The 68,718-nt window shown below is 36.8% G+C and overlaps 1 protein-coding gene across 1 annotated transcript; it reads left to right on the plus strand.

The window, feature by feature from the left end:
- The first annotated feature begins 15,921 nt into the window (after window positions 1-15,921).
- Window positions 15,922-42,691, plus strand: LOC105359071 (uncharacterized). Its single transcript, XM_011495546.1, has 4 exons — window positions 15,922-16,101; window positions 28,508-28,669; window positions 38,742-39,020; window positions 42,675-42,691. Exons 1-4 carry the CDS (start codon window positions 15,945-15,947, stop codon window positions 42,689-42,691), a joined length of 615 nt encoding a protein of 204 aa, XP_011493848.1. The 5' UTR covers window positions 15,922-15,944.
- The last annotated feature ends 26,027 nt before the right edge of the window (window positions 42,692-68,718 follow it).

The raw sequence follows: 68,718 nt of genomic DNA on the forward strand, positions 1-68,718 counted from the left end.
ATCCAAGATGCACGCGGGTGTCTCAGCGGAATTTCGCCTTCAGGTGAAGTATTCTTTATCAACTCCCGCCGCTCCTCATGCCCGCCGCCACCACCGCCACCACCGCTACCACCGCCACCACCACCACCATCACCACCACCAACGCCATCACCACTCGACTCAATATTTCTCGTCCGTTCGCCTTGAAATCGGCCCACGCGTTCCCGAGGACCTCAGGGCTCGGAGACAGCGAGAGGTGCGCCGCCGAGGCTGCGAGTGTCCTGTCACTACCGCTGCCTCCACTCCTTTCCTTAATGACTTAACGGCGGATATCGAGGTGCAATGCCGAGACCCCGGATGCATGGATCGCGCGAATTCTCGAGTTCGTTCGCCTCGGTTTGTCAACTTGAAGGTTAAGGTCGGAACTGATGACGCCGATGAGTTCATCCTATCCCTTTCTTTCTCGACAGGTTGCGCAGTGCGAGCGAGGGCTTACACTTCACATTGCATTGGCGAAACGTCGAATTACCTTGGGAGCGTCGCATTTTCGTGTTGCATTACAATCGGACATACGCAACGTCGCGATATTTCCTCGTCCGGGCTGCAATCCTTGTTAAGTTAATGGGAAACGTCGGCCGTGCGAACGAGCTGCTTTATCACGATTCGCCCACGATAATGGGATTTTATCGTCCCCTCGTGAAAAATAGCATGACCATGGCTTTGTAATCCTTTGTCATTAGCTTTGGACGTCTGTACGAGTGAAAAATTGACTCGAGCATTAGAGGAGTTAGGAGGCGATGGTATTTGGCATTGACACAATCACGGCGATCGTCCATTGCCATTCCATTAAATTCGTCTTCGTAAAAATTCTTCCTGCTCCTTACGAAGAAAGCATATTTGCCGGAATAGAGGAGCGAGCGATTACTATTGGCTCGTGATAACAGCGCGGATTCCTATTAATCGGGCCACGCGATGAAATCGGTTGGATAGTAATGCTTTTTACGGCACACAATCGGTAGATGTAATGTTAAAGGTAAGACGATCATAAATGCCGATCATAATGTGTAAAAGTAGCAGGGATTTCTTTCTTTACACGTGAGACGAGGCGCGGCGCAACATTGGTCGAACGGGGCTTAAGCACGAGCGCATCTATCTTCAGAAAACTAATTTCAATTCAACAGGTGTCTGGCGGCAGCACTCTACTCCGCTCCACTCCACTCCGCTCTCACTCGCTCTCTCTCTCTCTCTCTCTCTCTCTCTCTCTCTCTCTCTCTATCTATCTATCTATCTATCTATCTATCTATCTATCTATCTCTATCTCTCTATCTTAAAGTCTCGTGCGCAAACTCAAGCTGCACCATGCTTATGCATGTGAACATGGCTTATTTATCGTAAAATGAAGCGTCGGCTCGTGGCTGTACGATCGATAGTCCATTTATAAACGGGAGACGCACTCGCAAAAATCGTCGCCGTTCCGTTTCTTAATGGGCGGTCAAACGACGTTTTGCGCGTAATCGCAGCGAGTCCGGGGCTCCTCCGATCGCCGATTAGTCGCTATTTCTCAGCCCGGGCCAATATTAATCGGCGCCAGACGGAATTAAGCGATGCATTCCGGGACGCCGATTAGCCGGGGCTTATCGTCATCGTCTCGCTGGACTCGCGTCCCCTCCCGTCCCCGAATTATACCCCCGGTTCGCATCGAGGTCGGGTTGCACAGTCGGCCGCTCCGTTCGTAAAAAATTCCCCACGCAGCAAAATAATAGCGGAGGCCCTGATGATGCCGTGGACGTCGAGGAGGCGACCGGATGCGAGCGTTCGCGCTCGGAGCGAATATTGCCGGTAAGCCAAGTAGTCGGGCCCGCTTTTGCTGCTCCTGTTGAGGATGGCTTTTTGCCCTTCTGGGCTGCGGTCCTGCAACGTCTCGGCGAAGCGACGAGTCGAATGGACAAAATTGTATCTCGACTCTTTGCCTTCGTAGGACGAGCGCGTTAACAGCATAAATGCCCTCTCCGACAGCAAATGCCCCATCGTTTTAATATTGAGAAAACAATGCGGGAAGTAGGATTTTATGTAATAGGCGTTGCGGGAATTATTAGCCAAAGCCGGTATTTCCGCGAAAATAATCGCGCGAACGCCTCGCTTCTCCTCCGGCATTTCTCTAATTACCCAATAATACAAGATATTGCGAGTACCATTGACGTCCTAGATGCAATTCAAGGCCTTTCAGGGCATTTAATAATGTATTATTATCGTTTATCGATAAAAAAAAAAAAAAAAAAAAAAAAAAAAAAAAAAACAATAGATATAATGCGCATTACGCGTCATCGCCAATTACAATATAAAAATGTTGACATTGTAAACATAGTAAGATTGTGTGGATTGACGTGCATTTCACAGGGCAACTTTGCAAACGCAATGGATTTAAGGATACTATTTGCAAAAGCAATATTGTCGAATTGCGTGGAGGTGGCTGTGAGCCATGGGAACCCTAAAAATTCAAGGCCCAAAGAATTTCGTTGTTCATTCATAGGCGTACGTATGCGACTGGCCCAGGACTCTCAACACACCAAAAGACACACAACGCGGCTAAAGCAAATAAAGGAAGAAAGTCGACGAGGCCTTTCATCCTCTTCTCTTTACGCTCTACTCGCTCTACTCAGTCGACTCTTCCTTCCGTCTTTCATGCTGCTCCCTCAATGCCTCGCCTTGTGCCCTCGCTCCACCTCCTCCTCCTCCTCGCCGGCCTCCTACGCCATTCTCCTACCCGCGTACGCACACAAAGCTCGTAAAACGAAAAAACGCACGCCTGTATTTACGAGTGCGCGCGCTCTTCTGTCTTCCTTACTCTCGCTCCCAAATCCTCGCTCACTATTGCCGCGACCTCCACGGCAATCGCTTATTAGCCCGAATCCCCATGTCTCGGCTCGCTAATATAATCATCAATGTAATACAGCTGTGACTTCTTTTAGCCAGCGCCTTCGACGTCATGCATCCTTGCATCGTGGACGCATCCATCACCGGCCAAATAAATACACGATCGCCCCGGGGAAGTCGAGCGGGATGGGATTATTTGTACACTTATTAAAGTGCGTTCTTTGATCGTCGCGCGGCAGACAGTCGATCGTATCGCAGAAAATTGAGCGCGCGAGTTTTATTTATTTATTTATAAGTATTGTTGAAAGCTACACCGTCTCCGTTACCGTTTAAATTAATAGAAGACAATCGCCTTATTTATTATCCCTGATATTTTCGAATATATAATGCGTCAAAAGGGAGAAAAAGTGGATGGATTGGATGGGCGGGCTTGGTTAGGGGCAGGGGGATAGGGGGGACTTTAAAAATAATCTCTTGTGAAATCATTTTTCATGCGGTTGGGTATTATTCGAAAACAAAGTAATAAAATGATTTTCCTTCTTTTATTCTTCTTTTTTCTTTTTGCTTTTAGCTCTTGGCTTTTTTCCATTCACAAATATATTCATTGTATACTATAATTAATAAGACATTCGGCGTTTATATAACCGGCGTAATTTCTCTTAAAAAATTACCTGTTAATCCTTAGTATAAGCAAGATAGCACGATATTCCGTTGTTGTTGTTGTTGTTGTTTTTTGTTTTTGCACCGATTCCATAATGTTCGTACACGTGCTTTTTCGGACGTTTGCGGTTGTGGCCGTAGGAGTCGTTTAACTTTTATCTTACAAAATATAACCGCACGTATAAAGTTGCCGATACAAAGCCAAGTCCTTAACAATCTTAATTGTAACAACAATTAAAATCAAGTAAAACGAAATCCTGCCCATAATCAGGGCAATTACACTTAAACTTAATTGAACGCAATTGTAATAAAATTCTTTATTGTAAATCATTCGTCAAGAAGAAGAAAAAGTATATTGCCAAATTTATTGCGTACACGTGTGTTATGAATATTTCAAATGTGTTACATACAACTGTCAATTTTTTGTTAGAATGTAAACTTATTAATTCGGTAATAAGTTTAATACAACATTCAATGAGAAAATAGAGAAAGTTAAAGAATTCCTTTGTGTTGTATTTGAATTTGAAAATTATGTTATTTGCTCGTGCCAATAATTGCAATTGATTGAATCATTTTTGTTATTATTGATCATTCATTATACGAAGGAAAACACCAATACTAACAACATGCATAAATGGACTGTATGTCCGAAAGCATATTTTTCCATTATCTATGCTTTCCAATTTCTTTAATAAATTGCCTATTTCTATTTTCAAAAACTGAATACATCAAATTGCGCAATACTTTTCAGTTTCAGAACGAGCATATCTTTAATATTCTGCTATACACAGTGAACAAAAAAGTATTCGAATAAGCGATAATGTTTGCTTTTTCAAACAATGTAAATAATAACAGCTCCATTTATAAAATACGAGGATAACTATTTAAGAAAAGTAGTTTACGAACGGCCAATTGTTTGACAAAATAGATAACACGTATTGTGTAATTTCACGCGTTTGCCTAGACAAAGCTCGAGACTATTTCAAAAATTGTTGGTATAATTTTTCGAAAGCTTGATAATTATTGAGTCGCGAGATAATAGAATAACAAGGATTATTGACAATTATATTTATTTGATTAGCGATTGGATTGAAATGCCATTTAAAAATCCTCTAGATCTATGCGTCATCGCGAGTTTCTTCAATTTGAATACATTTTTGGCAATACGAATTGGCAAAAAATGCATTCGAAGAAACGTTCGCGATCATCCCACCAATCATCATAAACTACGTCATTTCAACTTTTTGCCTTAAAATTCAATAGTCCTCTGTCTTATCTGAACACCAACGTCTTAATTTCTAACGAATGTTTTAAATAGCCAAAATGCGCCTAACGGCACACGCAAACTCCAAATCATTCCCTTCACTTGTTCTCTGTCTTTTTAATTGCTCATTGATCGCTCGATTCGACAGATTTTATAGCTTCCCTAATGCCGATGCTTTAACAAAATCATTTTTTTAGTATTCGCTCAGGCGAGCTTACAAACGTAAAGGAATGCGAATAAGAAGGATGTCACATCGGCGATTATTTAATATATTATAAGGCAGCGCGATCCTTCCGCTGATTCAACGCCAATAAAATTTACATGCCTCTGGCCGTAAAAGGACATCGCTGGTGCCCGGCAGGCAAAGCACAAACTTCTCCACCGATATTTCTACGACTTACTCTAACCTCCGCGGCGAGATTTTCACGGTCAATGTATTCGCCATGCGGTACGCGTATCTCCCCTCCCTCCCCTCCCTACATCCCGCCCTCAACCCGTCTCATCCCATCCCCCCGTCTCTTCCCCCGTTCAACCTTTCGGGTTCGCTGAACGATAGAGATCGCCTTTTTCGGGACGAGTCATAAGGGACATATTACATTCGCATGCGTGAGCGCGTGGTATTGGCCGTGCTCGTGTGAGGCCCCGTTAGGTTCGGTTTTTTGGCGCGGGCACAACTCGTCGCAAACGAGTTCCTCGGCTCGTTTCACCTTGCGCCGAAGGAACGAACGAAAGGGGGCCGTAAGTGGCGTAAGCGACGGCGGCAAATCGAAGCCCATCTAACGGTGAACACGAGGACAATGCGCTCGTCTATCCTATTTTTAAAACATCGTTCTCTCTCTCTCTCTCTCTCTCTCTCTCTCTCTCTCTCTCTCTGTATCTATCTCTCTCGTGCACCTTAATTATTCTACTCCTCATTTTCTTCTCATGACGACGAGTAGCGCTGATCCTTTATTCTTACGACAAAGTTCGTGTGTACGTGTGTGAGAAAGTCGACAGTGTATTTGACGAATTTTTCTGAATCCATTGTTTTTCTGCCTCTGGTAGCGTTCTTTTCATGCGCATCTACGAACGACTAGTCATTGCGGAACGAAGACGGTAAACGATAGGCCGTTAAATTTAAATATCCGAATTCACACGACATTTGACCTACGCGTAGACGTTTATAAATTAATCGTCATTAGTCAAATTTAACATATAATATTTTATTGTGTGCTATAGTGAGATAACAAATTTTGCACTTAATATTTCATAAATTTAAATCTCAGCTCTAGCTGAAATTCAATATTTACATTTGGCTATTAAATTTTTATGAACTTTACGGGCATAATAAAATGTTTGATCATTATTATAATTTTGGTACTTGTATCGCTTGTATCTCAATTATATATTCATTAATCTATAATGCGTGTCGAAATAATTATGTAAGAGTAAAAGTTGATGTTCATTGTTATTGGTTATTGTGGCTTAATGCCAAACAAAGGCAAGAGAAACACGTAAAAGTAATTATATTATATGCAATTTATTAACTTTAGAGTAATGAGATAAACGCCGATTTAACGAAATTTAAGCAAATAAGAGGTCAATTTTTGTTTTTTTTTCGTAAGTAGATGTAGCGAACGCAACAAGTATTCAACCTTAATGAAAGCTGAAGTTAAGCGAGCATCGCTAATCAATATTTGCATTCAGTTTCAGAATAATTTAACGATTACAAACACGCGAAAGCTTTCTTAATATCTCAATTTCAATCTTAATCTTATGAAAATTTACTTCCCAATATCGCTCTGGCAAGTAATTATCAACATTTGCATAAATATAACAATCTTAATCCACGCATTGCAACATCCATTTCGAAAACTTTATAACACCCTTGCATCTGTGCTCTTTTAACCTCGGCCTCTCCCAAAATGACGATCCCCTCGATCAATCGAAGACCAATCGAAGACCAATCGAAGAATTTCTTCCCGTGCGTACATTTAGCAAGCAAGATCAATCAAACTATCCTGACAGCACGCGTAAGGCTCAGGCTAAAGAAAGCATTAGTGCCACGAGTCAAATTGATAAACTGGCTGGCCCGAGTAAGACGATCGATTATCAGTAAACGGCACCGCACGGCTGCCCCATGCCCCATTGGATTCCGCGTAAGGCGCACGTGACGTCGACGACAGCGGACCCGGGGATTATCGCACGGCGGGCCGCGGAGGGTAAGGGAACGCGAGTCGAAAAAGGACGAGCGACGGTTTATTACGTAATGTGAGCGAGCGAGGGTAGGGATAGAGCGACATACCGCTGGATTGTGAGTGGCCGTCGACCTTTTTACCTTAAAGCCGTCCGCAGACTGCGTGTCGTCCTTCCGTTCACTTTTTTCTCCCGTTGGCGTCGAGGAGGCGAAGCGTAAATCAACGGAGAACGAGCGAAGGCATTTAAACCTCATTCAATGGGCGATTGTCGAATGTCGAAGAAAGATGAATTTCGAATAAATATTTCACGGCCCGTTCTCTCGTAAAAATTGCTATTTTTCCGTTTGGATGCGCGAGCGAGGGATAGGAAAGTCGTTTTGCCACGTAGATTTTCTTTTTCTTTTCAACCTTTAGTTGACCGCCGACTCATCGCCATTCGAAGAGAATACTCATTTAATGGAGAAATCTGTAGTAACGTCGAGCATTTGCATTTGCATTTGTCTTTGGGTTCCCATTCATAATGAGGATCATAAGCGAAAATTGGTATCCTTCGATGACATTTATAAAGACGAAAGTTCGTTTATACAAGTAGGTTTACATTTTTTTTTATTAATGGCAATGTAGCCATCGCCGTTGATAATCCCTCATACCTCGAACAATTGAAACGTAAACGTGTATTACCTGTATGTAAAACCAGTAATATTAAAAGTAATATTCAAAATGGAAAAATTAGTGACATTGTATTTGTTGCACGACAACGTTTTATGCTAGAAATTATGAAATTATTGCTCATTGGTGATTAATACATAAAGTCGTAGTATAGATTTTATATCATTTATTGCGTCGACTTTATTTATATTGACTTTTTATTATACATTTGGAGAAAATTTAATAGACAATGGAAAAGGTTATGTTTTTTTTTTTTACGTTAAATATTAAAATCTTTATTCTTGAGAAGATATTAATTTTCTAAAATAAATATAGAAGACTATTTAATTTACTTATGATTTGCCCGATATGTTGAATCTATACACCGTTCCTTTATATTCCAAGTTTTATATCGATGTATTTTAGTTAGCTTTTAACGACAGTTTTTGCTTATAGAAATCTTTTTAATTTCTCTTGGTAAAAATGGTGTAAAGAGAAAGTACAATTCATTGTAATGAAACATAGTTTGGAGCTCGTATCACTTGGAAATACGAGAAGATATACAATTAACAATTAGTTTCGTTCAAATGGTAGATTTCAATATCTCTATGAAGTCATACGTAAATAAATTGTTACTGATTCATTTGCAACAAATTGTGCAATACCGAATTCATAAAACTAGTGATTTGTTTTGTTCTGTCAGTAAGAGTCATAAACTAATTACGACACTCCACTTTAATAATTACGATGAAATTAGTCACGACGAAATATATTCTTTAAGTTATATAAGTTCCGTTAAAATAACGTTAGCCTATTTATCGAATAACGAGCTTCACAAAAAAAAAGAAAAAATATATAAAAAAAAATCGTTACAGTATTTAAAATTACTACGTGTCCACACACACACACACACACACACACACACACACACACACACACACACACACACACATATATATATATATATATATATTATTGGCTTTAATGATCGTATAAACAGTTGCGCAAAAAAAAAAATTCGACATACAAGCGATTCGTTTAAACTAAATTTTACTTTTTATAAATGACAACGACAACGACAACGACAACGACAACGACAATGATAATTTATTCTTAACTAATAAGAACATTTTACGTTTGAAGTAAGGCTACACGATACGCAATACCACTCATCGCGCACTCTTGAATATTTAGACACTCAATTTAATTAACGATCTTTTTAGTTTACTGAAGCAAATGTGGTGTTAAATGACAGTGTGCGTTTTAAAATTCATCATCCAAACTACGCTCATCGCAATTTTTCACTTAATCCGCTACGTATGAAAATAATCTAGCAGCGCTCATCAAAGTGACGACGCCCTTCGTATAAAAGTCATTTCTTAGTAAATCTAACAAATTTGATGTTTAATCGGATTTCGCAGTAGCTGATGGGATTTATATGCCAGATAAAGTCATGAAAGTAGCCCAGAGTTTGGTGCTCTCCAACTTGAACCAACGCTCGCTTATATATGATATCGCTGTTGCACTCTGCGGGCCTTGGAGTCGATAGATGGCTAAAGAGCGCAAAGGAAGGAAGGAAGTAAGGATGGAAGGAGGGAGGGTGGGAGGAAGGGAGGATACCAGCACGCGAAAAAAGGTCTTCTCTATATATAGTACCTCGCCCCATCGCTTATGCATTTCTCGTCGGAGGCAGAGCGTCGCGACTAAAAAAGAATCCTGCTTACTGCGGGGATTCCACACGTAAATCCGAGCACTCGCATCCGGGCAATATTTTTGAGCCACGAGTGCGAGTGTGCTCTCGACTTCCCCGACTACCCGCCCCCGCGTTCCCCCTAGGAGTGCAGCAAATTGTCACGGCGCAACTCGTTCGAGGCTCCTTTTGGCTTGGACAATATACTATCCGTGCGAGAGTACATAGGCTCTAATGGAATCGCATGCGCTTCAGTACTGAGTTCGCTCGATCGTTTGATGATTTCCTCTTCGTTTCGCTTGTATTAACGGAGGGAAGAGGTATTTTTTTCCCACTGCTTTTTCCGGATTTTCGCATTATGTATTACTTGAACGGAAACACTGGATGCTCGTTCCACGGTAGTTATTAAAAACAGAGACGATCCAGTGAATCATTCTTCTGAATTATCTTGTAAATTGGTCCTCAACATCATCTTTCTCTTATACGCGACAATTAAGCTCGAAATTTAAAATAGAAAATAAGAAATTTCATACCCTACAGCTTGTGCTGTAGCAAAACGAATGGAAACTTTATCATAAACAATAAACATTCTATTGGCGTTATAATTTCTTATTTACGTTAATTAAGCGGATAGCTTAATGCAAAGTTTTAACGCATTATCATTATTATTACTATTATTGTTATTGATATTACTATTATTGTTATTGATATTATTATTATTATTATTATTATTATTATTATTGTTATTGATATTACTATTATTGTTATTGATATTACTATTATTGTTATTGATATTACTATTATTGTTATTGATATTACTATTATTGTTATTGATATTACTATTATTGTTATTGATATTACTATTATTGTTATTGATATTACTATTATTGTTATTGATATTACTATTATTGTTATTGATATTACTATTATTGTTATTGATATTACTATTATTGTTATTGATATTACTATTATTGTTATTGATATTACTATTATTGTTATTGATATTACTATTATTGTTATTGATATTACTATTATTGTTATTGATATTACTATTATTGTTATTGATATTACTATTATTGTTATTGATATTACTATTATTGTTATTGATATTACTATTATTGTTATTGATATTACTATTATTGTTATTGATATTATTATTATTATTATTATTATTATTATTATTATTATTATTATTATTATTATTATTGTTGATATCGTTGTTATTATTATTGGTACGTATGATTTGTAAATTTTAATTGTACAATTGCTTTTGTTACATAATGTTCGAGATATTTTTAAATTGATTAGTATTAATAAACTATATTTTATTAATTAATTGGTGGTGTGTCGTTATGAATTTCTTCATGCATGGACGAAAGAATGATTTCATCACTGGCATCACTTGATTATTCAAGTCATGTTTAATAAAGTAATATAATCAGAGAAGATTTGACTCCTTTCAATGCATTTAGATTGACTTAGTCAAAATATTTGGTAATCCCGAAGTGATGCAAATTTTTTCATCAACCGCACTATGTCACATTGTTAAATATAATATAAATAATATTACAATATACTTAATGAATAATAGGTGATGTGCGTGTGATATTTGTATACAGCATTTAGAAGTTTATCTATAACTTTAGTGTGCTATGTAATATTATATGCTTATGCGTAGTGAAAATGATAAATAAACAAGATAAAATGACGGTGGCAATATCAGATTTAGCCACTGACGATAATTGCAGATAATTAGTTTGATTAACGTTCCAAAAAATTTTTTTTTTTTTTTTTTTTTTTTCATCATCAAATATTATGGCGCCATCCCCTCGAACAAAAAAATAAGGATTAATTTGACGCATTATTATTGTAAAATTTTTAAATATTATATTATCGAAAGCCAGAATTAAGCCTTTAATAAAAGTTATATTACTTCATTGAACAATATTTCATTTATTTATATGTACGTTAAATCTAATATTGATAATCATGTGCAATTTTTAAAAGGCTACCAGATAGACAGTGACTATATCCTATGAAATAGAAATAGTATTCTCGATTATAATCTATATATAAACTGGGAACAACTATTTTTAGTTCTACTTTTCAAAATGGTTTAGTAATTCGTGACATTAATATTTTTACGATTTTTATATAGAATTTGACGTTTAATTATAAGTGGCTAAAATTGAGCAATAAAATTTCTACTATAAATAAATAAATATAAATATTGAAAATTTCGAAGTTTTTCTTTTAATTCCGTCAGGGTAGTTTAAAAATATATTGACGAAAATAACAGTAAGATATTTAAGAATAATTAATTTTCATTTATTATAATTTATCAGATCGATGAGTTTGAAATTAATTTTGAAAAACATCAGAATTATTTTATATTCTCATTCGCTTATAATATTATGCCAAATGATAATCAATTCTATTACAATAAACATCGCTATTACATAACTTCCTTACTATTGTCGTGCGATGCATCAGATGAAAGTGAAAATGCGTTTCAAACTTAGTCGGACACTTGATGCACTGGACAGACACAATGATACAGTGTTCACGATAGCAAATAAATATTACAAATAATGAAGTATTTAAATAAATAAGACAAATATATTCAATTTCTCAATAATAGATATTATCAATTCATTTTGTAGACATAGATTAACATACAAGTTTCGTAGTAAACTTCGCATTACTGTTTTATAATACTCTACGTTTATTATTCACAAGCTTAGACAATTTTAACTATATTCTGCTGTTAAAAAAAAAAAAAATAGAAAGAAAAAGAAAAAGAAGAAAAAAAGTATTTGTAATACGAAAAAAATTCATGTATTATCTTTATATAATGTTTGTGTTTTAACTCTTCGCTAATGTTATCATCGACAAAATAAATAATGATCTGATTCATGAAAGTTGCTTTAGTGTCACAAAATTCACCTGCTCACATTTCAAATGAATATTTTTCTTCTCCCTACTGAAAAACCTTAATAATTTATAAATCACTTTCTCTTATTAAACTACAAAGTTCCATAAATTTAATAATTTTTATCCACACATACTTTAGACATTTACATAATTTCTTGACAAAAGTAATGTTCTTAAGCAATTAATAAAATGAATAAGATACAAAGATTAAATTATAATTATTTTAATATTTGTAAATTGTCAAGTATATTCTTATATAGAATTATGGCTTAGTTTTCAAATTTAAACATTTGTACTTTCGATTTAACATATATAATATGTACATTGGAAAAGAAATTATTATTGCCGTCCATTTATAATTCTTATAACTCTTTCGACAGAATTATATTTATATGTATTTTCATAACATTACTTCTTCTTACTTCATATATAGTGAAATAAAGCACTTAATAAATATAATAATGTTAATGACAGGATTAATATCGCGTGTTAAACAAATTTAAAACATTTAAAAGACCAATGAAAATTAAATTAACCATTATTGAATTAAACATTATTTAGATTGCTAGCATAAAAATATTTTTTTATTTACAATGTTATTATCTCTATTCTTCAAAAACATAAAATATATTTTACTATTTATAATCGATGGTATTTGGGGGGGGGGATAAATAATGAAATAAATAATGCATTTATTTTGAAGTGCTATATTGATTAAAGAAAACACAGAAGACTTTATTCTTCTCTTATTCTTGATTTTTGAATATTTTTGTATCTTGTCGTATACTAGTGAAGATCACATATGCAAATATGTGATTAGAAAGCATTAATGATTTATTAAACTTACTAGTCATAATAACAAAATTCCATTGAATAAATTGATTATTTATTCTTCGAAGTAGAATGTATCCTGAGTTTTAAATTACAATATTACTTATAGAAAATTATTAAGTGAAATTATTAATTCACATTATATTTATTATTTTTATTCGGAAATTTTGAGTGGGCGTAGTTTTTTTATTGAATAATTTTTAACTTTTACGAAGACTAACGGTAATACTTTTCATATAATTTGCACAGATTGTTATCAATCAATCTCCCCGCATAATGAAACGACAATGTAAAATATTCCCGCACATTGTCGTGAATGCGAACTTTATATATCATTTGACTTACTATATAATATATATTGGTAATTTAACGAGTAAAAGTCCATTAATCACGTTGCTATAAAAAATGTAGGTAATTGAGTAATGTAGTTTAAACAGTTTAAAAGAGCTAATATTAGCCGTTGAAACGCTATAAAACAAAGAAGATATTATTTTTGCAATCTTACCGCTTTTGTTTGATATCATTTTTAATCGACGATATTAAATATTACTTACATTTTACGAATTACAAGGCTAGTACATCGAGTAGTATATTAATTATATACCAATATCAAAAAAAAAATCTTGGAATTTGATAGATCTTTTCAAGCGTTAAAAGACATTTAGTAAATTTACAATTTACCTTCTTTATCATTGCACATATACATTATACATTGCGTAAATGCGTCAATTTGGTGATGTTCAAAAGTAAATGTATGTTATATGTTCTTTAATGTCACACTTGGTAAATGCGTGCAACAACGATAGTAAGATCATCGCAATAACTAATTATCAAAAATAGGATGTTGTAGGAAATACATGCAATAATCGGCGTCATAGCTCGTTTATCATATTCAATACGATTTCACGCGCATTATGCATACGGCGAGCAAAAGGCTTTTGATCATGAAATGCGTCTATTTGAGAATGTAGATAAAAATAAAAATAGAGTATACATCGCCATTTCTCAACCGTAAAGAAATATTCATTTGCCTGTATTCAAATTCGTGTGAATTAACAGTTAGTACACGTCACTTAACTTAGAGCAGACTTTCGCTTCTCAGTGTAAATACACCGAAATATGCTCGGTTCGCTGCTTATGAGTAACAGTTCCATATGGTTTTTACATTTATCCTGTAAAATAAGTCATTATCTAAAAATAATTGAAAGTTCCAATTTTACATAACGTTGCAATAGTTTCACTGAAAGTAAATATCTCCTTTTATGAAATAACCACTTATGGTAATGAAAATTTATTTATATAGTGAATAATTCATGGTTCACTTTAGCGGTTACCGAACTTGAACATTTACCTTTGTCTAACGAAATGTAAGAGTTCAATAATAACTAATGTATAGATTATTGTTATAATTCCTACAACTTATCTTTTTTTTTTTTTTAATTTTTTTTTTTTTTTTTTTTTTTATATAATTCCATTATAAATAATTTGTTTAACCAAGGATTGCATCGGAATAAAATTTGTAAACAAATAACAATATTTAAAATAAAGTTTATAATAAAGTTGGATTAGAAACGTTTTCTTTTTTTCTATTTTCAATCCAATGTATCTTCCTTTCAGCATATTATATTATGAAAATAAGGCAAGATGTTCCCTAGTGTAGTTTTCACGAAACCTTATATTGTGCATTACTGTGAGAACGGTGAAAGTTTTCCTTAAAATGACACACTCGGCAGTACCTCCTAATCCTCATCGACCCCCACATAAAATCATATAGTCTGCGAAACTCGGCTCGTTCATTTCGAGCAAGAATCGTAGATTTTAAAAGCAGAAGATAATTTGTTGAATTCACAGAGTCATTTATAAACATCAATTGATAAGATATTCGCGATTTGTGCACTGCTTTAATTTAAATATCAAACACGAGCTGAGACTTACCCACGATCTTATAACAACGCAAAGAGAACATGAAAGGGATTGGGCGGAGGAGGGGGAGGAGGTGTGTATGTGTGTGTGTGTGTGTGTGGGGGGGGGGTAAATAATAAGGTGCTCCCCCCGAGAAAACAGACGTGGCAGGAACAGGAAAAGGGGTTTTACACTTCGACGGCACTCCTAACAATTAGAAAACAAAAAACCTTGTGCGTATTTTATGTTAGGTCGAACAAAATAAACGATAGAACGGGCATTAAAACTCTACAATATTGAAATTATTTTTATTGAGTATTTAAGTTAATACTATTATTAATTATTATTTATGATGAAAAGCTTACAATACTTAATGACGTATAAATATGCGCAATAGACATTACTAAAGCAGAAATTACGATTATTGAAAATGTTAAAAATTTGAAACTCGATCGATTATTCGTTATTATTATTTACTTATGCTAAACCATTTACTGTTTTAGCGAACGCCTAATGTTTTAAATATTTTCTTGGATTTTTAATTATATTGCTTTTCTTAAGGCAGGTAAAATCATCTGACTGATTAAAATTGTATTAAAATTTCAGATACACATTTGCAAAAAGTCTACTTTTATTTAAATTATAATGCAATAATCGTGTATTTTTAATATTATCTTATATTTTACTTTTGACATGTTAATCAATTAGTAGTGTGTCAATTTTTTTCTTCAGTTTACACATAAACATTAACATATTTTGTTTAAAACCTTTTGTTTAAGCACTCAAGTAAGAGTGAATAATTTAAATAAATGATTTACAATATTGCATATAAGGAATATAACAATGGAAAATTAAATAATACATTGAAATTGCTCGCGAAAGTAAATAAATTTCACGAAACAAGCGATTAATGTTTTAACAACTCTAGTTTCAATGGATTTATTAAATTTTTTCTTAGGGATAAAGCGTATATGGCTAAAAGGAGATGAGCGACGCGAAGGATCGAGGCACGACTTTGGATAGAAATATGGGACCGGAGATGGATTTGGTGAACAGACCAAATCCTTGGCTTCCGGCCTATGGCTTTCAGATTCAGCATCATGCCAACTTTCAACCCACGCACGACGATCTACGCGCTAATGGTTCGTTAACTTTGTCAATCCGCCTTTCTCTTACCCTCCCATTTTCGCTCTGTCTGTTTCTCTTTGTCTCTCCTTCCTTTCCAAAATATTTCTACTCTCCCATATTTTCCCACTGCCCTTTTCACTTTCTCGCTTCTTCTTTTTTTTTTTTTTTAGCAACCGTCATCACGTGTGCCTATTATTCTTCTCTCTGCTTTCTCCTAAGTTTGGGCGTATGTTCACAATTTTATCATTAAAACTTTGTCGTTGTACGTAATATACCGAATTTACTGTTTCTCATTAAATTTTAGTTTTGCAATTTTTTTTTTTATTAGAGAGCAATGAAAGATGTACAAGTTCTTTAAATGTTATGGTTGTATTTGTTATACGATCTTGTATTATAAATTTATATATTCTGCAATTTTCAGAATTTATTATTATTTTCAATAGTAATAGATATACCTCATTAGACATAATTAATAATATTATTGCTTTCAATGTCAATTCTTTATCTCTTATTTGGATATGTGAAAATAGTATTTTAATGAATCTGGGCTATTATTATTTAATACTAATCTGAATTGTAAATAGAAAATACATTAATATTATTTATTTATATGTATGTACCTTTGTGTTGTCTTATCAATTGACTAAAATGTGTTCAAACTCAAATTTTCGATTTTCAAACAAACGCATTAATTTAAAAAAAATCACCGCCATTGTTTTATGTTAATGCATGGTCGCAATGCTTGGTTGGGAAACTTAATTAAAGCTCTCTTTCGCTTGCTTAATGTTAAATGTTAAAATATTTATTCAATTCAAGTAACTTGAATTATAATATGAAACTTAAACACATCAATAATATATATGTATATATTTTATGCAATAACCACTACCAGGTGCATTCAAGAATAAAAATACAAGAAATTCAACTTACAATAATAGTTAGGAAATCGATTATAGACTTGTAATTTTTCCATATTGCTTCTTTTAATATCAATATATATATATATATCAGATTATAGAATATTTGTTACGAATCATGATTATATCGAATAGAAGTTTTTACATGAATATAGGTGAATATAATTAGTCAGAACAAACATTAATGGATTGCCTAATGGGCAACGACCACTGTCATTGTTAAATCAAAGTGCACAAACTGTTATTGGATTTTTCATTCACGTTTTTAAAGTATAACTAAAAAAAGTATATTATGGGTAAAATAAAACAGAAAAGTTCGTTAAAAATATTATTTTGTATACAAAGATTTGTTATTTTAATTCAAAGTTTTTATTACGTTGTGGTAAATTTCATTAATTTTCTTTCAGCTCATGTGCATTTGGATCGGTAACAAAGTAAAAATATATATAGTTAGCTGAACATAAACACACACGCACACACGCACACAGAAAATACAATGTATTGGTTTGATGGTCAAAATGAATAAAAATGAGATAATTTCATATTTTGCGATATACTGATACAGCGAGTATAAATAACATAAATATAGAATAAGGAATCAATTTAACCAATTGTTAATATATCGCGTTGACGATTAGAAGAGTTTAGAAAATAAAGTAACAAACAATTTTTTCGTTCATTCGCGGAATGCGCAATGTGTATGCGTTGTTATTTCCTAAATGCTTCGATGGCAAACGCATAAACTTTCTAATTACTTTTGCGCTACAGCCCTAAAAGCAATTCCCACCGCAATCTGATGGAGGTTGGCGATGCGAAAGTCAGATAGCAACATCGGTTCTTCCCTCTCTTTCTCTCTTGCCCACTATAAAGACCGGATGAGCTCTTGGGCCTTTAAATCTGCAGGATCTACAATTGCATATACTATCTTCCCTTCCTGCCCTCTTACGTCGGCCCATACAAAACAGCCTGGATTCGCCTGAAATACTTTGCATTGTAACAAGTGACTTTCCCGCTCGTATTGAGAAATACGCCAGGAATAGTTCAAAGTTTTATTTAACGATGCACGCAAAATAAGTAATTAAACGCAAGTTAAATGTACTGTTGACACACATCGCACAAGCCTCGGCGCGATTTTCTAGAAAAAAAAAAAATAATAACGGACGATAAGATGTATCGAAGGCTTATCTATGAGCCGATGTTACGAGTCGTTTAAATTAAAGAAAAATATTCGATACGATTCTTCGCTGTCGGATGTATAACGCCACTAAAGAACTCATTCACAAATTGCCGAATGGTTTATAAATATGTTCTTATAAAGTACCTTTGCTCGGTTGTGTATGTACATGCACGAGGGCGCGCGCGCGCATTATCACGCGCGTACGTTTGTACTGTTAATTTGATCGATGGACTCGTGCGTAAATCACATCTACATCGTCTTTTATACGCGAAACAATAATGAATTTTAATGTATTCGTAATTCATTTACTTATCGCGCAAATGATAATCAATACTTCAACGGATGCTGCGTGAAAATATAATTTAATGAATCGTGATCACGATTTTGCCGATTTATCATAATGGTTTGTAGTCTTCTAACGAAAATACTGCAAATAATACTGTGTTACGCGACTCGTCCGTGCGCGTAAATGAAGATAAAATAATATATGATATGTTTGAAGAAGAAAATACTTGGATTTATGTTAGTTGTAATTTTCAAAGTTCAGTAGTATATTATCATTGGCAATCGTAACGATTCCATTACGTCGAATAATCATTGAAGCGGTCATGAAAATAAAATCCAATACAAATTTAGTTCCAAAAATCACAAGCTTTCGCATTCAAATATTATCGCATAACCCATCGTCGCGATTACTAAAATACTTTCAAAAACTAATAATTACTTTTCCGACCATGAAAAACAATTTCACTCATCTCGCAACTCTCGCACTCTTAATCGAGCAAAGAATGTCGCATTATAATGTCGATGTAGGGGAAAGGCACACGGAATCTCAGCCCGTTCGCGTGACGTCCAACAGGATAATAATAACAACAACAACAACAACAACAACAATAATAATAATAATAATAATAATAATAATAATGACAATAATAATGACAATAACTCCTGGAATCCTCGAGCCTGGATCGTTCAGGCTGTTATACCGGGAAATGGGGCGGCACTCGGGCGGCTCTCTTATGGGAAATGGAAAGCATGGAGATGCGCGGGTCCCCGAGCGTTGGTTTGATGCTGTAATTCGTTGTGAATCGTTTAACTCCACGAACGAATATTTTGATAGCTCGGCGCTACTTTCCTACGCGTTTACCTTAATGTGATACTCGGCAATTGCTAAAGTGCGACCCATTTCACCGACGATTTTAGTTACGCGCGTCTGCGCCGTTCTCTGCACGATACACACGTTAACGCCTTTTCCGTAAAGGATGCATTCCGACACACACGTGTGCTCAACGATTCAAATTTCTAACCAAAGGAAACACTAACTTGGCAATTTTCGTAATTTTGATGTTAATTGTGAATAATTTGATGCTTTTGCAATATATGCTCATGCACATTGGTGTGCACTGTGCGTTCAAATTGAGATTGACTTTATCAATGTGATAAGGAGATTGGAAAACCATAATTCAAGTTTGGTAAATGAAGTAAAACTACAATTGCCACTTTTTTCAATAAATGTTATAATAAAATTTTTGACGAATAATATAAAGAATATAAATGGATGAAGAATTGGCGCTTGAACAATTGTGTTGACTAACATTTTTACTTATGAATATTTTTCCTTTATTTTGTCCGACATTTTTATTAATTAATATGCAGAATATCTCAACAATTCAAGCGCTCTAATTAAGGGGGGAAGTTGATGATAAATGAATTATCTTGCATCAAGGTTTTCCTTCCTTTTTCTTTTTTTCTTCTTCTTTTTTTATGTAAATGCGAGGATTTCACGCGAAGATAAGGTTATTAAATACGAGTCATAAATGACAAGAAGATGAAGAAAAATTATCTTTGTAAATATTCCGTCTAACGAAGATAATTTAATTTGCAGCAACAGCTAGCAATCATTATTTTTTTTTTATCCCCGTTCATGCGCAACCTGAAATTGTTAAACAGTGTACGTGAGATATATGCACATCCGTATCGTACTTGTTAAGCTATTACGCTCTCGTTAGGAATTTCAAGGTCAGTTTTAGTTATCGACGTCTACATCGACTTTTTAAGCCCAATCACCTATAATGATTATCTTTGTTAGTTTTCTGATATTTTAATTATTCGTAGATAGAAATGGGAATGGAAAAACTTCGAAATTCTTCCGCATATAATGTAAGGATTGTAATAGTGGGTAACGTATCGTCTTAAATAGGAATTATTTTCTCTCGAACTATCGAACGTTTATAACGATTTACAAATTAGCTAATTAGTTAAAGTTAATTCAAATTACAAAGTGCAAAAATTTCAAACTTCCTCAAATTCAAATTTCTTACAATTTCAGTATTAATAATACGTAAGGGCGCTGAAAATTTACCTTTGATACCTGAAAAATACCTTTGTTTGCATACCAGCAGAAATGTATTCTATGATTCTTGATAATCTTCCATATACATTTCTAAGTGAATAAAATTTACTATTAATCGAATTAATCGAAGCATTTTATAAACAACTTTTTATAAAGTTTATATAATTTTATAAATAATTATTCGTATTACGAATAACGATTTTAAGAATAAACGCTCCTCCGATCGTTCTCCCTATGGCCAAAATGCGGTGCACGAACTCTGTAACCTTAAGCATACGTTCCTTTTTCAAATTTAACAAATTTAACATTACGATATCATACTATTATGGATATTTCATGCAATTTTATTTAACAATCATCTGCATGATTAATATCTGAAATATAATAAATGCTGCATTAGAATAGATAGTTTTATAATTTCAAGTGCTGCCAGCCACGAGTTCATGAGTAATATTTATAATTTTCAAAAATTTAACAATATGAATATAATAGGTGTAAACTATGAGCTGCGAGTCTCGAGAGTAGATAAAATATGTTAAAATCCCATAGAAAATTTTACGTTAAACCTGGCAATCCTTAAATCTCACGCGAGAATAATGAAATCGAAGCCTCGACGACGCTTCGTGACTTCCGGCTGCACGCTTTTGAAAAGTACGGGATCGCCGGGCTTCCTCTATATTATTCCCCCTTAGTCTCTGTATATATCTCTCTCTCTCTCTCTCTCTCTCTCTCTTTCTATCTCTCTCTCTCTCTCTCTCTCCCATCTCTCGTGGCCGTCAGACATCCGCTGGAACATTCGTCGTGATACGAGCTGTCGTGTTTCATGTGAGAGCGAGGTCGTCGCGGCCATCGCCGACGAGGGAGATACTAGAGAACGGAGGAAACCACCTGTAGCACCTTTCGCCCGACCCGTTTTCCTGCCGATGAGCATCACGCGCATGCGCCTCCACGTTCCCGTGAATATCTCCCCTCCCCCTTCCTTCCTTCCTTCCCCGATCGGTCGCCACCAACCAATATGCTGCTCTGCTTTCCATCTTGCCTCGTGCTCATTACAAGGACTATTTTGGAATCCCGGCGCCACGTCGAACTCGGAATCCCAATTGTTTTTTCCGTCTGTCCCAGAGGCCAGCCCAAGATGTCGGTAATTCGCCTCGCTCACCGTTTATCGCGCAGCTTCGTCATGCATGATCGACGCGGCCAAGTGTAAAGTTGCGCGATGCGTCGGCAGACGGCTCTTTGCTCTTCCCTTTGAGGATTTAAAAATAACCGAATCAAAGGCTACATCGAGTATCGTAATAATTCATTTCGCCGGCTGCTGTAATAGTAACGCACGTGAGAGAGAGAGAGAGAGAGAGAGAGAGAGAGAGAGAGAGCACGATTTTGCAGCCGTTAACGGATTATATGAACGAGCGCTTTGTGTCTCTCGTTTGGCTCGCGCAGCCTTAAATTGATTTGTCGATATTTATATCGCATTCCAATCAGTATCGACCGACCTCACGAGCACGATAACATTCTTTCATTCACGATACTTATGGGCACAATCTTGAAACTATTCTCGAGGAGCTATTTGCGAGCGATAAGTACGGTGATTATATTTATAACGGTGAAACGGTAAAATTATGAAAAGTCACATTCTTTATAAACACCTGCCTTCCTCGACTTAATTGAGCGTTTGACGAAAGCTCTAATCACTTGTACGCTCTAATCAAACCTTTCGCGCTTTTATTATTGAAGAAAAGTAGAGACAAGGCTGAATGTTATAAAGATTTTATAATTAGCGAGATGTAGCTGTAGCTTACAGTGGCTTTAGCGCTCGGCATAATTAATTGCTTAAATCCAACGAAAGTTATCCACAATCCATTAGTAATTATTAATTGGCCAACAAACTTTATGACTCATGCATAGCTATTGATTTATTAATTATAATTTCCTTTTTTTTTTTGGACAACGTTTTGCTTGCAGTTTTGTTATTCTTGTTCATTTGATTGATTTGTCCACATCTTCAAAATTATGATTATTCCTACAATTCCAAGATACATAAGTATAATATAATAAACATTGTTAATTATCAACAAGAAATATCCCTCTCGAATAAAAAAAAACATCTGTCGGTATGTTATTCCTCAGAATATTAAAAAAAAAATAAAAGAAAAATAAGATTCAAATTACATATATTTTTTTGTTCCTTTGATATATTTATTGGATATATATATATAAAGTCTTATTTGCAAAAAATGACTAATTCATGCAATTTTCTAATATTTCGACCTAATGGGAGTGAACAAATGACTAATGTCGGTTTTTTTATTTTTTCAAAAAAAAAAAAACATTATAATACGTATAATTTTAATTCACCATTAATAATACTTTTAATATATACGCTTTGGGCTTATAATAATAATGATGAAACTATTTATATTTAGCCGTTTTTTTTCTTCTATTTTACTGTGCCCAAGCTATTTATTGTTATAATTATAAAATTTGTGAAAACTTGAATATTTAGAAAGTTTAATGGCAGCACTCGTCTCACCGATCTACATATTCTTGCGAAATGTCGCAAATTATAGTTGTCTTCATCTCAATACGTTTATGAGTCGTATTAAATCATAAAATAGTTTGTTCGAAAGTCTTGTACAAATACAAAACAAGTAGGGATAACGCGTTGATTCGAGTGAAAGTGAAGCACAACTCATTGGCAAATTATAGTAAAATTATCTTGGTATTTCATCTTGCCGTTATTGCCAATCTTTATTTCTGCTTTAATTGGCGATCCGTATCTCTCAAATATTTTAATTCTGCTTGAAGTTAATAATCTCATTCGTTTGGAATCAAAGCTTTTAATTCGCTCTTTTAATTATCATTGTTCATCAATATATGTTTTATTTATTATATGGTAATCGATATTTAAATATACTATTAGTAAAGTGTTGGGATATATTTATTTAATTCGTTTACTTAATCAAGTCTATTCAAATTCAATTCAATAGCCATAACTTTTCCTGTATCGTGACGATAAAGTACTTATTAATATTAATTTATATAATACAACAAATACCAATTACACATGTATTCAATTATGCAAAATTATGCAAAAATGATAAAATTCCTTTTACCTCAAGTGTGCATTCAAAAAATCTTTTCCTTCTACAGTAAGAAAAAGCATTAATTATAAAGTTAGCATTTTTTAACTGTGATGGGAATTTACATTAATTTAACCACTACTGTTGCAGTGCACACTTACATGATTGTGCAGAATTTATGCACGCAAACAGCACAAAAATTGAAATTACCTTCCGAGACTGTAAGCTATACAGATAGTTTTTGTGATTAATACCTTCAACTCAAGTGGAACGTTAAATAGTGAGAGCAAACAATGTCGTGCTCAGTACACATGACGATATACGCGAATGATATAAAATTGAGTGATTTATTATTATTTTGTAGTAGATTAATGATAAATAAACCTAACGATGTTTAAATATTAATAATTTCATTCGAGCCTAGTAAGATATATATATATGTATTTTATTCGTTCTCGAAGAAAAGTATCAACATATATATAAATACAAAAAAATTAATATTAAAAAGTATAATAGTGATTATTTATAAATTTTATAACACAGTATTATTGGCAAAAAAAAAAAAAAAAAGAGACAAAATAGTGACTATATATATTCTGTTTATATTTGGAACTTCGGCATGAGATTTATAAATAGTCATTAAAAATAAAGCTTAAAGTATTGTATTCGAATATATATATATATATATATATATATATGTGTGTGTGTGTGTGTGTGTGTAATAATCAACTTATGAATAATTTCCATAAAAATTACTCTAAAAGCAATTAAATTTATAAGATTTTGCGATTAATTCTATAAGATTGTCCAAAAAATTTCATGAATATTTTGTCTTACAACTCTTAAAGTCTTAACACTTGAAAATATTTATCAACGGTTAAGATTTAATTTAATGATAACATTGAAACATCAACGTTAATAGTTTCATAAAATTTTATATGATACCTCTATCGGTCATAATTTATTTCAAAATTCTCTGATCATCGAGTAACAGCATTGCTCTCGTATTATATTTTTTATACAATATATCTAGATTACAAAGAAAATTGAAATTCTAAATATCACGTTACATCTACCTCCTGTTTTATATAATACATTTATAGAATAATAGCTTCTATTATCCGCATTATTAATCTGCAACGAAAGTAAATCCGATGTTATATGTCAAAGCATTGCATGCTATTGGAAATTAACGTTATTAATCATAATCGCGGAGGCTGCACCCACCTAAATGATGGGATATGACGTAAGCTTAACCCTCATGAGCTTTATTGTGTACTCGAGGCAATACAAGCTTCTTCTAATATTTACGCCAATGCATTATTCATAGATTTTGAATGAAATTTCAACCTACTTTTACTCACATATTTAGCAATTCGAGCATCGTTCGTATTAACTTTCGTTGTTTCAATTTCGATTAACACTATCCATATAGGATTCAATTGAGTTTTCACATAACTATTTACGCATTAAACGTATGAAATGTGCATTTGAAATGAAAAAGAAAAAGAAAAAGAAATTATGCTATTTTGAAAAGTACATGGTAATTAAAAATAGCCATTTGATTTGTATAATTGAATGGCGATTTGTGAATTATTAAGGATAGAAGTACTTTAAACTGAAGTCAATCGATCTGTTTTTGATAAGGAAACTTTAATTTATGCAATCCATATGACTCACCAATTATTAAGGGAAACGCCTAATTTTATCGAAGCCTTAAAAAACATATGTTTAATTCTCTGGAATATCAGCATATTTACATTATTTAGTATTCTTTTAACAATACAAGGTAATCTGAAAATTTTCAGCAACAACATATGCAAATGTTCAAAGAGTCCTTAATAGGTGCTTTTATAGTTTCTAGTCTAGTTTTAATTTTCATACAATTCCATCATAAATAGCTGCTGCTTATAAACGGAGTAATTTATCTCGTACCAGTATTTATCCGTATATGCAGCAAAATCACGTAATTATTAAAAAACATTAGAACCAGGTAGACGAGTTTATTTTCATCTAACCAACAATAAATTTCAGCGATAAAACAGGATGCCGGATATTTTACATTTTTACATCCTTAACGCGGGGCCTTTGACGAAATAACGTGAAATTAAATAGCAAGAAGCTTGATGAAACTATCGTGAAACATCTCTTGCATCTCTTGCATCTCTTGCATCTGCTTGAGTTAAATGAAGAGCGACGGGGAGAATAAAGTACAAATGAGAATCGCGAAAGTGTGCGCGCACCGCGAGCTTGTTTTTAGAATGCGACAAGAAAAAAACGAGAGCAGGTTTCCTTGGCGCCAGATTTACTAGGCAAAGGATCTTATTTATGGAAACAAACGCGACTCCTCTTCAGCACTGCACATAGTGGTTAATTTCTTGTTTGAAAAAATACAACTGGCGTATGTCGGTCTTTCTTCAATGACTCGTTTATGTTTCGAGGAAGAAAAGGGTTCAACAAACTGTATTATATACGTTTGTTGTTAGTTTAATTCATCGGCATAAATTTTTATAGAAAATTCAGCTTCGTTTTAGTAAGGATAATAATTGTTGATTAACAGTTAAAGTAATTGGATTGGGCAATGAGTAAATTCCAATAGCACATATCAAGCAAATCTTATTGTTTATTCGGGCAGCTATTCAAGTTACAAGCATTAAATTGCATTAAATTAATTTTCATTTTCACTTTTAAACTTTAGTTTTTAGAACAATAGATTTTTTGATGGTTCGATACTTTCTTACAATATATTCGTTATTTGTATGTTACTTGCTTAGAATTTGTTATGCAATGTTTCTTTTTTTTTTTTTAAATTTTTGTTTTTGTTTTTGTTTATTTATAATAGCAAATAATAAATATTACGTAAGTGATTGTAATATTTTTTGAAACGTTGAATCGAAATATTTAATATAAAAATAATGTGTGCAACAAATGTGACAAAATTTTGAAAGATCAGAATGCCAATAATATTATATTTAACCATTAGCCTCGTAATTATTTGAAATCAAGTCTCTAATTAAGCTCAATTAAAATTATTAATAAACGTAAAAATATTTTGAAAATCTTTAGGAAAATAATATTATGTTTGTTTTCTTACGTGACTAATATTAACATTAATATACTAAAAAATTTAATTCTGAATATATATATATATATATATATATATATTGTACAAACTATAATTTGAAGATTTTATGTACCAGTCCAAACATCTTCAAAAATGTTTGTGTTTCATTTTGTTTGATTAATGAATTTTTAACTGTTGAATATATTTTTACTCCTTTCTCGAATAATACTGATATGACCTTATTGTTAAACATTTGAAAATGGAAAGAATAGTATTAATTAAGCCGCTTATCGGAGACAAATAAATTCCATTCTACGTTAAGCTAATCTCTCGTTGCCGATATTAGTATTATAATGACCGTAACTCGTGCGAATTCCAGTTAAATTTTTAAATTTTAGAAAATGTTAGAAGAATAAAAACTTCGTAACATACAGAGCGGAGCCTAAATACTCGCATATTTTCAATGCTTTATACTAATGCATCTCAAAATGAATTAAGAATGTAAATTAGATATGTCTCGTCGAACACAATTTTTTGCCCGCGAATATTAAATCTGCCGCGCTTACGTATGTCAATCGATAACGTAATGCTAAACACGAACGAGTCACGTGCAGTTCCGAGGATCCCATTAAGAATATTCAACGTTGGCTCGATTTGCTCTCCTCGCCTTGTTGTCGCATTCCTTTCATCTATACTTTGGTCTTAAAAAATTTTAAAAGATGAGTTGGTCGTCGGCTCTTCGTCGGTAATTAGACTTTGTTAAAGTGACCTAATTGTCGTTGCGTGTAAGCTCTTGCATCTCTACAACAGTTGCAATTCTATATGAACAAAGCTATTTACTTGCAATTTTATTATTATTATTATTATTATTATTATTATTATTATTATTATTATTATTATCATTGTCATTACTATTAACATTAAGATTTATCATTAAACTAAAAAAGAAGGATCAATGTTTATTATATAGTAATTACATATAAACGACTTGTTTGACCTCGTTAAGGTAATAAAACTTTTACAATTACTTGCATGCTATACGGTTGGAATTTTATAAATCTTTAACTTTCATCAATTAGTCTTTAAATTATTCAAGTGTCTTACAAAGCTGCCTAAATATTTTATTAATTATATACACATTTTAATTGTATATTATTTATTTCTCTCCAGAATACAATAACACACGACAACTATAAATTATCAATTAGTTAATCATAGATTCAGATTTTTATTTTAAGTATTTTATTTGCCTTAGTTTGATTCAAATCACACAAATCACAATGCCGTCAATTTTTACGTATTACCATATATATATATATACTTTATAATACATTAATATATAATAGCGTGTAATTATATTGGATCAACAGCTTGATCCCGATCAATAACGCTTTATTACGCATTTTCCAGTACCGCGGTATCATTCACGGATTTATCTCACGCAAATGACAATTTAATTCTGATAATTGGTTATTTCATATTAAATATTTGTATCGTTATTCGTGTAAAATGACATATAAAAAAAAAAAAAAAAAAAAAAAAAAAAAAAAAAAAAGAATGAAAGAAGAAAAGAACTAATTTTCCATCCTCTAAAAATTAAATCTAATAAAACTATAAGTTATTTAATAATGCTTTACGTCACGTATTTTACTTAAGCATTCCAAAGGAACGAAGACGAAGAAAATTAGTAAATGATAGCTGCGTACGATAAATCCAGCGGAAGATGGAATTGCCCTCATCTAAAGATCGCTAGTGGATTTAAAAAGATTTTTAAGTGTAAACACATCCTCGGATATCGATAGTAACGATGTCCTTCGTCATTTTTGCAGAAACGATGCTAGCCCAGCAGGTCGACTTTTTGGAGACGATCCTCGAGGAGACGTCGGACGACCTCCAGAGTGACTCGGACCGTAGTGGCACTACTTACTGGCTTGGCTCCGACTCGGAAAATGAAAGCGTCATTCATATCAAGGCCGCCCAGCGTATACCAGGTATATGTAATTATAATCGGAAGTCGTGATCGTTATTTTCTCAAAGGTGGTTTATCGAGCGATTTGTCGGTTTAGTGACCCATGAAGCAAAACACTGATTTCGATATGAATTCGAATGACGTGGAGGCTTTTATTGAAGCAAAAGTATTTATTTGGAAAAATTGGACATTTAATATTGGGCATTTAACTTTATGAAAACAAATGCGTACAAATGTACCGATTATTGGAAGTAAACGAATGAAATGACTAGTAACGTCAAGATTCTGCAATCAAGCAATATATATATATATATATATTAATATTGAACATCGATGTAATATTTACTAATTACAATCATTAAAAGTGTAAAGAGTGTCTACCTATAGAATTTTTTTATACATAGTTCTCTGCATACTCATCATTTTAAATGCATTTTTGGAAAAAGGAAAGTTAATAAAGAAAAAGAAAAAGAAAAAGAAAAAAGAAGGTAATAGTGAGGTTGTTTTATTTATTTATTTATTTTTTTTTTATTTAGTATGTACTATGCAAAGGAGAATTTCAATATTTAATAAAAAAATTTTGATAATGGGAAAATTATTTCAAACTTTATAAGTCTAAATTATAAATGTAACCGTGAATACGAATTATCTAATTTTTATTTTGCCTTGTAAGTGTATGTGTTAATGAAATGAAAATTTATGAACCTTCATTAAGTCTTTTGAATAAAGTGCATAAATTGTCCATATTACTGGTTGAGAGGCATTTATTTAAAATTTATAAATATGATATTCAATCAATGAAAAAGAATAAATATCTTCTATCATATGAATATCGCATAATAATGAAATAAATGAAAATATCTTACATTTATGAATTTCACCATTTAATTTTATATAACTATGGATATAATAATTATATAATGAATTGGTATCTATTTTCTAATTTTATAAATATTTCTATAATAAATTTTGTAATATCCGCGTAGTTATTTCATAAAATATTTCTTTAAGTTTATGCAATTCTTAAATAATAATTGGAAAATAGTTTCTTAGCAAATCACGGTATAACTTAATTTGAAGTCATTAGTCATCTATTTCTCTCTCTCTCTCTCCCTCTCTCTTACTATATATACATATATATATATATGAAAAAAATTAAAAGAATTATCAATATACGTATCTATAAATATTAATCAAAATAATCGAATAAATAATAGTTTCTTGTTTTTATTAAAAAATTTTTTTCTAACTGATGAAACATCATTTTTCTTATACATAGTTAATCTAAGCAAATTAAATAATGTTTGTAATAAAATTATGAATTAATCTGCTAAGATGAATTATTTATGATTATTTTTGTTTAAAAATCATATTTTCTCAACTTTAATCACGATTTGAAAATTGTAACGTTGTCAATTTTTTAATTATGTTCTAAAATTAATGAAAAAGTAATGATTTAAAAAATGACATTATTTTTAATCTACATACCAAGTCAAATTTAATTAATTTGAGCTTTCAAGAACTAAAAAGACTGTAATACTGCAATAAATGTTACAATGTAACCATTCTTTTCTCGATTGGATCTCTGCATATAACTCCATACTATCTGCAAACAAATATATGAAAATTATTTTTTGATAATTAACAATATTGAGCATGAGAATATAAAATTTTAATATATGTATTGTATGAAAATAGAAGTGAAACTTCCATTCCAAACAATCTAAATGTTATGCACTGATAATCAAACGTATATTTCTGGAATATATAAGAAATGGTTTGTTATAAATTTAATATTTATTAGTTTACAATTATATATTGACAAATTTTTATCCTTATAGTGTATAATATAGTTTTTTTTTTCTTTAAAGCCATAAGTTATATCGATTTGAATCAAACTTCCATTATTTGAGTTGCGATATTTACGTACGTTCACTTGAGTCTGTAACTCGTGATTATTTTTTTACCATGATTATACAATATGAGTTAGAAAATATGGTAGATAATTGAGTTAGTCACGTAAAATCGCAAATATCTTAAGTTTTCCCATCCAAACATCTACTTTTTTTTCCAAGGCGATTGTTCCTAAATAGAGGCATTATCACATGCACAGTCGCATTGACGGTTGCCATTCTTTAGGCGTCGCGACCAAATTAATTTACCCGTATTATAAATAATATGAAAGTATTGTATTTCGTTTAACTTTTCTAATAATTCTTATAAATATAAGCAAATATATATCAATATGCTTTAATTCTGTAATTTTAATCAACGTTTAAGCACAAATTTTTATAAATAATTCATTTTTTTTACATTTATTCAAAGGGACTATCGAAAACATATTAACCCTTTCCATAATAAATATTATATAGAATTTTATATTTATTATATCTTTTGTTTTGTTATATTATTTATATATATCTTTTGAGGACGTGCATTCGAGTTTGAATTTTAGTTAAGTTTCAATCTGCGAACAATATTAATTATAAAGCATTTTAATTTTAGCGGATATATTTAATTTTATTAATAAGCAATTTTTTGTGATAATATCATTTAAAAATAATTAGAAGATTTAGAAATATAATTTCTCATATTTAACGGTTAGTAAGCGTTTCAGCATTAAATCTGATTTGCGTACGCTAGCGCCATCTATCGACAAATATGCTTATCTCAACTGGTGTCCGTTAGTAATATTCTACATCGTTTAAAGTAAACACTCGATGGTTATTGGCAAAATTATTATTATTATTATTATTATTATTGTACAAAATAATTGTTTTTAGAGTTAGTGACTTTTAATGAAAACTGTTTTTTTAATTGGAATAATTGCTCCGTTTTAAGCACTTAAGCCTTGAAACTTGAGATACTTAATACTGTACGTTTAATTGCATTATTATTAATAGGGTCTCATTAATTTTTGCCTTACAAAGTTTATAAGTGCATTTGGTATTTTTTTTTTTTTTATTAATATTACGAGCAGTCCATAATTATATTCAGAATTCAATTGATATTTAACCATCAAGGGGTTTATAGAACGTCCAACTTATTGTATCGAGATTATGAAGAAAATAATATTTCCTAACCAATGTTAATATTAAGAATAATTGCATAAAAAATCATGTCGGATTATGATAATTATAATTCCTTTATTACTTTATTACTCGATTAACCTAAAACGCTAAAACGCATTATTTTACTAAATATCTAACAAAAAATAAAAACTAATACTGGATTCATTTTATCTTTTAAACCATCTTTCGATAAATCATAAGAGTGCTCGTCCCTCGCGAAATTTCGGCACATTAATAATAATGCTAATAATATTGTTATTTCGATTATCTAACTCGAGTGATGGGTCAACGTCCGCCCACGGGAAGGGAGAGTTTATGTGGCAACTGGGCCCACGTGCACGTCGCGGCGTGTGTCAAGGGGTGGCTAAGGAGGCGGGGGGGGGGGGCGCTAAATCACAATGGATTTTCCGATACGGTGAGTGAAAAGGAGAGTTGCGATGGCAAAGAATATGGACAATCGATGGAAAATAATAAGAAAGTAAAAACAGCGATTGTGGATTATGTTCCTCGAGACCCTTGGTGCTACGAAAATGAATTGTGGCGTTAAAAGGTTAGGGAAGACGTAACGGGAGAATGAGGGCTTCTCGAAGCAAGGATTGAATAATGATTGGCCAATTACAATTAACGATATTAAAGAGTCAATGTTGTTAATTAAAATAGCGAATTTATGGTCGACCGGGGATACGGGATTGTTCGTTCAAGTACTCAAAATCGCTTTGATAAAAGATACGAGAAGATGAATGCTGATATCATTTCCTTCGGTGGATGGTTATGTTAAACATTTTTAGATAAGCTCGAGAAAATATTCGATGGACATTACTCATTTTCCCGGCTAAGGATAATGACTGCTCATTTGACAATAAATAAATTGTACAAATTATGATAAGAATGCAACAACATGATGATTAGATCATGCGTATTCAGTTAATTGATAAGTATATTTGCGCTGGACGTTAAGTGTGCGACGGCTAATTTAACGTAGAATTCAGGTTACGAATTTATCAGTTGCAACGCAGACTTTAAGCAGACTAAAAAATATTATTGATGACTGAAATATGTGAGAAATACGTATCGAATTAAGATGGAATTTTTTGAATTTCAATCTACATGTCGACTGACTGCCTTATAGCAGCCGAAATAACATTCTCGAGTTATATTTTGCCTGTAAAAAGATATGAAAAGATGGAAAAAAACTATATAAAGTACATTATTGAATAATTGCGGTATTCTCGATCCGTCATTTTATCTTTAGATAATTAATTAGTTCTAGTTCCTGCGAAAGCAAAAGTGACATCAACGGTAATTAATCACATCATTATAGTTTTATTTTTCTTTAAACGAATCTTCGGCAAGTATCTTCTAACAACGTGTATTGAAATATTTTTTAAACGACACTGGAATCCCGATGAAACTGCATGCATATAATGTAGAAGTATTCGATAATAATAATGGAAACGCGCAGTAATGCGGAAAAAAATTAAGACTGAAAGGAAAAAAGCGGCTTCGTCAACGAGACGCGATTAAGCCTTCTTTCTTCATCTCGTGCTTACTACACAATAAATTTTTTTATCTGCCGCGAGGAATATTATTCGTTGTTTCCTCCGTTACTCATCGTATAAGCTTTCCTGCCCCGAAGTCGAGTTAGAATGATTTTCCACGGAATCACCGCTCAGTCGATTATTTCATCCTCTATTTTTACGAGAGAAAGAGAGAGAGAGAGAGAAAGAGAGAGAGAGAGAGAGATATCTATGAATAGAAGCTTTTGCGATTTACCGACTCTCTTTTGCCCCTGACTACGTACTTCGCTTTCTATTCGCTAAATCTCTCTAGAACAAAATTTATTTTTAAATAATAACCATTGGCAATGACGATACGTGCTACTTACCGTTGATATCAAACTGATTGTTAATAATAATTAAGGAAATATACGAGGAGAAAATTAATTTATTTTTAGTAATGTCCAATAATTTTTAACTACATCGTGGCCATTGAGTGGAGTAAAATTGAGAGAAAGTAACAGGATATTAGCTTTAATGAATAATTACGCTGAAATATCATTCATTGCACGGATAAAATATCAGTCGCTATTGATAAAAATAACGTAACGTCTTATTACTTTGCAGTCTCAATGTTCGAACAAATTAAAATGTAAATTACAAGATTTAGTCACAACGGTTCGAACTGCATCAATCTGCATCATCTACTGCACAATTTAATCTAAAATTTTGATTTCTTTCGCCAAAGTCTGTCAGTGTTGTTCCACGGCTATCAATGACGCACTCTTATTTCTAGGAACACGCCCGAACGTTCGAAAAAGCAAAAAAAATAAAAAAAAAATTAAAAAAAAAAAAATAAAAAGAAACTATTTGATTGTAAATACATCACCCGAATGATCATAAAAAGTTTGTAGGCATAATATAATAATTCTTTTCACCAAAAAAACGCATTTCAGCGAAATTTTGAAACATTTTGTAACGCGCTTAATTTATTTATTTATTTATTTACTTTTTTTTTCCCATAAGCATTAAATAGTATTTAAATTAAGAGCTGTGACATTGAGTCGTCAGATCATTTAATAATTATTATCTATTCGTTTTGTATTATATATTTTGATTATTTTGACATTTTAATATTATTTTTTCTAGAGTTCAAGTACTGTCAAGAAATTATATTCCTTTAAATTTAAAGACATTTAAAAATAAAAATAGTTTTCACATTAATGCTATATTATTTAAATACCGTTAAAGCTATAATTGGCTAAAACTTATACCGATGTGAAGTTTATTTTATATGTGCATGGCTATACTTTACTGTCACATATATATGTAGTCCTTTTATGAAAAATTCGGTTTCCTCGATATTGACATTTTTGACACTTAATGGCCATTTTAAATTGCGTACAAGAAATTTATGCTTAACGTTGCTCGCAACAGCAAAGTTATAGGAAACTAATTTTTACAAAGAAATTTCATTACTACATTTCATTTGCATCGTACGCCTACATTGATTTTTAATATATTTACTTACATTACCATATTAATTTTTCACACAAATATCTGACTTGCAATCGTCGCTACTATTTACATTAATATTATACATATTTTACGATATGCTAACGCGTCTTTAGTTATTTAAAATATTTCAAACTTTACTTTGAAAGTTTACTCGTAATAATAAACTTCGCCTGTTGTTCTTCTAATTTAATAAGTTAATTGTTCTTGTGTTTTTTTTTTTTTTTAATAATTAATATATGTCTAGAGATATATTTAGAGTTCATCGTCAACACGTATCACGAGATGTCCAGTAAATCGAAATATAGTACTATTGTCACTACTTTTGTGCAATAATGAAATGAAAACACTACATTATGGTTTTTGTGTTATTCTTATGGATTCTTTTTTATTTGTTATTCTTTGATATTTGTTATTTGTTATTATGTGTTCTTTATTTGTTCTTAAATATTTTTTATTTGTTATTACGTGTTATTCTTCTTATTTGGAAAGGACTATAGATTAAAATTAACCAAAATTAATTTCTTGCGACACATTCTTGATATAAATACAAAATTATAAATAAAATATTTTCTTACAATACATATGTATACATATATATATATATATATATATATATGTATGTATATATTCTATCTTGACTATTGATATTTATGTTAATTTAACGTATTTATATATTGTGCTTCTTAACAATATTATTGTCCAATAAATGATAATAAATTCTTATAATTTATCAACAAAATTGATCTTTTATAATTAATATGTTTCATAAACCCATAATAAACTATATATGTATTTGAAAAACTGAGGTTATAAATGTTTATACAAGCAAATTTTATTTTTAAATTTAATTCACTGTTTTCGTTTTCAAATGAAAGTCTGTAACTCTTATCGTTATATTTATTTTAACATTGTTATTTCATGCTTTAAAATATATGAGAGAAATTCTGTCGAATCGCCACTAGCAATTCATTTCATTTTATTATTGTAAAAAAAAAAAAAAAAAAAAAAAATTCTTTTTCTGTCGTGTATGTATATTATAGATGAAACGAATAAATATTTAAAATCATACAAATGAAAGATGAAAATTTCATCTGTTTTAGAGACGAGATTTCGTTTCCCGTTCACACCACTACAATAATTGATATCGAATAACCTTTCTCGCATTAATTATTCTCAGCGCTTATGTTTCATTATCGCCAAAAAGTATTAAAGTTTAGGGAAACCAGAAATTACTTTTCAGCTAAAAGTTATATAATTTTTTTTTTTTTTTTTTCGAAAAATAAGAGGCTTATTTAAAAAGAAGTATAATCTCTTTTTAAGACTCACTGACGTGTTCGCGGCCTCGCTCGAGGGCACATTACGAGAAGGCAAAAAACAAAAACTTCTCGCCGACGCAGATGGATAAGCAACAGAGAGGATAAACCCATTGCTGTTAAATACCATGAGATATTTTTGAGGAGGCATTTTCTTCCGCATGCAGACAGTTGTTATTGCTATAACAGCTTCGGCAATGATACAACTTCATGGCGGGCATCAACGATTCGTCCCATTTCTTCCTTCCTTTCCCTCCTTTCTTGAAATCCGCTTCATTTTACTATCGGCGTAATGTCTACAATCGTTTATCCTTTAGCCGATCTTGCGTTCATACTCACCTAGACGTTTCGAGAATTTCCGACGCTATTGAATGCAAATGTTCGGATCATTTGCTTTGGAAATGCCCGAGTGCGTCTCGTTGTTTCGATTAGAACTCCTCAATTTACCCTTTACATATTGATTAAGACAAAACTATATCCCATCATCGTGTCTACGAATCATTTCGATTAAACAATGTGTGTATTCCCCTTTGTCACGATGATTTATTTACTCGCTCAGCTTACCATAAAATCATTACGTACCTACACAATGACTCGACGTCATGGCCGCATTACGTACATTCACGGTCAAGAACATACGATTTCAATGTTAAAGTACGGTTGTAACGGAAGCCCTCTGAATCGCGCGTCTGTCTGAATTTTTTGTCTGTCGTATTTAACCTGTCGCACCTAAATATTCACAATGATTGGCCGTTGATACAATTGCAATCGCAAACAATTATTTCGACGATCGTCTAGTAATGAAAACGATTCCGAAGGCAATGGAGAGGAGTGCATCCTTCCTCTACCACCCCCCCCCCTCCTCCCACCCCCAATCAACTATCATGCACTTGTCATCCTTGTCATGCACCGAGACATCGAGTCGATCAGTCGGAAATCGTAGGATGCTTCGAAACTCGATTACGAGACCCATCGTCGACTCCCTCCCATTTCGCTACTCGTCCCACAGTCAAATCACATTCTGTATTCACATTTTAAATATGTCCGCTATTAAAAATTGACGCCTCCGAGCGCGTGAATTCTCGATAACAAGCCTGGTCCACGAATTGAAGCATGAATGCCATTCTCATACTCAGCCTCATCGGAACGATCAATTTAGAAGAGCTTGTGCACGACGGCATTTACAAGTGTCTCTCGGAGAATTCTTCTGACCCGAGGCCGAAATTATATCTGACTAGTTGACTAAGCGAACGTCTTTTCGTCGAAAGCTTTCGATAAGGCTCCCTAGCCTAATCTAGTACCATCAAGCACCATCTAGCCAGCGTCCTAATATAGTCGAGCTCGCGCCGCGCCATCAATCCCAGATTCTCAATTACTATGGGGTCAAATCCTATTTTCAACGAGTCAACGTCGAATTCCCTTTATCGGCTGGCAGTTAGCTCGGCGGCACACGCCAAGGTGGCACCGATTCTCATTAAGTCGCTAGATCTCGGCGGACTCGTCGAGAGTCGTAGCCCCGAGATCGCGTCGTCTTCTCGGTCGCAGTCGCCGTCGCCGTCCTCCCACGGCTTGTAATTCAATTAGTTTAGGACTTCAGCGGGCGGTATGAATGGCAGTGGGGGCGTATAATCAATGTCCCGGCGTTAACGGCACTGTACGCGAGGAGCGACATCAACGAGAGCGGTAGGTTGACTTTGCTCCTGGCACTTGTACATTTACGTGCGATTTAACTGGAGTTTGATTGTTTGGGCCATTGTCGAGGAGCTGATTATTTCCAGGCCCAGTTAACTCGGTAATTACGTACGGATGGCTTCCGCTGAGGGTTCGTAAGCGCTCGTCCCACTGCCATCAAATACAACGAGATTTATATGAGACGGATTAGGAGGCCGAGAGTGCAGAGTACGCGATTATCCATTAATATTCCCTTTCTATGATCTTCGTAATGCTATTGCAAGATTACGAAATTTGATTTTGAGGCGAGGAGTGGAATATTGCCGGCGAATGTTTTAATTGAAATTAAGGAAAGAAGAGATTTTGCCGAGTTATGGTCCGCTCGAGCTAGTAGGAGCTAATGAAACATAGGTTTACGGGTGTGAAAAGTTTTTGGTGAGAGGATTTTTCTTTTGTTTTTTCTTTTCTTTTGTTTTTGTTTATGTAAAGAACTGGAGAATCATGTTTTGCTTACGTTCGTTGTATTACACCTATCATCGGCAAATTTTTCTTCTTCTGAGGATCGACTATTCTTGGAGTAGAGTCGAAGACAAAGTAACTATGAACGGAGACAATAATATTAATAGTTACAAAAAAAAAAAAAAACATGGCTAGAGAAAAAATAGAAATAACATAATAATATGAATAGCGTATCATCGATATCGTTATAGTTTTTAATTACATAAAAATAAAAAAAAATAAAAAACAAAAAAACAAGTATATATGTATATGAACTCGATAACAAATACAAGCACTAAATGTAAAATAACCTGACTACGAGTAGAAATTTTAACGTATAATGCATGGATAATGTAAGAATTGCGACCAATAATTAAGAAAATGAAAGGCTTGAAAGGTCGCTGCTGTTGATAAGCTTCCGTGGAAACGGCGATCCTTTCGCACTTTCATTCCCAAATTTAAAGTACATCGCCGTAAGAATTTGACAATCGCAAGAAACTAAACAATCGGCTAAATTCCTGTTGCAGATGATAAGCAGGACGGGAGTGGCAGTGAGTGCAACTCGGTGGTCCCGAAGAAACGACGCCGTAAAAACGGAAGCGAGGCATCCGCTGGGGGCAGCGGTGGCAGCTCTCGCGACTCCTCGGCCTCCTCGCGCTCCAGCTCACTCCTTCAATTCGAGTCGCTCGAGCGCACTTGCGCCACTCTCTCGCCCTCCAACTACAGCTTTGACTCCTTGGAATTCACCGATCGTCGGCAGCCACGAGCCGGCTTTCTTGCCAATGGCGGCGGCGGCGGCGGCGGCGGCGGCGGTGGCGGTGGCGGTGGCGGTGGCGGTGGCGGTGGTGGCGGCTGCTCGTCTCCGGACAGTCTCGAGCAGGATTATGGGCTGCTGAACGGACGACTCAGGCCTTACCGGAGCTTCGAGAGCCTCGGCGAGAAGGAAATGCTGACAAATGGCTTCGCGGCACACGCCTTCGCCAAGGATTGCGATCTGTCGCGGTTAGGCGGACACCGCGGAAGGTAGGGAAAATTACCGTTACACGCGAAAGGCGAGGAGGATGCCAAAGTCCAAAGTCGCTTACTTCCTGATGATTTGCCATTCTGTGAATCATGGGCTCGTTAAACGGCGAATGGGACAAGTATGAAAAATGTGACGCGTGTGTTTTGGGGTGGAGGAGGGGGTGGGGGGAGGGGATTGGTCTGGTCTGGTCGACTCGTTTGTAAAATTAATCAACCTCGCTTCGATTGTAAACGGCTGTGCATTGCATTATGAGTTGTTGTGGATCTGAGCTGTTGGACGAGACGAGGCTTCTTTTCAAAGTCGCCTAACACGTAACGGCACGTGAAAGGTGCACGCACACGTCGCTTAAAGTTGTATAGGTTTGCGCGATCTTAAAGTTATCATTACGATAAGCAGTGCTAAAGGCAAATATTCGAGTACTGACACGTACCACGGTAGATAATTAAATATTTTCTATTTTAACTATTTTAACTCATTGTTGTTCGGTACTTTAAAGACGATTAATCAAACTCGCTACAAGTACTTAGCTATTGCCATTGTCAATTTGGTGCGTCTGGGGCAAACAAGCCGTCGAAGCGGTTAGGCGCTAATGGAGACATGGACGATTCGAGCGCGTCGAGGTAACGAAGAAAAAACAAACAAAAAAAAAAAAAACAAAAAAACAAAAAAAAAAGACAGAAAATAAATATCTCCCGTAGTTGAGAAGAGGCGGTACTGCACGTGACGTCAAGAATAGAGTCTCGAAGTATTTCGAGTAGGCGACGCGCGTTTATAAAGAAAAGCTTTTGTGTGGCACTTTGTTCTTGATCGACCTTAAACCTTGAAGTGGTAGTCTTAGATTCTTGGCAATGTCTTTTTGGCTCCTCGGACACGTGACCCGAATTTTTCGTAGCTTCTGCTAGTGAAAAACTTGACCCTGAGAGTTTTTCTTTAACAATAAAATGCGACATCTAACGCTACTTTGACGAATATTAAGACTACTAAGCTCGCACCTTTAGTGCGAACGACGAATAAAAATTAGATTGCTCATTGGCATTGAATCCTGATACGAATCGTGTCCTCGCGACCGCCTCGGAGCCTTCGAACGCACAGGCCCACGTTACAGTGGCGATAAATACTAAAAGAACGTAGTTTTTAAATTCCAAATAGTTAATTACTATACGAGGAGAGGCGAGCTACTCTCTAGGGATTTGCACGAGTTCTTATTTTCCTCCATAGAGGTCGGCTAGCACGACTTTGCTTAAGAGACCATAAAAATGATTTTTATTATAATGGTCCTTAACATATCTCAATTACTCGCTTCGAGTCTCACGAGTCAGTAAATGGTATTATTCAATGAAGGCCCGCATCTCTCAGGCTCCTCCTCTCCGTATTATCAACTTTAGAGAATTAGTAGAGTAGCGCGAAGAAATGTACTTTGAAGCAACGCACTTACAAAGCAGCCGTAAAACGTATTTCAAAAACAAATTTCCAAGATGCCAATTATTTTATCTCGCTTGTTTTATTTCTTGTATCATATTGCTTAGAGACGATTAACATTAACAATAACACACAATGTCGACAGCGTTAAATATATATACATATATATGGATAGTAAAAATATTGGCAATAAACGTATTCAATTTGTTGCATGACATAATGTAGATACTAATTACAACGTCGAGTAAAAGTATTTCGTAGAAAAAGGCGTTATTACGAGGAGTAAAATTAAAACAAAAATAAAAAAAAAAACAAAAAAAACAAACAAGAAAACTTCAATGATTTTTTTTTTCTTTCAGTCATTAACTAAAGAATGAAGAAAAAAATACATCTGTACTGTTTATCTAACTATTTTGCACATGATTAGTATTATTTTAATTAATTTCTATCAATAATCGTAATTATTTTTAATGAGGGAAGAACAACGACATCACAAATAAGAATTAAATTAGAAACATTTTAACAAAGCAAATAAATTATAAAGATCGGACATAAGAAAAACTGACAGAAGCATTTATTTCCGAATCTGTTTATCCTTGAAATGTAGGAATAAAAACTAAAATTAGAATTTTTTTTTTTTTAACGCGCATCTAGATTTTAAAAACTTTAAGTCACAAGAAAGAAAGCGATTTATGAATTAAATAAGAATGAATTCGTAATATCGACTCGTGGAGAATTCTGTTTCATTCGAATTATTTTACATTATGTATGGAGTGTGGCATCGACCTTGGTAAAGATGTGAACTCGGGAGCTTTTCCCCGAGGCGAAGGAAACCTTTATCATATTTGTATGCTTGCGATTATTCATCGGTACGTTATTCATTTTCGAGGATAAAATCGTTGCTATACTTATGATGGGGTAACGCAGCAGGTACTTAAAGATTTTCCAATTATTATTCATACGACTGTCACGAGATGAGAAGGAAGAGGAGTAAGCGATTAATCGATCGTTTAGAGCTCGAAAGAGAAAAGGAAATTGTATGTATCTCTTTGGCTAGCTCGTGCTCATCCCTCGAGGCATATTTGACTGATCAGTGGAAGATTTATAGCAGCATGGATCGTAAGAAAAATAATAATAATGTCGAAGCTTATCGAGGAAGTGATTGTCCCACATTTGAATGGAGATACGCATACTCGTGACTCGGTGAACCTCTCGTTTCTCGGCGCGGAACGTCAATGTAGAATAACTTCGGAGTAGTCGATTGATTCTTAGAGAAAGGTGAAAAGGTCTCGTGCGTGTACCTACCAGTACAGGTAGCAATGACGATGAAGCCTCGCTCTCCGCACGAGGCTCCAGGTCCGAATCCTTCCGGCCCATCCCGTTTTCTTACTTAAGGGATTTGGCTCGGAGACGACGTTTTTTTTTTCTTCAATAGACTTTGCTCTCCTCGAATGCTGGAATATCTTGGGAATCTCGTCTCGTTGTCCAGTGACACACTTGTGAATTGTCATACTTACCATTGGCCACATATCCAACTTGTTAATGCGCTCGATTCTGATTAATACTGATTACGGCATGAGGATAAGGAAGGACATAGGTCCCAGGGCACACGAATATCATTAGAATAAAGCAGATAAATCATACCGCGCAATGAATACTATATAGAGCATACTATATTTAAATTTTTTTTGTTATTTTTGTTATTTTTGTTATTTTCTTTTCTCCCACTACATCGACATAATTAACGCACCGAAATATTAAAAGTAAGAGAAATTGTCCACGCGTCTTGTAGCTCTGTCAAACGACGAATTATAAATCTCCTGTCGCACTTATCAATATAATAGCGCAAAAGATCCGCTCGTTTATCTAAATTTTCTGTCTATATTCCAAGTACATAAATGAGTATGTAAACAAAAAAAATCAGTCCCCTGGCTGAGATGAGAAAGTCGATTCATCTTGGTTAGTGCCGGGTAATGTGCGAGCTTAGTGATAAAATAAATTTGAAATTGCTCCGCAGGGACCCATGGCAATTAAACGACGTGGACGCTTATTCGGACTATTCGGATCAACCGGTATTAAGGCGACGCGCGAATTCATCGGACGAGGTCGAGGATGAGGATGAGGATGAGGATGAGGATGAGGATGAAGAGGATGAGGAGGAGGAGGACGTGGACGAGGATGAGGATGAGGAGGATGGGGAGGAAGGACTCGGGAGCTCGCGCTACAGTGGCGTCGACCAGATGCTCGTGTTCGGCGATCACTCGTCGGCCTACCAGCACACGGCTTCCCAAGACTGCCGTAACAGCGTCGACTTGCGCGATTTCGGCCTCGACTCGGACGACGAGGAGGCACGTCGCGAGAACACGTTTCTCGACCTCAAGGCCACGGCCCATCTGAGCCTCTCGGAAGACGTCGCGTCCGCGACCGCCAGCAGCCCCGACGTCTTCGACGACGATGTCGAGCCCGGGGTGCAGCTTCGCCGTCGCCACCATCATCATCACCATCATCATCACCATCATCATCACCACCATCATCGTCGTCGTCGAGCTACGTCACATTACGCGGAGGCGCGCCAGAGCGCTGGCGGCGGCGGCGGCGGCGGCGTCGTCGGCGTCGGCGTCTGTGGCGGCGGTGGCTCTGCCAACGACGGGGGCTACTTTAATTTTAGATTCTCGGACAAGTGGCGCAGCGCGCCCAGTCTGCCGGCCAGCCTCTTGGAGTCCGCAGCAAGTAGCTCGCCCTCGGCAAGTCTCCTCGGTTACGAGCACTACACGCGCGTGTCCAGCGTGCCGGCCGACCTCGATCTCTGCGGGGGGAGCGGCTGGGCCGAGAGGCCTGGGGTGTCGAACCTAGATGAGGAGCGCGAGCGCGACGAGTCTGTCGAGGCACTGAAGGAGGAGCGGCAGGAGATCAGCAGGGGAGGGCGGTCGCATCTCCCGGCCGAGATGGCCGCGATCGTGGGGCTGCGGCCTCAGAAGGATGATGACGAGAAGGAGAAGGAGGTGGTCGAGGGGGATGAGGAGGAGGAGGAGGAGGAGGAGGTGGTGGTTGTGGATGTCGGTGATGAGTCGATGAGGTCATCGCGTAGGCGACATCACGGCTCGTCCGTGAAGACGCAGGACGGGCAGAAGGCGGCGATGCTCGCGCAATCGTCACCCGCGCGGAACCCCAAGGACGAGCTGAGGAGCCCGCCGACGTCGACGGTTAAGACGCAGGACCGGCCCGAGAGCAACGTCCTCGAGCTGGCGATGGCAATGGAGAGCGACGTCGAGGCCGTAGTGGACGAGGCCATACGCCAGCTGGGCCGCGAGGACCTCGTCGCCGCCCTCGAGAGCGCCCAACGCATCAAACTCGGGCTCCTGCTGGAGGCGAGCCAGGAACAACGGCGCCGCGTCAAGAACAACGCGAGCTACGAGTTGGCTCAGCAGTGCACCGTAGACGAGCGTAGCTTCGGGCGTCGGCATCGCGCGGACGAGGAGGCCGGGGACGAGACACCACCACCGGGAAGATCGCGGCGCGTTCTTAACAGCGCGAGCTACGAGCTCGCCCAGCAATGCGATTACGTGCGCGATCAGCCCCACGGCTGGGCCAAGCCCTTCTACCGGATGGACGCCTGCGAGGAGCTTACCGAGCCATCGAGTTCCGGACGCTCCTCCCGGCTCAAGGTCAACGAGTTCGTCGACGAGTCGTTAATGGCGGACGCGGCCCCGGACCTCGTCGACGTGCCGCTCGATTATCTCTCGCGAGCCGAAGCCTACTCCAGGTCCTTGGAGATGGAGAACGCGTCCGGGCAACAGCGGCAGCTACAGCAACAAACGGAGCCGTCGCTACTCGGGCGGCTAAAAAAAAACTCGGATTTTTTTTCGGGCTACGGGGAGGGCGCCGCTAGGGCCTCGACCCCCGGCAGCTGCGAGCCCGGCCTCGACGACGAGCTCGACTACCCCTGCTTCCTGGAGAACAAGTCGATCGATCATAGTTTCGCGGGGGAGTCGCGCAACAGGTTGGACTCGCATCCCTTGGACGGCCTCGAGGGCGCCTGGCCGTGCGGACGAATCGAGATGAGTCCCGCCGCGCCCTTGGGATTGTCGTGGTTGATGCTGCCGGAGCCGATGACGAAGGAGCCAAAGGAGTCAAAGGAGGCAAAGGGGGCAAAGGAGGAGGAGGATGACGAAGAGGAGGAGGAGGTGGAGGGGGAGAGGGAGGAGGTGGAGGAGGAGGAGGAGAGGAGGAGGCGGCAACGCGACGGCTAGCGGCGGCAACGGCGGTCCCCCCACTCCGGGCGACGCTGGCGGAAGCGGCGGGGAGCGCCGTAGCAGTCGCCGGTAGTTCTCCAGCGGTCGACCTCGCGAGCGGACGGTGCGGGCTCGGGTCCGAGCTCGCCGACGAAAGCATCGCGGTGCAGCCGAGAACGGAGATGTCGGCCATCGCGGCCAAGAGGCTCGCCATGTCGGGTGAGCCGATGACGATGACGAGGTGCGGACCGTCGTCGATGACAAGCTTGACCACGATGATGATGATGACAACGACGACGACGACGGCGGCGGCGGCGGCGGCGGCGGCGTCAACGGCCACGATGACCGCGACGAGCACGACGAGCACGACTAGCACGACGACGACAATGACGACGATGTCGATGACGACGGTTCCACCCGCGACTCCCGCTCCCAAAGGGGAGCGCAAAAAGGGCGGCCTCGGTGGTTTTCTCCAACGGTTCTCCAAGCTGAGGTTCAGCGGCCGTTCCAAGGTGCCGCGATCCGAAGTGCAGAAGAAAAGTGCCGGTGGCGAACGCGGCATTATCAACAACAGCCGGCTCGTGGGTAAAGCCCAAAACCAGGCCGCGCCCAGGAAGACGAGCGAGCCGGACTATATAATCGTGCCGTTGCATCCGACGGACGAGGAGGCAAGACTCGAGGAGCAGCGCCGGCAGGCTGACGAGACGAGGAGATTTAGCCTCGAGAGGAGTGCTTCCAATGTCAGGTCAGTACAGTTTGCCGGGCTTTTGGATAGGTGATTCTCAAGGCAATAATAATTCTCGTGAACTGATGCTGCGTGTAAAGCGATGAATTGCGCTGTTTTGTCATAATGAATAGTAACAGCACTTATTCATCGTCGACCGTTGTTCCGTTGTTCAAAGCTCACAATTTCAAAACCGTTCAATTACATCATTAGAATCGCGTAAGCGCGCGTGATCCAGGGGGCATTTTTCTGCCCTGACGCGAGTATTGTTGGGCGACGTTTATTTACGCGGGATCTGCTTGTTTGGCCTTTTCTTGCTCATCGAAATTTTGTTTATGTTTATCCAAGAAGTCTCGGTCAAAATTGAAAACTGTATTGTCCTTTACCGATAAACACAATATTACATTTGCAACGATCGTTGCAATGACACAATAATATTCACATTCATTTTTAAGCCCCAACTTAGAGCAAGAGAGGGAGAGAGAGAGAGAGAGAGCGCGCGAGAGAGACAGAGAGAGAGAGAGAGAGACAGAGAGAGAAAGAGAGAATAATAATAATAATACCATCTAGATGACTCGATGTATTATTATGAGCTTATTTTGACAGAATATCGTTATGTTTAGATAAAACAATTTGAGCTTTTGTATTAAGAATTTTTTTTTAAAAACTACCTTTCCAATATTTCAGTTTAACATTCTTTATTCTCTAGAGTCGGTATACCGCTCGATCTGACCATCGATACGTTATCCTGAATATTCGCTTTATCATTCCACTAAGTAAATGCTTGACGCGATGGGTTATTTTGAAACTTCGAATGTCACGAGATTTGATTTAATTAGTGCAAATTATATCGAATTGCCGATTGTCGATTAAACGGAATATGAAGGATAAAAATTGAGAGGGCCGCGATGCACGTAAGTACATAACGCTCGACGATTAATAACCAACGTAACATTATAATAGAATATGTCTATTTCTCTCTCTCTCTCTCTCTCTCTCTCTATCTCTCTCTCTCTCTGTCTCTCTCTCTCTCTTCTTCCTCTCTCTCCCTCCGCGTGCCCACGCGCAACAAATTATTCTGTAATTCCTATCGAGTGAATGCTGTCACCGGAAAACCGTCGTCGCCTCGCTTCGGGGTCGTCAATCCCCCCGTTAATCCGCCTCTCACGTGGGTCGGAAAAATGTTAAAGAGCAAGAGAATGCCGGTATCGGTCCTCCGAGCACTCGGGTAAAAGTCCAGCTGATTTACGAGACTTGGCTCCCATCGACCACCACCGTCACCACCTTATCCTCCTCCTCCTACTCCTCCTCGTCATGCGGGCATTGAAAGCCGCTTAAAGGAACCGTGGACACGCGCTACCAAATGAACGCTACTACTCCCAGTGAGAATGTAAGCGACCCAATGGATGTGAGCAGCGCTCTGGTTGACGAGCGTCCTGCTGGCGCAGGGGGACGTGTGAGGGTTAGGCTCCGTGATAAACATTAAACGACGGGCTTCCGCCTGGTGTTTGTTTACGCGCTCGCCAGTCTTAATTATAGATCGTAAGCAAGGCCTTATATGGCGGAATGGGACGCGCTCGGACATTCGGGTGGGGATAGCCGAAGCGCACCGCCACTAGGAGAAATGAAAAACTGTCACGTGGGAGGCCTCTGCGCCTCGTTCCCGCGACTCCGCAATCCTTCGATTTTTCACGATTAATCGCGCACCGTTCGCCTGGGTTTTTCATTCATTAGCTTACGTAATTCAATTCGCCGGAGAAGCGATCAAAAAACTCCTGCCGCGTGGATTAATGTTACTGTTTTTCTTCCCCTCTCTTTCTCGCAACCGAGTTTTGTACTTCACAGTAAATAATGCGTCTACCTCATTTTGTCCGTATGTAAATTTGAACTAATTAGGAAAATTACTGTGCCCAAGGCTATCGTACTCGGCTTATAATTTCATTAAGCGCCCCACGAATTTGCCGGGCTTTTCAAGCTTACTTATTAACTTTATTAACTTTGACAAATTTTTGCGCAGGCGTTATAAAAACAAAAAAAAAAACCAAAAAAAAAACAAAAAAAAAACAAAAAAAATAGAAGAAAAAATCAAAAACCACTGCCAGCGCTAATGATTCCAAGGTATTATTAATAAATAAAAACTCTACTTAAAGCTCTTTATTTATTTATCTTTTTATACAAGTTGATACGCAAACGAAATTCAAACTATAGATATTTTTAATCTCTACTAACGACACATAAATATGAAATAAAGGTAAATACTAGTCTTGATTAGAATAAAGAAACAATTATTTTTGATAACGAGCTTACACGTCAAATGTCCATACTCAGAAAATAACTGAGCCATAATGACGACCTCGTTAAGAGCTGTATATCACGATAAATCAAATGCGATAAAAAAAGACTTTAAAAGTTAATAAAAAGAGACAAAAGCCCGCGTGTCGTCGAGCAACTGCATTATTTATAAATAATCGTGCGGATCCACGGGCAGTGTAACAAATCAAAACGTCAAACCGCGGAACGGGCGATTCTCTCTCTCTCTCTCTCTCTCTCTCTATCTATCTCTATCTCCTCTCCTCCCCTCTCCACCTAATTTATTCATACACTAGCCTTACAATTTTCACCCGTAAGAGCTACAGGATGCGAAACGCCTCCGTCCACGGATAAGCGCATATCGAATGAACGGAGCTCTCTCTCTCTCTCTCCTCGCTGTCTCTTCCATAACTCATCGGAGTCTGGGAGAACGATGATCCAATGTCATCTCCGGCCCCGCAGATCGGTATTGTTCGCTCGCACAAAACATAGAGGATCGGGAGGATAGAAGGGGATCCCTTCGGGTTCGATTGTGTACGCGGGAAATTTGCCTGATTCTGGATAGACGTCGCGTGAATCCATGACGTCACTTTACATTAGCATTCGCAGTCCGAATGGCTGATGATCGGTAATGCGACACCGCGCGTGTCTATGATTCAAGGCTCGTCGCGTTTGAAATGATATTTTCGAGCATTGACACTCGGGACGACCCGAGCCGTATGAATAAGTCCCTGATAGAAGATAGGTAATATATATTCCAAGCGTTGCATTTCAATTTTTCTTCTTCTTCTGGTTGTTGTTGTTGTTGTTGTTGTTGTTGTTGTTGTTGTTTTACTCTAATGTCGTAATATCCATGACCTCGGATAATGAGAAATGCCTACGGCCTGATGCAGGCAAATATATATATATATTCATCCCGTAAAGCACTGTTCACTTCACGCCAACTCTCAACGATTCCGTTGCTTGTTACGCAATATTTCGGCAGGGCAGTCGGTCTCGGTGAGATTGTTTTTGAATCATCTTCGCAGCGATATCATTCACTTAATGCAATTACCGCCAATAAAAGTCATTGCTAAGACAGTTTATGTAATCGAACGCATGCCAAATATGCCACGGCATCAAAGAAAGATGCTTCGACGGGCGCGCTGTCGAGCGCCTGAATTATCAGCGATAAAAAAAGGAAAGACGTTATGCTGGTAGATATAGACGAAAAGCGACGTACGAGCGATTAAAGTGTGTCAACGTGCGCTTGGGATATTTGCACATACGTAGGCAACTAACGCATGGGATAATGAAATGTAAAGTAATTGTGGTGCGCGGGTACGAGGTGATCGAATAACGGTGAAGCGCCAAGAAGGATCGTTTAGGTCACTGGGGCGATTTGTCGGCGGATGATTTTTGTGCCAATCGGTTCTCTATACCATCACACACTTGTTACATCACACTCGTCGACGCATCTTTCTTTGATGCTTTGGTAAAGTTTACGTGGCTGGTGTGGCGTGGCATTGCCGAAGACGTGATCGACGACGAGATGGACGACGAGATGGACGACGAGATCGACCATCGGCCGGATGTCATAGGCTACTTTCTTCTTTTCTCTTTTTCTTATTGATAGCGTGCTGAAGCGCAAGTGGGTCAGGAAGATATTTTGAATGGTCGCGGTGATGACTCGTTGATTCTTCTATTATACGAAAACTGATACTATGGCGTTTTCCGGATAATGTTAGAAAATTTCAGTATTGGTCCCTATGTTACGTAGATTATTATCAAGCCGAACGGAATATCATTATTGCTGAAAAATTGTAAACACACTTCAATATTCTAACTCTTTTCGACGTAATAAAACGCTGATGTGCCAGTATTTTATGTGATGCGATTACACCTTCCTGCCTCTGTGTCAACAGTCAATTTACGAATCCAAGTTGACTTCTTTAAATAGGCCGTAAAAAGAAGCTTATAAGAAGGCAACGTGTGTACATAATAGAAATACATAATAAGCGTTGAATTCAAATTCAACTTGTATTTTGCAAGAAGAATTCTCATGTCCGAATGCGCAGAAGCTAGTAGCACAGTCGTTTTAACACATCGCTTGACCGCTCGTCACGGTTAACGTAAAATAATTCAAAAAAATCAGTGAAGATCATCTTTTAATTCAAGCAGGCAATTTGGAAGGCGTTAGTTGCTTTATCGCACAATAATGAAAATTAAAAATTTAATTAACATTTTACGAATTAGGCATTAAGTTGGATGGTACAGCAATCGTAAAGATAAATAATTAATAACGGCCGAATAAAGCAGTCATTAAAGATTAATGCAGTTGCTTTACTTGAGTAATTCGCTGTTGCGATAAGGAACAAATCAGAGCGTAAATAATTATCTGCGCAAATACATTACACATACTTATTACAGCGCAAAGATGACATTGTCATTTTCATTGGATTTTTGTTTTTTTTTACACTATTTCTTATTTATCGGCAATGCAATTTAAATTTTCTTTTTTACCCTTTCCAATAATATTCTAAATTATACCTCCACGCAGCAAAAAGATTGTTTCAAACAATTCAAAATTAAAAATATTGAATTTTTATAATTTACACACATGTCTACATAAATTACAAATATTTTTAAATAAAAATTTGGACAACGTTGATGCCCCCCAAACATTATTAGGCGCACTAATGTTCTTTAGACTCGATATCTCTTATTTTTACTTTAAATATTAGTTTAACCGTACGCTTATACTACTTTGCTATATACCGCGTACTTTGTTATTTTTTTTTTTTTATTTTTTTTTATTAAATAATACGTCATATAATTCTTGACGAAAATATCAACTTTTATGCAACCTTGATCAGAAGAAAATATATATTTAAGTGACGTACGGCTTGACTATGGTAAACCAAACTGTCGATGTAACGAAAGCTAGATTGAAATTAAGTTAAACTTTTGTTTTCAAAACTATTATAGTAAACATCGTTACTGTTGAATTGATACCAAAAATAATTAAGTTGTCAATGTAATTAATCTAAACTTCTTATCTGTTAGCTTATCAAATAATTTTAAAACAAGCGACTCAATAAAGTAATGCAAAACTAAAGCAGATATTCTAGATTTTCTTAGAAACTTATAAGATTCGAGTTATTTTATATGTTTTTTAAATAAGTGTATCAGAATTATTGCTTGTAACGTTTATTCTACAAGTAATGAGCATTACATCTTCATTGTTATGTTTTTTTTTTGTTTTTTTTTTGTTTTGTTTTGTTTTGTTTTTATTTTTTTTGTTTTGTTTTTGTTTTTGTTTTGTTTTGTTTTGTTTTGTTTTGTTTTACATTGAATCACGTAAATAATTGTACATATTTCTGTTTTTCTCAACGTATATATTTATATATAGTATAGGTAGAAATATGTGCAGTAAAAATTCGGGCAATTGTAAACAGGTAAAAGGAAGGAGAGTTATGTACTTGGAAATATCTAGTGCTTGTTATATTGAGTTATTCTTTGTCGGGTTAGTGGAGATATGCCCAAGAAAATTTACAATATGACGTGAGGTAGAAATAGGTTAGGTAGATAATTATTCCACGAAGTTTTCAATAATTGTACCTACATTATAAATTCGAGTAATAAGATTATGGCCCCAAATGCGTACTCTATCAGTATTTTGGATAAATATTACTTTTCTTTGAAAAATTCGTTGGACCAATATATTGGAGAACGTAATTGCTAATGAAAATTTGTCGAATTTTGGATTATTTAATGCATTGGGGGAACTCTCTTTAAAACCATATTTATGTATATAAAAAAAAAAAAAAAAAAAAAAAAAAAAAAAAAAAAATTGATTGTAAAATAAAGTATTTGTATTTATTGTATTTTGTACAAGCATTATTGTTTAATATATTTTGTTCTCAATACCGAAATAAACAGCTATTTTCAAGTGACTTCCAATATTTGTAATTCTTAAGCGAGAGTACATTATATCGTAAGCATTTTTATTTATATCTAAATGGGAGATAATTAATCTCTTATTTGAACACGTATTTAGGAGTTATGTAATGACATCGGAAAGGTAAATGATCGGACTATTACAAAATAATTCTATATTTAAAATGAAATTTGATGTGCTTAGAAATTTCAATTAAATACCTTAAATTATATATCACTCGATATGCCTTTGCCAATTGAAATTTAAGTAATAATAGAATTCAAACTTGTTCAATCGCAGTGATTAGTGATAAATATGACTTACAGATTATGTGGATCGATATTTCATAAATATAAGTACTGAATTTACATTATCATAGTCAAGATCTGCCGACCTCATAAATCTACAAATGATATATAAGTATTTTAGTACGATATTTGTACATAGACTTTTTATTTATATTCCATTATGATTGGCGTTATTCTGGAAGTAAATTATTAAGCGAATATTTGCACCGAATGTTTTCTTAACAATGTCCCTCTTTGCTTACTATTTTTAATCGACACATTTTTGCTTATAAACATTAGTGACAAGCACTTTGCTTTTTACACAAAAAAACTGCTCTTTACACTATCGGTAGTATATATATATATATATATATATATATATATGCTTCCGTTGCGTAACAGTGCATTTCTTAATGCAGTTAAACGGAGTTCGAGGAAAGATTCAAGTATTACTCTCGCGCGTTAAAATGTAAAAAAGTCCAACGAATAATTTGATTAGTAATTGTAAGCTAGAGAATTCTCCGAGTTCTAGCGAAAACGTATAATGGCCGAGTCTACGTCGCTCTCGAGTCGAGGGCATGCAAATACCGAATAACCGTCTTTCTGTACGTCTGCATTTACCTTCTTTCTTTCTTTCTTTCTTTCTTTCTGTTTTTCTTTCTTTCTTTCTTTCTAACCTCTGCACTCTCCACGCTGAAATATTATTTCAAGTGACTTTGTGAAGATGACGCATACATTCGGTGTCTGCTTTATTTCAGTCTCTCCATAATTATAAGAGCTGTAAGTTTAAAGATTTTTTTTTTTTAAATAGAACGTATACACTTAAGTGCGTGAGTAAGGGTGGAAGCATAGGACGAATCATCTTTTATCCTTTTCATACAGTGACGGTTTTTTATCTCGATATCAGTGTAGTAGCTCTATAGTCTTAGATCATCGAGTAATGATTCGCAGGTTTCCTCTTACACAATCTGATTTAAAGTTGGAGAGAGAGTAGAGAGAGAGAGAGAGAGAGAGAGACAGAGACAGGCGGAGAGATCGTTTTACGCTTATACATAGAGTCGAACATATGAATTAAGATCGCGCACATAATACTTCACGTCCGTGCTTATCTTGCTCATCGCAATGGTATTTAAAGGTCTCTGGATGAGGTCAAGATGAAAAAATAGCGAAGGCTATTCATAAAGAAAGGAAATTCAAAACGCGGCTGCGTAATTATTTTGGAGAGAGACGGGCGTATTAAAGAGTGCTGTGTGAACAATGTACTGCGCTGATCCTTACCTAATTTAATTTGCAAATTAATAATCTAATGATGAACATTAATAATGAACATTATTCTATATAATCCCGTGATCATTATTAATTTTTTAGTACCATTGTAACGTTCTTATGATCTATCTAAATATTTTATAGCTTCATAAGAGAGTATCGCACGATCTTTTATATTTAAAGCGTAATATTGTAATACAATTGTATTTGAATTATTGGAATATTTGATTTAAAAGCATTGATTGGATAAACTCGAAGAAAACTGTAGAATAGCAAACACAATACATTTAGTATATACAATTTCAAAATAATCCTCACTTTATTAGATCGATGTTTATAATCATATTAAAACAGAGTTATAGTGGAAAAATTAATATTTAATTCTTGAATCATTGTCATCATATTCTATACTTTAAAAATACGATTAGTAACTATTTTTAAATGATTTTAGTATAAAGCAGATAAGTTTGGGCCTCTATTATTTTTACCAGATTTCGTTGTTTGTAAATAATTTAATTTTTGCTTCTTTTTTTTTTTATATTAATAGTGCACAATTAGGTAACATTTCAACGACATTGAATAACTAATAATGATAATTATCGTTGAATAATTTACATTACATTAATCAGCTTAATGACTAGATTCTTGCAGTGTTCATAAAATTTACAACAAAATCCTAAAATCAATGGGATTGTGTAACATGTAAGAGCCAATTATGGTAGCGGGATTATTGCATTGATAAGTATACGTTCGGATATATATATATATATATATATATATATATATATATATATATATATATATATATACGCACGTGGGCACAAAATCATGCGTTTTTTGTTTTAATAGTAACTCTCGTATTTATATAGAAATAAATAATTTCACTATACATTTATTAGGATTACATACGTGCGTGCTCAAATATTTAGGTATATAAAAAATTAGAAAGTACTCGTTCATGATTTCGTGGCTCAATGTGTGTATGCATTAACATGGATACAAGTAGATTAAAATTCAGCCCAAAGGTTCTTTTGTCATTCACCTTGTCAAGACATCATCCCAATTCTGAAAACTGTATTCTCTCGAATATCACATGTTGAACGGATTTCAATTGATTATTTCTTTTTCGAAACCATTCATTCGCACGCAATGTGATATTGCTTGAAAAAAAAAAACAAAAAAAAACAAAATAAAACAACACAAAAAAAACAAAAAAAAAACAAAAAAAAAACAAAAACAAAAAATTCACACGCAATTGAAGTATTAAGCCTAGCAGCAATCGGACAGAGTAAACGAACTTTGGGCATGCAAAGTGGCAAAATTGTGCGATGTTCGTGGGGATGCTCGATTAAAGGCAAAATGAGTCAAGGAGTTTGCGTAAGAGCGAAGGTACGGTAAGTGGGGAAAATTGAGCGCACGAATGGGTAGGTGTCGATACGCATCGAGTGTTCCATCCATTCGATATAAACTACCATGGGAGGGTGACACACGTTGGCTTTTGCCGCGAACACCTGCAAATGCTCTACGTACCAAGTCTCATTCATAGTCACGTAAACGCGTGGCGGTGTTTATCATTAGGCGTCCGTAATCGCCTCGGCAGGCTGTTACTCAAGCTATATGCAAATGTAATGAATTATGTTGATTCTATTGGATGAGCTTTGTCTCCCTCTCTCTCTCTCTCTCTCTCTCTCTCTCTCTCTCTCTCTATTTCAGCTAATTCTATTCGACGTTTCGAGTGGAAGATTCGCCGAGGCTCCGACGATCATTAGAATTAAAGTCGAATGTCAAGTGAAGTCGTTGAATGTTAACGGGATATTTTCCTCATTCGCTTTTCATCTTCAGATTTTCTTTCTTAAGAGGGAACATTTGCATTTTTCGCTTGACATTTAAATGTGCATGGTCGACGTTTCACACAATAAGTTAACAATTAGCGTGTAAGTGTATAATCGTTTGAAAATGCAAAGGTTTAGTAACTTAAAGGTTTAGTAAATAAAAATTTATAAAGAGATATTATTGTAATATCTGCTTTAGCGTTAATAAAATCTTCTATACGATTTTTCACTTCGAATCAACCGATCGTTTTTTTTTTTCTTTTTTTTTTTTTTTTTAAAGATTATTACGCATTAAAAAAGAGATCGTCGCTTTCGCGCGTAAATAACAAAATAAATGACCCGAACATGCTAATATCCTGTATATGTAAAGACGTCCGACTAATCAGTAATATTTATACAATTTTATCGCCATGACAGAAAGCTTTCACGCCACGAATTATTTCACCATCTATCACACCGAACTTGTTAACGTTCTATTGTTAATCAATGGCATTAAATTGCAAATGTATCAATAGCGCAGCTACAATCCCTTCGATCGGTCAGCTAATTCGCTAGAATGCCCGGCTAGAAAAAATAGGGCTATTTATGCGATCGTCATTGATAACAGCGACACTAAGCATATCTCGCTTTCGCGATATCTCTCACAATGCACGTGCTCCCTTTTCTTCTTCGTGAATAAATGCAGATAAGCTGTGATTTATTGGTTGAAATGCGATTGTCAATCGGCTAAAAGTCGCTCAAGGTCGGGACTGCGAGGAAATTTATCGATCCTGCCCGCAGTCGACGAGCATAAGTAATTATTTTCACTAAGGCAAAGATTACCCATTGAAATGATTGGCATTCAGGGGATCCTCCATTATGCATGCGAAACTTTCACGATTATTCTTCATTTCGTCGTGAGAACAGAGCCGAGGAGCACCGATAAAAAAAGGCAAACGCCGACACACCTGTGGCACTTAACGGCTCATGAAACGATACCCCTATCGGCCATAACGACTAATGTCTTCCACTTAAACAAATACCCAGTTACCGTCCACTTTATTCGTAATTAGCATCGCGATTTAAGCGACGCGTGCAACATTTACCGTCGCAGCCTACTTGGTTTGCCTAAAAACTTGCCTACAATCGCCTTAGGAGCATTGGCCGATGAAGCAATAATCTAAGTGCATCGGGGCTGCGGGGTACCGAGAGCCGGCGTGAGGGAGAAAATCTCAAATAAGAAGTCTGTCACTCATCGGGCCCACCACCCTCCCACCGACCGACGCGTAGCCGGCGATTTTATAGGGAAACGGACGCCTCGACAGTGTCGCCAACGCAAAAACGAGGAGGACAGCTCCTCGTGTGGAAGATCTCGGTCCCGAGATTAGACGCGCACCTATCCTCGTTTACTCGTGGACGCTGTCCTTGGATAACCTCGGACCCTCGACAATCTCCCTCTGGTAACCTACAATACGTATACCGGTATTGGGGTGGTATGTGTGTGGTGGGAGGGTGCATCGCATCATCGTTGCCGTCGTCCTAGCCGCTAAATAATGGTCGGGATTTTTTCTCTACGACCCTCATGAAGCTTCGCCGCGGAATGCTGTGCGGGACGGGACGACACGGGGGTGGGTCGATCGGCCGTTCCGTAGGAGAAAGGGGGCTGCGGATGGCACTTTCTCCGTAATTTCTTAATGGACTGCGGGCGAGCCGATCTGCAATCGTCGTGCCCTCATTAGAGTACTATTTACGTTGGCTTTGTGCGCGCTGCCTCGCTGCTCCGTGCCACTCGGCTTTCAAGAGGGCGAATTGGAAATTTCCAGGTCGCCTACGTGGGACAAGCGACGCGAGCTTATCGATCGCACGCAGCTGCGACGGGATCGAAGGAAATCGTCGCGCAACGATCGCGCATCATCCGATCGTTGAGCCGTCGCTAGATCTCCGACCTCCTTTCCCCCTAAGTGCGCGCGTTTAATACCTTGGCTTTCTACCTCTGCTTCCTCTCGCATTTTTCCTCCGCGAGGTTTTTCCTCCGTCTCGTACGAGGCTGACGGACTATAAATTACGCACCGGGACCGTGATCGCAGCTTACGACCTCTCCTCCTCGCCATTTCGGTGCACGTGTAAATAGCCGATATTGCTCGTCGAATGATTTACCGTTTGCTCTTGAGTCGTGTGCGCGGTTAATTGGCTCTGTGTGTCCAGTAAGACAGACGTTGCTTTCGCCTTAGTATCGAATGATGAGGCGCGACGCTCGTTTTAGAGGGAGACAGCTGAGGGAGGGATAGGCTTTCCCAATCAATTTTTCGGTGCCGATTCGCGAGCCGAATAAATAATAATATATTTCGCGATAATCTTTTACCTCGATCGTTGACACTAATTAAAGTCTCTTTAACGAGCTCTCGCGAAATTTATCAGGCCCACGTGTCTGATTTATTTCTTTAAATAATTAATGGCATTTGAATTCTATCGGACGATATATCATACCGCGCGCGTTAGCCACGATTTTACGGTATTGTACGGTGAAAAAAAGAAAACAAAACAAACAAAGAAACTCATCAACTCTGTCGTAGCGTTATACCGTACTACTAGGGTGACTGGAGTGAGAGAGCACGCGTTAAAGTAAAGTGGACTTTCGTCAACGGGAAAATCCGATGGTAGGTGTCGTTGGAGCCGGGTATTAGTTTGTGATTGCCATTGGCCTGGAGCGCACATCGACAAACGGCACGTGGACGAGCTTTTCCCAATGTTCGTGGAGACGGGCGTCCCGGTGGGTCACGACGCAGTGCCCGGCGTTCGAGGTAAATTGACGGTCAGTAGTGGGACAATTAACGCTCGTCGCAGCATTGGCTCGTTCGTATTCCGCAGTTCGATGCGACCTCGCGCGGGAAAAAGTCGCGCAGCTTTTGCGACGTCGTGGACGCGGTGTCGCGGGGGCGGTGTCCGTGGAGGGGCGACGGGGGCGTATAAAAGGGCAAAGAGGGCAACCGTCGTGTGCTCAATTCGCGACAATTGAATTTCGCGCGGCTACTCTCATTAAGCGGCTCAATTATTGGCCCTTGCCACCGAGCTCGCGCCACATTGCTATTACGCTGGATTTGCACGAGCTCGCTGAAACTTTTATTAATGGCCGCGTTTAGAGTCGTGCCACCGATGGTCTGCCGCGCTCCTCGTCCTCCGCTCTCGAGCATATCAGTACGGCGAACGAGAGCGACTCGGTATGTGGGTGTCGTACGTGTAAGTAACAGCGACTAGATTTTAATTGAGAAATTAAGGCTTAAATGGCCAGAATTTTTATTACGGCCAGCAGTGAGTGTCGAGTGGTTGATAACGCATGGTGTGAAGGGGTTGCTGGATGAGGTGGATGAGGTGGATGAGGTGGATGAGGTGGATGAGGTGGATGAGGTGGATGAGGTGGATGAGGTGGATGAGGTGGATGAGGTGGATGAGGTGGATGAGGTGGATGAGGTGGATGAGGTGGATGAGGTGGATGAGGTGGAGGAGGAGGAGGAGGAGGAGGGGTAGCGGTGAGGGTAGGGGTGGGGCGATGGGAGGGGTGGGGGAGGGGAAAGGAGAGAAACACTTTTTTATCTTTTTTATTTTTATAACATTTTTATCGTTTTTCCTCGTGGGTAAATTAGTGACAGAGGCTTATCGGTGGTTTATCACACGAGAAGTTTGCCATAGATCGTCTTAATAGTTATTCACGTGAAAATCTTGTGTCTTGTTCGGTATTTTTAATATTACCGTGGCTTTTAATTACTCGAGCGAACGACGACCATGTGGAAATGATCCGATCGTCCCTATAGTCCTTCCACTGATATTGACATTTATTAAACAATCGTAACAGTGATATAATGACGACTTATCGTCAAAAATGCATTCATAGATTACTCAAACGCTGTTGGATTAATTGTATTGTGCGGCGGGCGGATGGGAAGTTCGATGCTATTGATTGATCGACGCGCGCGCATTTAAAGACCAGAACTTACTTAATTCCATTTAAGAGATCCACTCTACAATCGGCAGCACTATAAATAATATATTTGCATCCGGCCACATACAGTTACTCCTCGTAGTCGCGCATTGGACTGCTAGTCGCTAGTCGACTTTCGCACATCTGACGTACGTGCCGTGAGTGAGCGAGAGGGCAACTTGACGTTCGTGCTCCGATTTGCTTGATGCTTTTAATCGTCGGCCCGCCGCGCAATAGCGGCAATATTTAATTTTTGGCACTGATTGATCGCCGTTGCAAAATTATCTAATTATACGGAGCGCGATTCTTGGGATTTTTGATAAATTACGTGGCGCGATAACAGAAATAGAGGCCAGTGATTCTTAAATCGATCGCGACATCCCACTAAATTGTGTTTCAATTCGGAAGCCTCTGAAACTTTTATTTACACGCACGGTTCTGCATTATGTTCCGTTAGTTTTTTTTTTTTATGTGTGTATAAAGTCCTTTATTATTTTGCCACGCTTCGATTAAATTGTACGCCGAATTGTATTCAATATATTTTTTAATGACAAACGGCAAGATTAGAGATTTTTTTCATTTAGATCGTAACATACTTTGTAAAATTTTCATGCGTTATATTATCAAGCTTAAGATAAGTTTCGAGTATTTTAAAGATTAAATTTTTTTACAGGTTTAATTTTGCGCACGCGCGCGCGTGTACATATTTTATTTAACCAATTTTTTAGATTTATATATAACATTATTTTTCTCCTGTTAGTGTTTACTTTTTATAATAGATTATCCATTAAAAAAATACATTTATAAAAAGTAATGTGTTAGACTTGTAAAAATATACTTTATTATAATATTATATTTAAGTGACCATATTGGCAGCTATAAAGATGCCTGCTTAGTTGATTATAATAAATAGTAATTAATTAAATAGATATATAGTGTGAGACAAAATTTTGTCTTCCAAGAGCGAGCAATGAAGATATAATAATTTTGATTTAATAATAATTCTTATTTAAATATAAATCTATATAATTATCTGTATATTGAAACTTTTATTATTTATATTTTCTTTTTGCTTTTTTTCTTTTTCTTTTTGGTTTTTCCTTGTAAAGAAAGATAGGATAAATTTCTAGTAATTTTGAACCAAGTGGATAAAAAATATACTATTGCATATAATATTTAGCTATTGTACATATATCATTGGAACTCTAACCATCTCTTGTCCATATACACTTTCATACTATGGTCGTACGTACTTTATATACTGATACGGAAAAAATAAAACATTAATTATATCATTCGTAAAATATTAAATTGATTATTGTATACGAAAGCTTTCAAATAATTTAGGTGTAAAAAAAAATTTTAAAGTTTCATAACAATTTGCAATATTGATATTTTTATTATTCACTATAATCTAATGAAGACAATATTATGTTATTACCTTATAAATAAATTATCAACGATCCTTTTATTTTTAGTATACATAATACAATGCCAAGTTAATGTAAACGTTCTATGCCTTTGATGCAATTTTGTTGTAGAAAATTGAGTAAATTGATATTTTAATTAAAGCTTTTACAAATTTCTTTTTTAATAATCTTTTTGGTCAAAGAACCAGCTTTCTTTGATCTAAAATCTAAAATATTAAAATTAACTTGCTAGTATCGAGGGGAAAAAATTGAATATTACCTCAGGTTTACAATTAATTTCCATAAACTAAGCAAGGAATATTGGTTAAAGCGAACGTCGGAAACTAGTTTAAAGCGAAAACAATCGTCCGCAAATACGAAAAGTCGGCATATCGATAATCTACATAATCAATGAACGTAGATCGGCCAAAATACGGAATATCGTTCGAATATCATAAAGTTTTTGCCCTACATCCAAAACAACGGTGGCCTATCAATTTAATTAACAATCGCAGCCTCTTTATCGTCCAACCCACAAATCGCAATCCCTCTAACGAATAATTACAAAAGTCTCTCGAAAGCCCGCGACTCGGCCCCTGCCGATAACAAAACCAACCTCTTCTTATCATTAAGGTCAAAAAAGAACGCTTCGTATCTTCGAGCTCTCGATTCGCGCTCGATAAGCCGAGAACTGCCTGACAGCGAATAATTGATAACCAAAGAGAGGCAAGAAGCGTTGGAAAACGAGGCGCATCCTCGGCTCTTTCATTCCTCCTTATCTTACGCGCACCTACTACAATCCGCCCTCGTCGTGGTTGTTTCAGCGCCAACGGGAGGCCGCCAGTGTGCAGCAGCAAGAAGCCACCCCTGCCGCCCCAGTGCCTGCGCACGAGTGGCCTCGGCGCCGCGGACGCAGGCGTCGTCGCAACCTCGTCGCGCAGACGCGCCGCCACGGACCTCGGCAGCCCCGCGGCCATCGAGATGGCGAAAGCGCGCGCCGCGATGCTCGCCAGCCCGGATCGCCCGCAGCAGCAGCATCAGCATCAGCATCAGCAGCAGCAGCAGCAACAGCAACAGCAACAGCAACAGCAACAGCAACAGCAACGCCGGCAGCAACAGCAAAGGCCCGTCGGCCTCCTCGAGACGGACCTCGACGCGCCCGTTGATCCCGAGGAGGCCGCTGCTAGCAAGAAGGCCCGCAGCCTCCTGAACCTCAACCATCAGCATAACGGGCACCATCAGTGTCACCATCACCATCACCATCATCTCCAGCACCACCATCACCGTCATCCCCAGCAACAGCAGCTCGGCGAGGAGTTGCTCGACGACGATGTAGACGACGACGAATGCTGCCAGGGCAGGGCCGCTTGTCACCTCGACCATCACCGTGGAAAGCCCGGGAGCGAGGCTGCCGCCGGACACCAGCGACCTCACAAATCCATGGAGTTCCTCCTTGACAAGGAGAATCTGCACTTTGTACAGGTGAGCTATAATTTTTCGACATTATTCTCTCTTTGGCTGGGTGCGCCCTGAGTTCCTACCGAACCCTGCACCTCGACAATACAAGGGGGCGCGTACGTTTGTTCGTGCGATAAAGAAGTAAAAGGGCGTAAGAAGTTGTTGGAGATGTAGTAGGAGGAGATGGAGGAGGTGGCGGTGGAGGAGGAGGAAGAGGAGGAAGAGGAGGAGGAGGAAGAGGAGGAGGAGGAAGAGGTGGATAATTCTTCATTTGCGTTTTTTCTATGAACTGGGCGGTGCAAATTACTTTACACTTGTCATTGATACTCGTCACTTGGAATCAATTTTACCGATTATGGAGCTGTCCGTTCGGATACGGTGAATTTTTTCCTCTCGCCAATTGCTTCGTACATCGATCCACTTCGTTTGGATCAGTGCCTAAAGAACTCGGGTGCACATTATTTATTCCATCGTTTTTTGTTCTTTCGAGGACAATCGCAATAACTACTAATATAATGCATATGCGGTTATCCTAATTTATGTAATTGTTTCGGCTACGATGGATATTTACTTCCACTCTATGGCATTCATATTGTATGCCAAACTGAAAATTAGAACATTGACATATGCTTAATTACGGGTCACATTTCAATATGATGCTTAATACCATATAGTACTTATGTCAATGTTTATTTTATCAAATTGTAAAATATTATCCCAACGTGCAAAAAGACAAACTAATATTTGTGGTTAGATAGGAAGCACTAGATGTTTAAACCATCTATGCATACAATAATATAATATTATTTTATTTAATTGTAACTGTCACGCTTATGTAGCATGTACAATCGCTTTTTTTTTTCTTTCATCAGATCAAGTCTCAAAGTTGTTTACGCGAAAGTTCTCATGATGAAGGGTTGATTGGACTTTGCTTTTATAGTCATGAGTGAGCTGATAATATATTGTTTAAAGTACAATGATAGATGTAAGGGTGAGAGCAAGAGTGACAATAAGTAGGATGACGGAAGTAGGGAGAGGGTGGGGAGAAAGAATGAGAGAGAGAGAGAGAGAGAGAGAGAGAGAGGAGATAGCATATCGAGGTCAGTTGGAGACATTAGTATCTTTGAAGAAGCAAAGAATTATGTAAGACCGTGCAATAGCGGCAATAATTTATTTGGATTTTTTTCTTTTTCCTGTTTTTTTTTTTTTTTTTTTTTTTAAGATTCTTTAAAGCGTCGCCTTGTTGTGCACTACTTTTCATGTATAAGGAAAGATTATGAACGACGTTGAAAAAAAGTATTTCATCCTACTTTTAAGACTCGAGAATAAATTTTTAAGATACATTGACTTATTGACGGTGCAAGAGAATAATATCAGCTAAATATAGTGATCTATGATAATTATATTTGTTGTGTGTTTCATAACGGCCTATTATTACATTTGGATCGACGTTCTTTTATTTAATTATTTATTTTTTTTCTTTATTTTATTTTATTTAATTATGAACGTCACGTTGACAATGGCTTTCTCATAAAGCCAATATTGCGTGGTTTTAAAAATTTTCAGTCGTTTTTCTTTGGGGGCTGATGACCCAATTGCTCTATTATTGATTCACTTTTCAGTGTCGACTGTACCTCCGGGAGAAAAGTTCTTCCATATTACGTTTCCTTTCACGCACGTGCATACAGATTTATACGTTTAATTGTCTTTAGTTAGCTCAATTATAGTGGGATATTCCAGACTCGGTATTTGTCTAGAACAATTATGTACATATCTCTGCATTACGAACAATTGATTAATTTAACAACTTTCACGGTTGTCTCCTACAATTCAGTATATTTACAAGTTTTGTATTTTGTTATGCTTTGGTCGTGGTACGCGTTAATGATGCATTTGTGATGTATGCCGCATTTTGAACAAACTTTTCACTTATCATAACAGCCGCTTAACCCAAGTATATCATTTATTTACAGAATAAATTATTTTCACCTAGCAAATGGATATTGTTAAAATGAAAAATAACGAATTAACGAAGTGTCTCCTTCTTACATAATTACAAAAAAAAAGAAAAGAAAAAAAAAAAAAAAAAAATCCGTAGCTCCATTTTATCAAATACTGGCTAGCGTGTTATTGTTTTGAAAGGCTTCAAAATAAAATAAAGCGTCACGGTACCTATTCGAATTATACTTATAACTACTACAGTAGCCAAATCAATATAAGATAGTAATTCTCCAAAGTAACAATATTCCCGAGCAATATGTACCCTATGCCCACGTAGCAGCGGGCCCACAACGAACATCTCGTTTCACCTCCAAGGACTAATCAAATTCGACCCAAACATAGTTCATGCGTAATTACAACGGGGAAAAGGACTCTTTTCTTCTCTTTATCGCACGAAAGCTCCTCGGACCTCGGTCTCCATATATCTCGGTAATACTCTTGTTAATGCCTAGCCGCCGGGGTCCTAGATACTTGCGAGGCACAGTCTTGCCCGCCATCCCCATCAGGCGACGCTCGCGTGCCGCACTCGCTATCCCCTGTTGCCCCGCCCCGACTATCAGCATGCGCCACTCTCGTCAAGGGAATCGATAATGGAGCAGCGACGGACGCTCACGCGGACGACCCCTTACCACTCGATTTTCCGGACGTACCACTTCCGTACGCACGCGGAAGCACCTTACGCGGCTGTAGTCATTTGTATTTCCGCGAGGCATCGAGCACGTTTAGCAGAACGATGAGCGCGCCCTCGCAATAATGCCTTCGATGCTTTTATTAATTGAGATTAATCGGCATTTCTATTAAATATGAAGTCACACTTGCATTGGGTAAATTGGTTCGTTCGCATTGGTACGGTCATGATTTATCGAAGCAACGTTTAATGCTCAACAAAGTTTTAAAAATTTCATTTTAATTTCTTAAAAAAGCTTAAGCTCTTAGGCTATATAAATATATTATACCAAAACCTAAACTTACTCTCAAGTCTTGGAATATTTCGAAAAATTTGCATAACGTATTATTCACATGTTACTAAAAGTATTTAAAATTGATAGCACTTTTAAAGGAAGATAATTTTATATTTATACTAATAAACGTACTTTCACTACTAATGTTGACAAAGCATGTGTATATTTATTTTTATAAGCCTGCGATTTAAAGATACTTCCATTAATTATCTCAGATTGAAACTAATTGATTTGCTGAGATATTGAATATCAAATGTATATCTTACTCTACAGGTTAATTACAATGTTTTCTAAGTTTAACAAGATTCTGTTTACTTAACCTCGATAAATTGTATTATCAGCATTACATCGGCCATTTCAACTTCGCTATAAATATTTTTAAGTGAATTCAATTTTATTGATCTACAGGATTTTTTATTATTTAAATTAAAATTAAGAAAAATCGTAATTCTACAGTTACAATTTTACATAGTATTTTTTTATTAATCATATATATATATATATATATATATTTTTTTTTTATTTACTTCAACTTACATTTAACTTATTTGTAAGACGGATTTATTTCACAGTTTTATCGAGTAAATGGGAAATCTACGAATGACGTATACGCCCGAGTTCACACGCACGCACGCATACGCATAATTTCTCTCTTTATCCTGCGAATTCGATAATTTTTATAGCATGTATCATAGTTTCTCAGCACATCGTTACTTAATTTTGAACGTGATGACTTGTATTGGGAAGAAGACGAGTTCGAGTGAGCAAATTAAATGAATGATAATTTTTCAAATAAACGGAAGCGAAGTGAGATTCAACGAGAAACATTACAATCAGGCTCATATTGTGTATTACCAGTATCGATTACAAAAGCCGAAGAATCGAAGTATTTCTGTAAACGGTAAATGGTAAATGCGTTAGTCTGGTAAGTGTGCGAGTCAATCTCAAAGTGTCCAGAGCTGTTGATCAACACGAATGCCTTCTACCTCCCAATTAAATACTTATAGCGTATGATCGACCTGATGATCCATTATCAGTAGCTCGTCATTCTCCGACATTACCGGCTCCCCTACCACTCTGTCCCCCTTCCTCTTTGCCTAGTAAGCATTTTCGATGCGTGGTTCTTAGCTTTTTGCTCGGTGACTAAAATCACTCTCTGCTTCGTGCTTTATTAACTCAGGCGCAGAAATTCATGAAATACATAAATTCCTCCGATTAAAGCTATTGGATCATTCAGAACTTTTTCAAAGTAACAAGAGTATGGAATTTGCCTTTGGCCACTTGATATCAGCTTGGTTACTAATCCTTGAATCTTCGCATTTAAAATAGTGTGTGTGCGCGCGCGTGTGTGTGTGTGTGTGTGAGAGAGAGAGAGAGAGAGAGAGAGAGAGAGAGAACGAGAGAGGAAAATTTAGCTTTGGGGAAAAGAATAATTTACAAAAATCAGCATTTTTCTCTTAGTATATAGTATTCTCTTTGATAGCTTTAACAGTTCACTTTCACAGAAGCTTTGCATTTTAAATTTTATATGGATGGATACGTTATCAACAACTGAAAGTATTAAAGTTTACAGCGCACATAAAACTATTTTATAATATCGCAGTGCCTGACAATTTCATTTACATAAGACTATGACGTGAAAAAGTCATTTAATCAAACGGACTTTTCAAGGCCATTGTTTTACCAACTTACAAAAAAAAAAAAAAAAAATGTCAATTATTGCGCGGAGCTTTCCAATAAATAAATATAGTAGTATTTATTCATGTTATTAGCGCGCGATTCTCGACGAATAGAATTTCTCTGGAAATATATAAAGAAATAATCGATTAGATATGAGATACCTCTAAATTTAATAAAAGAATCTCCATTTATGCATTATCGTCGCAATTATTCGTTCGCGTAGATTTTGCTGCAGTTGTTCCTGTTAATGGCAGCGGCGTGTCGAAACTTATAATGATCGTTCGGACGACGAGAGGAAAAGTTTTATGAATCGCTCTCGGCAATATTTTCCAAATTTCCTTAGAGATTCACGAGGAGCAATAAGGTGTCACGGGCTCGCTTAAGCCCTTAGCACACGGGCGCAATAAACATGGAGAATATAAAAATGCCGCCGCGAGAAGGTAAATAAGGACGTAATATCACTCTTCATTCAAATAAGTTTATCCAGCGCCGTCGAGGCAAGCGATTATTACCCCAAGCCCCGTCGAACATGCCACGAGCTTAAAGCTAAGCCACTTTACGAGCTTTCGCTAGGGCATTTCACCAAGGAGCTCGCCTTCCTCGGTACACACGCTTTATTTTGCCAAGTAGTATCCAGGACGACGGAGCAGGTGGAAGCGCGCCCGTGCGCGCCACCCACGTATACCCCAAGAGTTAAACGAGCGCGACTTTCGTCTTGTCCCCTTACGGTAGTCTCAGTGCGAGGCCGAAGCTCGGGATACTCGGCGATGTCACCCGACGGCTTCACCTGGTGCGACGGGTGGCAGGTGCGCGGATGCGGAGCAACGCTGCCATCCAGTCGGCTAACGGACGACGACACGGCGTCGTCGAGCCTCGTTCAGGTACATCCGATTGGTCTCACTATCTATTATTCGCGCACACATCGCTTTTCGTTTAATTGTGCGCCCTACGTCATTTTATCCCGACGAGACTCCATTGGCGGTGTAAATAATATGGCGGGCGTCATTGAAAATCCGCGCCACTATGCACAAGGACGCGGGGAGTCACGAACGAAACAAACATTCCGCGATAATGATAATGTCGTCGATCGTGACGAGCTTTCCGCTAAAGCCACTCGCGAGCCAACTATTATTTTGCAAGCTCGTTGCAAGGTCGTGAACGATGTCCATAAGAATGATATAGCCAAGCTTTCTTTACTCGCGTGTTTAATTCTTTCAGTAACGCACGACCGTCCGCATTGGCAAACGCACGCAGTGTTTAAATAAGATTGTAGATGAAGTCATTTATCGAGCTTGGCGTAGCACTGGAAAACATTGTACTCGTTGGAGTAGGGGGCGTGATAAGGAGTAGCTTTATACACAGCATTAGCAAAATATACCAAGGCCAGTGTTTATTTTATTTTATTTTTATTTATTCTTTTTATTATTATTATTATTATTATTATTATTATTATTATTATTATTATTATTATTATTATCATTGCCGAGCTATTTAATAAGGAAAAGCGCTGAAGATTTTATAATTAAGGTATAAGGAGGTGGGAGTTAAGTGACAAATAGCGTCCCAATTGAGAGAAAGTGGAGCCGAGGACAGTGTCAGACTATACAGTGACGTTGGCTAATGAGATGCCTTTTGTAACGCGCGTAACGTAAAATCTTAACGGATAAAGTCCGAAATTTGTATAAAAGACGGGGAAAAAGTCCGCGAGAGTCAGGATACACGAAGGCTCTGACTTAAAAGGGGATCGTTAAGCATAATGTGTTATTGGCTGGAGGAACCGGGGCGAGAACGAGATCGAGATGACTAGAGATCGTCGGAGCTCGCGCGGCACTTGCTCCAGCCTCCATAATCGCGAAACAACGCCTCGATTCACTAGGCGGCAGCTCATCAAGATTGCGTGGCGGAGTCGTGGGTGGCGCAGGGGCAACGAGCCCATCTTCCTCTCTCGCTTATGACGTTGGCCCTGTCTGCTCAGCCTATGTCCGTACTTACAGTCGGGGACAGAGGAGTCCATTATACTTGCTCG

Source organism: Ceratosolen solmsi, unplaced genomic scaffold (assembly GCF_000503995.2).
Source record: "Ceratosolen solmsi marchali unplaced genomic scaffold, CerSol_1.0 scaffold1, whole genome shotgun sequence".
Lineage (NCBI taxonomy): Eukaryota > Metazoa > Arthropoda > Insecta > Hymenoptera > Agaonidae > Ceratosolen > Ceratosolen solmsi.

Bases quoted from the DNA above. Each gene is read 5' to 3' on its own strand.
- LOC105359071 (XM_011495546.1), top strand. From the start codon at position 15,945: ATGAGCGACGCGAAGGATCGAGGCACGACTTTGGATAGAAATATGGGA. The intron at 16,102-28,507 runs GTTCGTTAACTT...TCATTTTTGCAG, and splicing joins CGACGATCTACGCGCTAATG to AAACGATGCTAGCCCAGCAG. The intron at 28,670-38,741 runs GTATATGTAATT...TTCCTGTTGCAG, and splicing joins GGCCGCCCAGCGTATACCAG to ATGATAAGCAGGACGGGAGT.